Genomic DNA, 64610 nt, shown 5'->3' on the forward strand with positions numbered 1-64610 from the left:
GTGTGGGGTTGCAGGAGTGTGGGGTTGCAGGAGTGTGCTGCTTGCTGAACTTGCTTTATGCTGTGTTGGAGATTGAATTCAAGGCCTGGGGCAAGCTAGGTATGATGTATACCAACTCAGCAGCTTTGTCTTAGTCAGAATTTTATTGCTGTAAGGAAATACCATGACCAAGGCAACTCTTATAAAGGAAAACATTTAATTGGGGCGGACTTACAGTTTCAGGGATTCAGTCCATTATCATGGTAGGAAGCATGGCAGCCTGCAGGCAGACATGGTACTGGAGACATGGTACATGGTATTGAGAGTTCTACATCCTGATCTGCAGGCAGCAAGAAGGGAGGAACTAGACACTGGGACCAGCTTAAGCATCTGAGACCTCCAAGCCCACCCTAAGTGACATACTTCCTCCATAAGGCCACACCCACTCCAACAAGGCCACACCCACTCCAACAAGGCCACACCTCCTAATAGTGCCACTCTCTACTAGTTTATGGGGGCCATTTTCTTTCAAGCTACCACAAACGATATAATATTTCAGAAATTACTTACTATCATCTGTGGTGTGTGTGTGTGTGTGTGTGTGTGTGTGAGTCCATCCGTGTGTGAGTACTTTCAGGCTGCTTTCATATTTAACATTGATATAATTCCAGGCTAGTACAAAGCTTCCTGAAACATTGAGTAAATTAGCACAGAGAAGTTAGCATTCCTACACCAAACAGCTAATGTCCTGTCAGAATATGACAGAACTACACTTGACCTATTGTTTTGTCCTCTTATGAGAAATTCTGGAAACAGTCAGTGGAATAATTGTTTTTAATGAGTCTAAAGGAGTTATTTTTAATTCTGTGGCTGTGTGTGGATTGGTGTGGGGGGGGTCGCTGTGGAGGGCAGAGGCATGAAACCCCCTAGGGCTGGAGTATCAGGTAGTTGTGAGCTGCCTGTGTGGGTGCTGATGACTGAGCGTGGGTATGAGAGCATGTTCGCTCTCTCTAACACTCTCGAAATGGCTTAAACCATTATAATGCTTAAGAAAACCTGAAAGAAGAATTTATGAAATTCTTGGGCAAATGGATGTATCTGGAGAATATCATCCTGAGTGAGGTAACCCAATCACAAAAGAAGTCACTTGATATGCACTCACTGATAAGTGGATATTAGCTCAGAAACCTAGAAAAGCCAAGGTACAACTTCCAAAACACAAGAAAATCAAGAAGGAAGATCAACTCATGGCTACTTCATTCCTCCCTAAAATAGGGAATAAAATATCCATGGAAGGAGTTGCAGAGACAAAGTGTGGAGCTAAGATGAAAGGTTGAACCATCCAGAGACTGCCCCACTCAGGGGTCCATCCCATAATCAGCCACCAACAGACACTACTGCATACTCCAGCAAGATTTTGCTGAAATGACCCTGATATAGCCTGTGAGGCTTTGCCAGTGCCTGGCAAATACAGAAGTGGATGCTCACAGTCATCTATAGGATGGAACACAGGGCCCCCAATGTAGGAGCTAGAGAAAATACCCAAGAGCTGAAGGGGTCTGCAACCCTATAGGTGGAACAACAATATGAACTAACCAGTACCCCCAGGGCTCATGTCTCTAGCTGCATATATATCAGAAGATGGCCTAGTCGGCCATCATTGGGAAGAGAGGCCCCTTGGTCTAGCAAACTTTATATGCCCCAGTACAGGGCCAAGAAGTGGGAGTGAGTAGGTAGGGTAGCAGGGCAGGGGGGAAGGTATAGGGGACTTTGAGGATAGCATTTGAAATGTAAAGGAAGAAAATATCTAATAAAAAGAAAACCTGAAAGAAGATGTAACAATAGAGTTAATATCATTTAAATTTTTCTTTAAAATGCCTGCAGTTAACATGCATTAACAGAATATAATACATAATTATTTACAAGTTGGAAAAAGATGGTCTTGGTTTGTTTATTTAAGACAGGGTGTCATTGTGTAGCCCGGTCTAGGCTGGACTTTGTATCACCTCCTTATCTTCCCTCCCAAGTATTGAGATTACAGACATGTGAGGCTGTGCCTGACTAAAATGAGCTTAAGTAGCAGTAACAGTTCTGGGAATTTAATCTAAGGAGTTAAACATAGCTGTATGAAGAAATGTTTACATATGAGTTGTCCTGATCCATGTCATCCAGAAAAATAACACATGACCCTTCCATGTGAGCAATGTGTGAAGTGTGAAGTGGGGGTGCAAGAGAGAAGGGAGACAGCTCTTCTGAGCCTCAGCTAGGCGCAACCCCTTCAGCAGATGGCAAAGTAGCCCTGCTGGATCTGTCCCAGCCGCAAAGGCTTTCTAGAAGCTTGCAAACCTCATGACTCCCTAACTTGCAAACCCAGCACCGTGTGGATGGGGCTGGGACGTCCCGTTGCCAGCTTCAGATGTGTTCTAACTCTCACCCACCATGGCTAGAAAGGCCTTAGTGTGCTTTGGTGGCTGAACCTGGGGACACATCCAGAAGCAGTTGCTTTTAAGCAGAGACAGCTTCAGTGGTTCTTTGAGCTGGATCTCTGCCCCGTTTGGATGAGTGTGCACACTTACATGGGTGGTGGCCTTTCCTAGGCTCCCAGTACTTGGTCTGCCTCTGCCCTGTCTCCCACTCGAAGCTTACTCTCCTTTCCTGGGCATTACAGATTTCCCTCCTCTTTTTGCTCCACCTGCTGCTCTCTGTAGACCTGGAAAGCTCAAGCAGGGACCATACCACCACCTCCATACTGTGCTGTCATGGAATTTCCTCCCCCAAACAAATTCATCCCTCATCTTTGAATATGGCCTCACTTGAGTGCTCACGTTCTGGCAGAGTGCAACACCTGTGGCCTCTGGTCCAGTTCCTGGGGGAGCTCACGGACTCCTTGGCCTCCTCCTGAGCTGGGAATTCACCGGCTGCATTTCTCCTGGCATCCTGGGCGTTTGTTCCCCATCAGAACAGCCTGTTAATCTAGACTGATGGTATTCTATTTCCTAGCCCTTGGTAAGAATCTGTCAAAATGCCCCTAAAAAACAAGCTCAGAGGCCACAGCCAGGCAGTCACACCAGTGGCCGCATGTTTTGGTCCAATGTGTAGGAGTTACTGTCTCACCTTTGTGACCAAAGCCCAACAAAAATCAACACAAGGGAAGAAAGGTTTGTTTGGGTTTACGGTTTGAAGGACTAGTCCTTCATGAAGAGCGTCAGCCAGGGGCTGGTGAGGAATGGATGCTCCTGGAACCAGCCCTCTCTCTCTTTTTGTTTTTTTTTTTGTTTTTGTTTTTTTTCAATCTAGTCTGGCACATCGGTCCATGCGTTGCCCACATCTGGGGGGAGTTCACCCCTTTCAGTTAAAACTCTCTGGAAACATCCTGATAGATACATCCAAGGTATAGCTCTGAGGTGATTCTAAATTCTTCCAAATTCTAGGATTCCAAATCTTACCAAGTTAGCAATCAAAACCAACCATCACATCTATTTTCATCAACAACCCAAACCTTTAGGTTGCATTCAGCAGTCGTGATGCAATCACAATGTTTCTGCACTGGAGACAGGGGCTCACGCATCCCAAGCTGCTCCTGAACGTCTTATAGAACCCAGGATGACACTGAGCTCCTGATGTCCCCGTGTCCCACCTCCAGTGTGTAACACATGCTTATGGAAGACTAGAACCCAGGGCTTAATGCATGCTAGGCAGATGCTCTACCAACTGAGCTACATCCACCACTCAACCTCAGAGCTTTTTAAATTAATTATTAACTACTTGGTGCTGTGAGATCACAGGGGAAAACTGTCTCAAATTTAAACTTATATGTACACATTTGTTGCAAATATGTGATTTGGCAAAAGCCAATAAAACATGATCAAAGTAGTAGTATAGTAAATTAGATTAAAATTTCATGGGGAGGAATAGAAATAAAAACTAGGACTAATATAAAATTCTGACTGTTAAACACAAGCTTTACCTTCAAAATTTACTTTGAATTTTTTAATGTGGCAATATACATGTGTGTTTACTGTGTTAATCATATTAAATGTGGTAAGCACACATACATCATTGTACAGACAACTTAAGAATCTCTTCATCTTGTAAAGCAGGAAATACACACCCATCAAACACTTCCTCGTTTGCCCTTCCTCCAGTCTGTGGCAATCACCCTTCTTGCCCACTTCTGAAAGGTAGGTCTTGTAGGGTATATTTCATAAATATTTTATTTTAAAATGTTAGTATGGGGGCTGCGGGGATGGCTCTGCGGCTAACAGTGCTTGCTTCATAACCACTCCATAGACCTGGAATGTGGGTGGGTCCTAGCACCCACATCACAAGCCTGGTCTCCCTCACACCTATAACTGCAGCTCCAGAGAGAGGCAAAACAGGAGGATTGCTGGCCATGCTGGCTCCCAGCCTGGCACAGAAAATGCGAGCTCCAGATTCAGGGAGAGACCTTGCTCAAAGCACAGGTGGAGAGTGGTAGCAGAGGACGATGGTGCCTTCTGGCTTCCAGGTGCACAGAGGCACAGATATACACACACGTGTGAGTGCAGAGACACAGTCACACAACAAACAAATATGCTAATATGCCAGGAATTAAATAACTTGGCATAGAGTAAACTAATAATGATACATTTAAAAAAGTCAAAGGTTTGAGTGAATGTATAATTTTTCAAATTTCTTTTAGGGAGAGTGGGTGTATGGTGGTTAGAATATGCTTGTCCTGGGGAGTAGCACTATTAGGAGGTGTGGTCTTGTTGGAGAAGTATGTCATTATTGGGGTGGGCTTTGAAAGAGCTTCCTCCTAGGTGACTAGAAGGCAGTTTTCTTCTGTTTGTCTTTGGAACAAGATGTAGAACTCTCAGCTCCTCCTGAGCCACGTCTGCCTGGACACTGCCATGCTTCCTGTCATGACGCTAATGGAATACTCTGAACCTGTAAGCCAGGCCCAATTAAATGCTGTCCATAATAAGAGTTGCCTTGGTCATAGTGTCTCTTCACAACAATGGAAGCCCCAATTAAGACAGGGAGGAATAAAAAACCTCAAGAGCTTACCTCGGTTTCTGCTTCACACATGGGATTAAATGATGCTCACTGCAGTGCATCAGCAAGAATCAAAGGTCTTGGTATCAGACCTGGTTGGCTGGCCTCCAACTCAAGGCAATCCTCCTACCTTAGCCTCCCACATGCGGGGATCTCAGGCACCCATCACAGTGTCCAGCTCAAGAACGGCAACTACTAATACCCAAGTGTCCATCCCAACCATACCCTCCCTTGCCTACAAACTTTATACATGAGTCTTAGTGTTCTAATAGAGACACCATGACCATGGCAACTCTTACAAAGGGAAACGCTTGACGCTTGCTTACAGTTTTAGGAGTTTAGTTTACCATTGTCAGGATGAGGAGCAGACAGGCAGACATAGTGCTGGAGAAGTAGCTGAGAGTGCTACATGGGGATCTGCAGGCAGCAGGAAGAGAGTTATATTGGGCCTGGCTTAGGCTATTGAAACCTCAAAGTCCACCCTCCAATGACACACTTCTTCCACATGGCCATAGCTACTCCAAGGCCACACCTCCTAATCCTTTTCAAGAAGTGCCACTCTCTGAAGACAATGCATGCAAATACATGAGCCTATGGGGGCCACTGTTTTTCAAACCACTCCTACCTATATTTAGATTTTCTTTTTTTTTTTTTTTACAAAAAAATTTACTTAACATTTTATTTTGAACTTATTTTTAGACTTACTGTGCATGTGGGACTATGCAAGTATATGTGGATGTAAGCCACAGGTAACACTGAGTATCTTCCTACATTATTTTCCCCTTTATTTTTAATCAATAATCAATTAATCAATAAATTAAATTTATGTGTATAAATATTTTGCCTAAATATTTGTCTGGATGGCACTGGATCTCTGGAACTGGGGTTATAGATGGTTATGAGCTGCCATATGTATGCTAGCAGTTGAACCCTGGTCCTCTGTAAGGACAACTATTGAGCCATCTCTCTAGCCCCTCCACTTTACTTTCAAGACAAAGTCTCTCTCACTAAAGCTGATCTCAACATTTTGGCTAGACTGGCTGGCCGGCAAGCTGCCAGGATCTATCTCCCTTTACTTCCACAGCTGGGGATACAGAGGTGTGTCACTGTGCCCAGCTTTTAAGTGGGTGCTGGGCACCAAACTCAGGTCCTTTGCTTGCATGGCAAGCACTTTACCCACTGAGCCTCCTCTCCCAACTTTACTCATTTTGATTTTCAACACTGCATTTATAACCTTATCAGGCATACCATGTATACTATAATTTATCTATTGTATGTTAGATTTTTGTATAAGCTTTACTCGATAATATAACTGCTGTTTTAAGTAAGATAAACTATATCACCCATAAGTGACACTAATAAGGACTTACAGAGGAAAGGAGACTTTAGAGGTCACTTAGTCAGAAGAATGGAGAAGAATAAATCAGGGCACGGTGATGACCATCTAATAATGCCCCAGGAATTAGAAATTGTATTGTAGATGTTAAAGACTAAATAGCCATCCACAAACATTCCTTCAGCTTTCACAAGGATCCCTTAAGAATTTCTGAAATAAATGAATAGAACCCAGTGATATAAAACTCAAATACTGTTATTTCTACATCGTCCTGGATTACACGCTCATTTGCTCCTCAGAAGAAAAATCACATTTTAATTTCTTATATTTTATTTATATTAGAGTGGGCACTTTGATATTAATTCAAATATCTACCCACTAAATACAAAATGTTAATGTAATATTAAAATCAAAATTTAAATGAAAGCAAGGGAATATTACATTAAGGTTTCCATGGAAACACTTATTACACTTGCCAGCTTCTGAACTGCAATAAGGTAGTTTAGTATCAAGCTCATATCAAGTACAATTTTGAAAAGGTTTGAAGATGTATAGGTTAATGTGTATCAATTTGAGACTTCAGATGAAACATGATATAAAGCTCCAGGCTGAAGATACACAAAACATTATCCTGTATTCTTAATTTAGACAAACCTACCTGGGTCAGAGCCACACTGCCCAAATTCTAAATGATTCACTGGCTCCACAAAACCCAAAGCAGTCCCCACCACAGCTGAAACCCGGCCCTCTCATCTGGAAACATTCAGAGGCAAGCGACTTGCTTCAAGGAGAATTTCAAATCACAAATAACAAATTTTGTTACACTAGGCAAAAATATAAATTTGCCAGTTCATATAAATGAAATGTCCACAAGTTGAATACTTCAAATCTATGGATGTTCCCCAAACTCTACCTTTATGATGGCTCGGCCTGTTTGTCTGACAACCTTTAATTGTAGAGATTACTGTACTGAAACCCCCCTTTTTAAATTTAAAAGATATAATTGGATTATCACTAAGCCATAAGTGGGGACTTAGGGAAAATATAAACAAGTTAAGAGTCCATTAGTAGGAGTTGAGTAGGGAAAACAATGAGCATTGTACATGATTAGACTGATACTGGATAAAAGGCAGTGTGGTAGTGCACTCTTGTGATCCCAGCACACAGGAAGCGAGGCAGGAGGATCAGAAGTTCCAGGTCATCCTAGTGACGCAAGGACAACCTGGACTACAAAACAAAACCCCAAAACTCCGGAGATGGCAGTGCAGACAGAGCGGGATTTGTGAGTGGGTACCTAGGGCTGGGTAAAGAAGGGCTTGGGGTGACAACTAACAGGTGTGGGGTTACTTTAGGAACGGGTTGGCTCAGTGGTTAAGCCTGCCTGCTGCTCTTGCAGAGTTCATTTCTCAGCAGCCACAGGTTGATTCAAACACATTGTAGCTGCAGTTCTAGAGCACCTACCCCCACTTCTGGCCTCCATGAGCACTGCATGCACACAAATGAACACACCCCCCCCCACACACACACACCCACACACACATGAACATTAAAAACTTTCTAAAAGAAAATACTCTAAAATGAAATGTTGTATAACTTAGAACACTAAAGCCATCACAGAGTATACTTGCTTTGTTAGTGCCAGGGACTGAGGCCAGGGCCATATACATGTTAAGTGTGCCCTACCACTGAGCTACGCTGTGATTAGTGTATTTCAAATGCATGAACTTTATGTAGGGGAAATGCATCTATACAAGGCTGTCAAAAAGCATTTTAGCCAGCATGGCAGCAGTCCCACTTATGGTTTGTTAGCATTAGATTTAGGTGTTAAATAAAGATAACTTTCAGCCGGGTCTGGTGGCGCACGCCTTTAATCCCAGCACTCGGGAGGCAGAGGCAGGCGGATTTCTGAGTTCGAGGCCAGCCTGGTCTACAAAGTGAGTGCCAGGACAGCCAGGGCTACACAGAGAAACCCTGTCTCGAAAAACCAACCAAAACAAAACAAAATAAAGATAACTTTCATGTTTGAAAACACCTTTCTAGAAGCTAAAACTTTATGGAAAACTTGCCAAGTTTTGTTCAGATATTAATTTATGTTAACAAACTCCAAGTTACATTTTTATTTTTTTTTTTTTAGTATTTACTTTTTTAAAATTTAAATTTGTTGTTTTCGAGACAAGGTTTCTCTGTGTAGCCCTGGCTATCCTGGAATTTGCTCTGTAGACCAGGCTGGCCTTGGGCTCAGAGATCCACACAGCCCCTGCGTTCTGAGTGTTGGGATTAAAGGCATGTGCCACCACTACCCAACTGTATTTTCTTCTTTAAAAAGGAAACTTTTCTTTTCAGATTGTAATTACATTATTTCCACATTTCCTTTTGCTCCTCTAAATCCTACCATATACTCACCCTTGCTCTCTTTCAGATTCATGACCTCTTTTTTCATTGTTGTTCCTTACACATATGTATATACAAAACCTGCTCGTATGTACGATGTTACTTGTGTGTGTGTGCTTCAGGGATGAGCGTTTGGTATTGGGTAAACAATTGGTGTGCTCTTCCCTGGGGAAGGCTATGCCTGCTCTAGGCGTTCCTTAGTTGTCTACAGGGTTGAGGACTCAGGGGTCTTCCCCATCCTCTTTAGCATGTCTATGTTGTTCTTGTTCAGTTTAAGCAGTCATGTTGGTAATACTTCATAGGTGTAGCTTCTGACATTACACAATCTCTCAGTAACTCCCCAATCTTCTTATTCTTTCTACCCTTCTGAATGACCCCCAAGCCTTGGGGGTCATCGGGACTGGGCTCTACAACTCAACGTTTTGATTGGTTGTAGTTTTCTGTAATGGTGTCTGTCCATCGCAAAGAGAAGTTTCCTTGATAAGAACTGCACTTATCTGCTTGCATAAGGACACACATAAGTACTTAGGAATCATGCTAGTTTAATAAAGAGGTATTGTAGGTTCTCCTCCAAGATCCAAGATCACTAGCCCTGGGAAGTTTGCTAGATTTCCAGGCAGTTTCTCAGTTGTTGAGTGGGTCTTCAATTCAACTAGAAAGTTGTCTGTGGTTACCACCAAGGTATGTGGCGACACACCCCATTAATCCCAGCACTCAAGAGGCAGAGGCAAATGGGTCTCCCTGAGTTCCAGGCCAGCCAGCTTCACTATACTGACGGCATTCTCCTACAATATCCTATACAAACGTTCTGAGGTTTATCCAGTGTTTGAGCAACCTGCAGCTGTGCTTCATCATGGGAGCACTAACATGTCTATCACTCTACTGCCATGGTTTTGATTCATTTTTCCTTGCTGTTATTAATAGTGCTAATCAGCATATTGCTGCCTTTCCCAGTGCACAGCATCCATTTCTCAAAGATAGACGGTTAAAGGGTCCATGGATTTAACTTCCATTGCTGTGGTTCTCCATCCCACCAGCCATCAATCGGGGTTATTATTTCTGTCATCAGTGTATGTGATGACATCTTACTGAGATCTTGAGATCTTTTTATTTATTTATTTATTATTCTTTTTATTTATGCTGTATGGGGAGGGGCAGTGAGCATACCACAGTGAGTGTATGGAGGTTGACTAGTTCTCTCCTTCCACCGCGTAGGTCCTAGAGATGGAACAGGCTGGTGGTTAGTGCTTTAACTGCTGTGCTGTCTTCTGAACTCTTCATTTGTATTATTAATTACTGATGACATCGAACCTTATTTTCATTTTTTTTAATTAATTTTTATTTTATGTATGAGTATTTGCCTGCATGTATGTGTGTGTACACACATGTCTGATACCCACAGAGGCCAGAGGATCCCTGGGAACTGGAGTTAGATGGTTGGAAGCTGCCATGTTGGAGCTGGGAATCAAACTTGGGTCATCTGCAAGAGCTGCTGATGCTCTTAAATCCCTGAGCTATGTATCCAGCCAGAACATTTCATGTCACTCTTTTAGCTAGCAAGTTTGTTAAATTGCCAATTCTAATCATCTCTGTACAGATAATTTTGGGTTTCCACTTATACAATCATACAATCTTTAAGTAACAGCTTATTTCTTAAAGATGAGGTCTAACACACTTCACACACTCTAGACAACCTGTTCTTCGAGCTAAGCCTCTCAGCCCAGTGATGACCATTTGTCCCTCCTCAGGCCTTGTAAAATGTATTTGTGGCATCTGTTAATTATACATAATTATTTTATAATTTTAATGGTTATTTTTATTTTATGGGCTTTGTCTTGCTTGCATGCGTGTCTGTGTGAGGGTGTTGGGTCCTCTGGAACTGGAGTTATAGACAGCTATGAGTTGCCATGTGGTTGCTGGGAATTGAACCTGGGTCCTCTGGAAGAGCAGCCAGAGCTCTTAACCACTGAGCCATCTCTCCAGTCCAATTATATATACACAGTTAATGACATTTCCTGTTGGGAGTGGAGGAAGCTGCGGGAACAACGTCCTTAGTGAGTGTGCACTGTTGACAGGAGCACGGCCACATTGAGGACTCCTAGGTCGCAATCCCATAAAATTGCAAAGCCATTACCTGCATGGCCTAGGCTCAGCAGAGACGACAAAGCTCTCCTTGGGGATGGCAATGGATGATTGCCTAGTATGTGCAAGGACTAGTCCGCCTACAGAGATTTTTCCCAACATATAGCTCCTTGCGCTGTATCTAGTAAGAAGAATGCTGCTGCGCCCAGCGTCACAGGATCTGTCCTTTCTTCATTCCCTTGCCATAGTCAGGGTTCCAGGATTCAAGCTGCGTGGGGTGGTGGCGATTTCCAGTCACATATATAATGTGTTTTGTTGGGCCAATTGTATTTGATTTTGATTTTTGAGACAGGGTCTCTTTACATAGCACTTACTGTCTTGGAACTTACTATCCAATCACACAAATAATGAGTTTTGATCCGCCACCATTGCCCTCCCTTAGCCCTTCCCACACCTTCTGAACCCCGTTCTTTCCTACTGTTTCCACATCCGGCTTTTATTCATTTTCAAAATTAATTGAACAATCTGTCTCTTCTCTTAGCTGTACCCAGTTGAAGAACTGACAGGGAGTCCTGGATGCAGTAGGATAATGGAAGCATTATTTCCAAATTCTTTAGCCCGTACCACACCAATCCAGATATTAGTCTGTTTTTGTGGTCTTGCATTCTGCATTTGTCCCAACAGGACTGAGATTTGGGGTGTGCATGTAGATCCAAGTTATCGTTGTGGCTAGCCTCGACAAGCTGGAAATTGAATCGACATACACTGTACATAGCACAGGGGTGATTTCCAAATTACTACACAGGAACCAATTCCCAATAACACACAGCCAATGGCAAGTATCTACCATGTTAAAAGCCTACCTTTCAGTGAGTAGGGTACAGCACACCTGTAATCGTAGTACTCAGGAGAGTGATGCAGGGATACTATAAATTCTAAGCAAGCCTGGTCCAGTCTCAGCTACATAATGAGACTCTGTTTTAAAACAACAGAATCAGGGCTGGAGAGATGGCTCAGGGTAGATACACACTGCTCTCGTAAAGGACCTGAGTTCAGTTCCCAGCATGCACACCAGGCAGATCACAGCTACCTGCAACTTCTGTTCCAGGGGATCCAACCTCTTCTGGACCTTGCAGGCGCATACACTCACCTGGGCATAGACCCCTACACTGACACATATACACACGTAATTTAAATATAAACATATATTAAAAAAAAAGCAATAAAACATGTTTCCTACTCTGGAGATTAATTTGGTCTTCAGGGACAGTATTAAGTTGGGCCAGTTTTATTTGTTTTTGATTTTTGAGACAGGGTCTCTCTACATAGCATTGCTGTCTTGGAACTTACTGTGCAGACCAGGCTTGCCTAAAACTCAGAGATCCACCTGCTCCTGCCTCTCAAGTGCTGGATTTAATGCCTGGCAAGCTGAGGCAAGTCTAAAAGGGGCATGTCCATCAACATTTCACTCCAAAATGATGTTTTTACTGTAGGATTATATATATAATGTTTGATCAGTTCTAGAAATTATCTTCAATTCCATGGCACGTTACCATTTCCTGTCAGTGAGCTAAAACTAAAACTCACCTGAGAAAAATTTAAATATTCCCCACATCCACTGTGCAAGCACACACAAGCTCACGCTGTGTACAGGTGACGTCAGAGGACAACTTTCCTTTTCTCCGGCGGTTCCAGCTCTGGCTGTCAGGCTTGGCAGCTGAGCCACCTCAGCAGCTCGTCAGTCACCTGTAGGCAGAGGTTTGTTCTGCTCAGGCTTTCACGGGTTTTTGGTCCATGGCCTATCGGCACCATCGCTGTTTACTTCTCTATTTCTCTCTGTGTGTGATGTTTGCATGTGTGCACGTGATGTGTGGAGGTGTGTGGAGGTGTGTGGTGCAGGAGCTGTTTCTTCAGTTCAGTTTCTGTGTCATTTGACTGTACATCAGCGATCCTCAACCTGTGGGGTCACACAACCCTTTCACAGGGGTCCTGTGATATCAGTTATCCTGTATATCAGTTATTTACATTATGTCTCATAACAGTAGCAAAATTAGTTTATGAAGTAGAAACAAAATAATTTTATAGTTTTGGGGGGGGGGGTCACCACAGCATGAGGTACTGTATTAAAGGGTCACAGCATTTGTGAGGGTGAGAACCACTGGTCTAGATCATTTCACACTGTGTTTACACCTTTTTCTCATTTATTTGAGCAAGGGTCTCAAGAAGTTATTCTGAACTGGCCTCTAGCTCTTGATTTTCCTGAGTGCAGGGATTACAGGTACGCACCAGGACAACCAGATCTTTTCTTGTAAGGGGAAAGCTAACAATCTGAGGTCACCTTTATATTAACTAGACTTAAGTTAGCAATATTTGTTATTCCTAGTTCATCTATCTGTCCCAAACTTTAAATTAAAAGAAAAAAGTATAATAATAATAATAATTTTCAAGGTGACTCTTCCATCCAACTAGAGCAGTCTGAGTTTATCCTTGACCCCTAGGGCATCACAGTTCAGGGTTCAAAAACAGTGAGTGAGCTGTACCCTCCAGAGTGACCACACTCATCCTTGTCAAGGGACATCAGACACCTGCCCTCTCCCAGAATATAGTGACCCACTAGCTTCACAGCTCTCTGACACTTTAAATGTGTCCCAATTTTACCCCCTCTCCATTTTAGTGAGGTTATCAAAAACTATGTAGTCAAAGCTAGACATGGTGGCACATGCTTGTTACCCAGCATTTGTACAGCATGCACAAGGCCTTTTGTTCCATTAGAAAACAAACAAACAAACAAACAAACAAACAAGCAACCCCCTCTCTGCTCCCACCAAAAAAACACCACCAAACCAAATCGAACAAAACAACCCCAAAAAACTACATATTCTCTGGGTATGGGTGTGGTAGCTTACACCTTTAATCCTAATACTTGAACGCAGAGGCAGGTAGATCTCCATCTACAAGGTTCCAGGCCAGCTAAGGCTACTTAGTGAGACCCTGTCTCAAAAAAACAAAAGAAAACAAACAAATAAGTCTACACGTACATATTCAGCTATTGCAGGAAGTGCAATTCTCCCTAAACACACATGGGGAAGAATTTAAATAAGCAACATAAGCCTTATAATAATAGCATTAATGGCTGTCAGCGGGTATTCTGGGCTAATAGTGGCTGTTTTGTCATTAATTTCTTAGTAATGATGTGCTTTCCATTGGCTTTACGCACTATTCAACACCTCAGGGTTTTGTTCGTATTTAAGTGTACATCTGTGCAGGCAGGCACGTGATTAGAGGTCAAAGGTCAACCTCAGATATCATCCCCCCCAAGCACCGTCACTCGTGGTTTGAGGCAGGATCTTTCTCATGAGTCTGAGGCGAAGCCTGTCTCCACCTTCCCAGCACTGGGAATGGGTACCACCATACCTGGCTTTTTATATGGGTTCTAGGGATGACACTCAAGCTCTCAGGGCCACACGGCTTGCAATATACCAAGGCACAGCCTTGCCTTCTGGAATCATTTTTCTCCCTCTAACAAAGCTTGTCTACCAATGGGTGTGTGTGTGAATGTGGGCTTTACCGCTAAGGGCTGAAATCAAGACATAAAGAAGGAAGTGAAAGGGTAGAGCAACTACTCTAAGTGGGAGGCCAGCCTGGGCTACATGTCACCTGCCTCCCTCCACAAACAGGCTCTGTGCTAGCTCAGTTCTCTAAGTATCTTTCAAAAGGAATGTCTGGACTAAGCATGCCTTTTTATAATAAGGTTCTTACCATGGCCCTTAGGTCAGGTAAGGACTCCCCCATCCCCTAGTAAATAGGATCAATATTTTAAGACCTGTAGCCACTCACTTAATATTATTCTTTTGGTCCTATCTAGCACCCTGCATCTGCTATCTATATAATTTATAACACACCTCTTCCTTCTCTTTAAGCCCCCTTCTCCCCACAGGCATTGGAATTTCCATGTTGCTCATGAAGTTCCATTAGCATAACCGTTAGTTTAAAAGAATTTTTTTTTTTAATCAATCAGTATTCTTAATTTCATCCATCAGGCCAGACAGCAATCTTTCCAAGTTAAGTAAGTCTTTGGTCTGGCACATTACTATGCAATTGATAATTTAGGTTATAATAGAAACTTGTTATTTTTTAGTCATGGTCCTGAATAATCCAGTCCATTAAAGGAAAGGGAAATCACATCCTATCAAGGGTAGAGCTCTGCTAAGCCCTGCAAAGCTGCTCATCACACACTTTACCAGACTATAGGGCTGAGAGGGAAGAGACTGCGTTTGCATGTCTTGTATGGGCGAATAGCACTGTAAAAGTGATAGATTCCATAGGTCATTTAACCTGTCCACAAGGGATAATTACGAATAATTAATAAATTATTCCTGTGTGACATGTAGAGGTGCATATGTGTAGTTCTGAGTTTGACCTCTGAACCCCACAAGATGGCAGGGGAGAACCAATTCTGAGAGCTGTCCTCTGAACTCCACACCCTTGCTGGCACACACAACAATTTTTAAAATTAAAACAATGAAAATATGAAATATAGAAATGTTTAAAATTGTATTAATAAACCACTTTATTAAAGCAGCATAATTCCTCTGTGCATTGTAAATATACAAAGATTAAGTATAACTCTCACCCCTCAACAAAGAAATGTCTCTTTGCAACAGAAAGCATTACAGAAAACCACAGGGATCAAGATGAAGGGAACAAGCGAGCATGTGATGCCCGGCCCGTCATCTGTCTACAGTACATCCTACATCAAGGCTCAGGGCTATAGCATCTCAGAAGGGGAGGAAAGACTGTAAGAGCCAGAGAATGGGATGTCTGCTGTAAGACTGGCTCCTAGAAATGCCACGAGAAAGTTCAACAACATGGCTGCCTAAACAGGACCTGAGCGATGACAGCACCAACAGACATGCTAACACAGAAGGGAGAGCTCCGGGGCCCAGCCCGAGACAAAAATCTACAGGCAACTAAGGACTGAATGCTGAGAGCAGGTGAAACAGTCTTCCCCGGGGAAGAACACTCCACCTGGTTATCCAAGAGCAGTCAGCCCTAAGAACATACAGACAAGTAACATTATAAGGACTGAGAAGGTTGTATATTTAGGAATATTAGGAATATATCTGTGTATTAATATACAATCAAATTATATGTATATTTATATACAATTAGAAAAACAAGGCCAGAAACATCAGTGAATTTGAGAGAGTGAGGTGGATGGTGTACATGGTAGGGATTGGGGGTAGGAAAGAGAATATGGAAATTATGTAATTGCATTTTAGTTTCAAACTATTTTTTAAATTATATGAATGAGCCAGGCAGACCAGTACTCATGTTTAATACCTGCAACTAGGAGGGCAGCCGGAGCTACACAGTGAGACCCTGGGTTAAAAAGTCTTCCTTCTCACTGACTAGTCTTTGCGAAGAGCATGATACCCCGAGGGAAGCATTACTGAAGCAACTGGCTGTCCACCTTGCAGTGGCTGAGGAAGTCAGGAAGTCAGCTTCTACCTTCTCCGCTTAAGGTAGACCAGGCTGGGTGGTGGTGGCTCACGCCTTTAATCCCAGCACTTGGGAGGCAGAGGCAGGCGGATTTCTGAGTTTGAGGCCAGCCTGGTCTACAGAGTGAGTTTCAGGACAGCCAGGGCTACACAGAAAAACCCTGTCTCAAAAAAAAAAAAAACCAACAACAAAAGGACTGTCCAGCCCAGCTCACACAGGCAGGCCAGCAGGCTCTAGGCACAGAACACAGCCTCAGAAGCCCTGGGGTGAGTACAAGCAGGCCCAGGGACACAGGCAGGGCACAGACAGCAACTTACATGGCTGTGCCTTCATAATGAAGAACTTTAGTCTCGGCTTCTCTACAGGACACTTTTTAACTCATAAACCTGTGGTAATATGAGTGAACAAAGCCACAAGAACAAAGGGAAACAAGATCTCTTGTGACATAGACATTAACAGGTTTGAGAATAGCAGTTAGTCTGAACGTCACATGTGGGCCTTTCCCTGGGTCAGAAGATGTAAAGGGATTTTCTAAAGCCTTCTTCCTACAGGTACTCTGTGCCGGCTGGTTTTATGTCAATTTGACACAAACTAGAGTCACCAGAGAGGAGGGAGCTTCAGTTGAGAAGATGTCTCCGTAAGATCAGGCAGTAGGCATTATGCTCAATTGTGGAGCAAACCAGGAAGCAGCACCCTCCATGGACTTGGCATTGACACCTGCCTCACACACAGTTCCAGCCCTTCATAAGTTCCTGTCCTGACTTCCTTCAAATATGGACCACAATATACAAGAGAAGAGTAAGCCAATAAACCCTTTCCTCTCCAACATTCTTTTGGTCACAGTGCTTGGTCATGGCAACAGTGATCCTCACTAGGACACCTTCTGAGCAGTGCCAAGTCTCCCTCAGCTCACAGCTGGAAATAACAGCCTAGAGGTTCCAAGGCATCTAATATAACTCTTCAGATCTATCAATCAGTGAGATGAACATTCCAAGATAAACTTCCGAATTCTAAAGTGAGTACATCATTTCCCTGTGTGTGTAAAATTACACAGAACCCCAAATCATAAGACATTCATCTTCAAGTGCAACTTATCAGAATTCTCAGCTCCAAGGAGCAACATTGTTTACCTGACTACCTCAGAGGCAGAAATGTGATGAAGACTTGCCTGAACTATAGGACATCCTTGGGACAAGGGGAGCAGGTAGAAAGAAGAAAAATGGGCGCGAGGAAGGAGGAAGACTCGAACATTCCAGTCTCATCTATTTACCTAGCTATCTGTTTCCTGATTAGCTCTTTGAAGCAGGATCTCATTATGTAGCTCTGGCTATCCTGGAATTTACTATCTAGACAAGACAAGCTTTGAGCTCACGGAGATCCACCTGTCACCACACCCAGCTCATTCCAGTTTCCTGAGGGAGGGAGATGAGCAGGCGGCCCTGCGCATCTTCCTTTGATTGGAGTAACAGCTCTGTGCACTCTCTCCAGCCACAGCCTCAAGGAGCCAAGGGACCAGCGGTGAACCCTTCCTAAAGTACGCAGAAAGTGACCTAGTCTGAAGTGTGTATCATGGTTTGAGCTTCAAAACAAGCTCGGTGGAGTTTAGTATGTTCTGACTGACCTTCCACACCCTGGAGGGGACAGAACCGCTTCGAGTTTTTCTGTACTGTTTTATTTCCCCAGAATTATAAACTTTAGAATCAAACTACTTTAGCCTATAAGGGACTTTTAAAGACTTGCCTTAGTGCACCTAAAAGCCTTTTTGATGATAGAGATCAACAAAACTCCACCCCACTTTCTCTGACCATAAAACTGTGTTTTTTAAAACTGTTACTTTTTAAATGACGTGAGACTAATGAGAACCGGCTGCTCTTGGCCTCGTCGTCCCTGGAGAAGATGACTCTGTGCTTCACGAGCCTCTGCCAGGCCTTGCAGAGATAGGCTCTGTAGTCCGTGTCTCCATCGCATGGGTGCTTGGAGGAAGAAGGCCCTTCTGCTGAGTCTGAGCCTCTCTGCATCAGACTCTGTGTTGTCGCAAAAAGCAGCAAGCGGTACTCAGTGACAAGCCGCTCTAGGAGCTGAGAGCACTTCTGCAGCGTTGACTCCTGCAGGGCCACACTCTCTCCTCCACTGACTCGGTCTATCCAGTAAAAAGATGACAGGCTGTCCACAATGAGAAGGCAGAGAGAGGGGCGACTGCAGAGCAGGGCTTCCAGGGAGTGCAGGGTAAGCAGTAACTGCATGCTGCTGCTGCAGTACGCCAGGAACAACCTGGCTAGGCACAGCTTCATGGCTTCCTCAGAGCTTTGCGAGAGTCTATGTTCAAGAACTGTCACAAGCCGTAGCATGTCAAAGTGGTAATCTGTATCAATAAATAAGACTTCTATTTGCAGTCCACCCTCTGATTTTGGAAGTATACATCGGGCTGTTAAATGATAAAGCATTTCTGTTTTCCCCGTTCCTTCTGGACCATGAAATTCAAGAATATCACCTGTGTAAAATTCAAAAATGTCAGTCAAGATGCAACAATGTAACAGTGGGCCACAGAACAAGCCTTAGAGAACTTTACAGAGAGGTTTATTGAAATATGAGCTAAAAATCTAATTCCCCTTGTTAAAATGGATCTAAATAGGCAAATGCAAATAAATAAGGAACTTCTATGGCACCTCTGAGAACAGACCAAGGTTTTGTTGTTGTTTGCTCTGGCTAGTGCGAACTCCCTGAGATGGGCCCCTATGACTCAGGGGCATCAGGACCTGTGTTGTAGTGGTTGAACCTGACGGAATTCAGGTCCCAGAGCCCATATAATGCCGATGCAGTAGCACTGTGGTAAAATGGGGGTGCAGACAGGAGAACCCCACTAGCCTGTTTTACATCTAGGATTGTCCTCTGACAATGTGTGTCGTGGTTAAGTGCACACATATACAGATTAATATAAAACTGGCTTGAAGGACATAGTTAAACACACAAAAGCACAAGATAGAACCTGTCAGCAGGCTTCCGTAGTCTCTCAGGAGCCTAACACTGGTAGGAAAAGCCACTTTAGCAGCTATGTAGCTGATGGCCAACCTTAAGCATCACTGACTGGATTAGAAAGTGCCTGGACAGTGAGTAATACCTTGGGGCATGTCTGGGAGACCTGCTATTGTGACAGGTCAATCCCCCCGATGACCTCATATGATGGCATTCTTGGGAAGTGGGAAAGTAGGTGAGAGCTAGCTGGAGGAAGCAAGTCACTGGAGCTGGCTCTCTGGAGAGTCTCTTGCTCTGGTTGCTTCCTGACCTCAAAAGTGAAGAACAGTCTTTCCTAATGTTCTTACTGTAATGGTAGTGCTGAGGCCAAGTGACCTCTGGAACCATGAACCAAAGAGGATGCTTTCTCTTTAGGTTGTTGTATCCTAGTGATGGGAAAGCGACTAACACACATGTGACTGCATTTCCTACTGCCATTTTAGAGGCTGGTACCGCGTAGTCTAGCCCCAGGACTACAAGCCTTCCTAACACACATCGGCATATTGCTCTCCTAAGATCAGGTGTCTCCCTGAAAAAGACAGATCACAACCGTCCTTTAGCATGTCCTCGGCACTGGACAGTACTTCTAAAAGTGGGTCCATAAGGTTCCCTAAGACCATACACTAAGAAACGCCCAGTGCTGGGGATGGAGTGATGGCTCAGGAGTTAAGAGCACTTCCTGTACTGGCAGAGGACCCAGGTTTGATTCCCAGGACCCACATGGCCACTTAAAACTGTAACTCCAGCCGGGCAGCGGTGGCGCACGCCTTTTAATCCCAGCACTTGAGAGGCTGGGGCAGGTGGATTTCTGAGTCCGAGGCCAGCCTGGTCTACAAAGTGAGTTCTAGGACAGCCAGGGCTACACAGAGAAACCCTATCTTGAAAAACCAAAAAAAAAAAAAAAAAAAAGAAAGAAAAAGAAAAAACCTGTAACTCCAGTCCTAGGTGATCCAACACAGGCTTCTGACTTCCATGAGTGTTACACATACATAAAGCAGACATGCACACAGGCAAAATATCCATACACATAAAATAAAAAGAGGAAGAAAAGGTATTAGAAAAGAGAAATGCAGCTGTGTATGGTGGTGCATGCTTTCAGTATTCCAGAGGTAGAGGCAAGCAGAACTCTGTGAGTTCAAGGCCACCCTGGTTTCAAGTCCAGAACAGCCAGAGCTACGAAACCCTCTGTCAAAAAAACCAAAGGAGTGGGGTGCTGATATAAGTAATGCATTGTAAGTATAAAGTAAGACTCTTGTTTTGGCATGAATTAAACTGAAAAAAAAAAAAAAAAGCTTAAAGTTAAATTCTTAATTGAGAGATCAAGTTCATGGTTAATGTCACTTCTCTGCTACAGATTAACAGTGAAGTAGGTAGGCACAGGTCAGCGGTTCCTAACAAATATCACATCTGAATGCTGTCACCAAGGTCTTCTAACTAAAGTCCCTGCTGATATGTCTTAAGATGAAATCAGAGCAGTTTTACTGATCTTATAAACATGTACCATTTGTTCCTTAATATTAAAAAATGTTCAAATGGAATCCTTTGAAGTGGGATAGTTCTTGTACATTTATATGAAGTTATGATCTCATGTTTGTGAGCTGTTACCAAGAAAGCTAGCACCCTTGTCCAGACAAAGTGCTGACCATAGCAATCTGAAGTTAAAAAGAAGAAAAAAAAAAAAAAAAGAAAGAAAGAGAGAAGAGAAAAGTGAATAAAGAAAGAGAAGAGGAAGAGGAAGAGAAAACAAAAATTCCAGAATTTGGAAAGCTTAAACTGACTTGGCTGGGGAGATCTGGATGGCTTGGCCCTGACAGCTGCTCCTCTTGGATGCTGGGAAGAGCTGGAGTTAACAGACTGAGGTAAGAGCCTTTAGAATACTTAAGAAAAAACCCAAAGCAATCACCTTGGTATCAGCCTAACTGTGTAGCCAACACACTGAATTTACAGATCACAATTTCTAGTTCTGAGGACTTAGAAACTGGGCTCTGCAGTAAGCAGTCTCCATCTGTAAATGCATTAAAAATGATTCTACAGCCAAGGATCTTACTGCAACTTAAGCTTCCTATAGTAGATGCTGGAAGCGTTACTAACATAAAAACCCCAGTCTTGGGTCTGCCAACTGAGCTCTTGTTTAGTTTTATAGTAAATGTAAATAAATGTTAGCATGTGTTTTTGGTAGTAACTAAACGTGATGGTGTTTCTCAAAGCTTCTATAATATTTGAATGCAAAACCCCACTATAAACCCTTTCCCTAATTCACAGTCGGTTTCCTACGGCCCAGCTCATCAATACAAACACATATGAAATGGCATGCTCTCTTATAAAGTACAGGGGCAGCTGACCTGCTGTACCAGCAAGACCAGAGTCCTTCAGGCTGAAGGAAACGACAGCAGTTGATGACAAAAGGCAAACAACAGAAGCAGCACAGGAAATGTCAGTACGCAGGCAGCAGGAGGGGTGACAGCATGTCTACGTCCATGGTGACTGATGAGCAGCTGTGCCCATTGGAGCTGCTGAGCGTGACCTCCTCAGCTGTCAATGCTGAGATTACAGGTGACAGCCACTGCACTCTGCTTATCCCTCCAGTCACTGATGGACAATTGTTTGCTCCCACCTCACAGCTGTTCACATCATATGGCAGTTCTAGTTCCACTAACTTCTGCGGAAACTGCGCTGCTCTCAATGAGGACTGCACAATTTCCCTGTCTTAGCAGAGATGTGTGATAGCTCTAGTCTCCTCATAGCCTGTCAACACTTAGGATCTTGCTTTTGTTTTAAATAGTGTCATCCTATGAGTATGAGGGAAAAGAACATTTTATAACCATGAATGGGTCAGCCAGCAAGAAGGCATAACAATCATAAACTTCTATATGCATAATGCTCAAAGCCCTAAACATAGGAAACCAGATAGACAGAACTAAAGGGAAAAATAGAAGCAGGCAGAAATGTCAATAGCTTACTTACTCTAGAAAATGGGGTAACAGCTAGAACAGGCTGGCACGAGTACAGCAAGAGGGGCAGCAGTTACACCAATCATCAGCCAGAAAGCAAGAGCCATAAAGACAGCACTTGGCCCAGGGACAGGAGAATACAGCCTTCTATAGTGCAAACGGTGTGCTCGAGATTAAGAAACCACTGCTCAGGCTGCAGCCCAAGTCTCAGTAAATTTAAAAGGCCTGAAATCAAAGCATCATGCTTTTCCAATCAGAAAAGAACAGGGGGAAAAATGACAATCTATAGCTCTTTTTTATTAGTAGTATTTTTGAGACAGGATCTTGCTATATACAACAAACTGCCTTAAACTTTGTCCTTCCTGCTTCAGTCTCCTGAATGCTGGGACTACCAGAAGGTACCAGCATGTCTGGCTGTAAATCTTCCTGACCTTGGATTAGGGAATAAGAGTCTTGTGCATGATACTAAAACATGAGCAAAGAAGAGACATTAGGACCTCAACAAAGTTAACAATCTTCAGAGGAATCAACACAGCCCCCCGACAACAGTGGACAGGCGCACTGCAGCTTCATCTCTGGGAGAAACATTGTTTATCTAAAGCAAGGAAAGCCAAACAGGCAATAAAAAGGAAACTTGGTTTTAAAATCAGCAAATATGACATTTCCTCTAAAAACACAGGCAAACTGTGAGTGAGCTCAGGTAGAAACAGGCAATATCATCAGCCACCAGGGAAAGATAGAGCAGAGCCACAATAGGGTGTTACTACAGCAGGGTGCTGTAAGCAGAGACACTGACAACTAGTCCTAGCATGTGGGGAATTTGGAACCCACACTTCACTGATGGCTATGAGAAAAATGTGAAGCACCTTTAGAAATCACTTTGGTTGTCTACGAAGATGAACAGCACACAGCTACTTATAACCTAAAATCTCCCTCGTGGGTGTCACCCAAGGAACCCAAACCCCATCTATCCACAGAAAGACTTGTACTGTGCCCATGGCAGCACTGCGCACAGCTCCTGAGTCATGGTGATCTCACACAGTCAGACTATCCCCCATGACAGAATCAGTAGTTACTGGACTTGGTAGTTGAGAGCACTTGCTGCTCTTGCAAAGGATCCAGGTTCTATTCCTAGCACCCACATTACAGCTCACAGCCATCTGTAACTCCAGTCCCAAGGTTTCCAATGCCTTTTTCTGGCTATGACAGGTACCAGGCACCCAAATGGTTCATAGACACATACACTGGCAAAACACATGCATAAAATAAATAAATCTTAAGTGGGGAGGAGTGTACTACTGATACATGCTACAAAGACAGATATGAAAGTCTAACTTAATTATATAAGACCTCCAAAAAGGGCAAGTGCACAGAGACAGCTGGCTGTGGTTGCCCAGGGCTGACCACTAGGACAGATGGGTTTCTTCCTGGGATGACAGTTACACATCTGTGTGACTATACTAAAATCTCAATTATAGACCTTAAATTCTATATATTACACTGAAACTAAGCTTAAATAGTCAACCTTCCCTGTAAGTATTCCTAGTATCATACATAGTTAGTTAGTACCTATTTTTCCTGCTTGAGAAATACTAACAGAACAATTGGGAACCCAAGCCTTCCTTATAGCTCTGTAAACTTCTAAGGAAAAAGAATGAAAACTAAGCCAAGCTCATTTTCCCAATGAGCGCTGGGAAAGAGGCCAGCATATGCGCTGAAGATGCTGTCAGACTAGGGAGGCTTGGCGCCCCCTGTGCTAGTGTGCTTCACACACACTAGGGCTATGTGCGGCCATGGCTATGCAGGAGCACAAGTGACTGTGCGAGGAGGGTCTTACCGACCGCCCTGTCACACACAGGCTCTGCTTATTTTACCGTGCACTGGTGAATCTTCATCAGCAAACAGGTTGGGTTCTAGTTCTTTCAAGGAGCTTCTGCCTTCAAGTCGGGCAAGGAGCTTACAAAAGAAAGAGGGGGAAAATATTACTTAACTGGACACAATGTTCTAGAAATTATTTATGTAAATTCCCCAAACCTGAAGATTTAGAGGAAAATGTTTAAAAAGAAATACAACTTAGGAGAAATATTATATTTATGTTTAAAAGATGCTATTGTTTATGTGTATATGTGTGTATGTCATGTGTACAGAGGCGACTGAGGTCAGCAGAGGGTGTTGGATGCCCTGGACCTAGAGGTAACGGTGCTCTCTGCAGGAGCAGCACATACTTTTACCTGCTGAGCCATCTCTCCAGCCCCTGCTCTCAACCCCCTTCTGCACAGCATGCTGCTTGGCTCTAAGACTGCAGTCCTGCTAGCAGTAAGAATAAATTCATTTAATGTAAATTTGAATCAAGCCGGTCTTTGGTTTCTCCCAGAGAATCTGAGGCCACACCAGAGCCCCATTCCACCGAGAGTGCCAGGTGTTAGACATGGAGCTACAGGGTTTAACATTAATATGGTGCTGCTGGGTTTTGGTCTTGCTTTGATCTTTCCCTGTACTATGATTACAGACCACAAGAGAATGGATTATGGCTTCTACATGGTTTCTAGCATTAGCACAAACTGGGCTCCCCGTTGCAGTAGGGTCACAGATCCAGATGCAGCTGGGTTCATGGGCATAAACCAGGGACATCTGCCTGGCACTCGGTGACAAAGGGGGCCATGGACATCAACACAGATTCAGCTGCAGTAAAACCACAGAGCAAGTCATGGCCCTCTGCAGCAGCATGGACACAACATCACCATGACCTTGGGTGGAGTTCAGGCCACTCAGCTCAGTAATGCCCACGAGCAGCATGGCCCACGAACATCAACATGGCTCCAGGCTGCAGCACAGGCCATAGACATCTGAGTGGCCTTCAGCGGTAACACAGAACACGGACATCAACACAGATTCAGCCACAGTAAGACCACCAACCTAGGCATGGCTCTCAGCAGCAGTACAGGCCTGGGCATGACCATGGTAGCAGTGCAGGCCACTCACATTGGTGTGGCCCCTGGCAGCCAGTCAACATATCTTAATTGGCAAGCTCCAGGTCCCAGTGGCAGACCATGCCTCAAACAATGTGGACAGCTCCTGAGGAACAAGACCTGAAGCCAACCTCTTGCATAGACACGCATGCACACATTTGTGAAAAGAAAGGGAGGGAAGGAAGGTTTTAAAAGTAACTTTTATTTGCCTGAAGTAATTGTCCTCTCTGAGGCTTGCAGCCTCAATCTACTAACCTAGGCCTTGAAGCTTCTAGTCTTCATACATCTAGGCCTAGAATGTTTTCAGCTTCTGAGACATACTACAGAATACGCTCACTGTTTCTTTTTCTTTCTGAACTCTGGCTAGCTGGTTCAACTCAGCTGTTCTGGCTCAAATTCCTCTCCAAGCTGACTGATTCATTCTGGCTTCTCTTTCTCTGCCACTCCAGGATTGCTCTGCTTGACCTCAAACTAACTCTAGCAATTTGTTATAATCTTCTGACTCCTTCTCATTTTCTGGCTTATTCTGTCTTCATCTATGTCTAGCTTGTTCTCTCTCCATAACCTGTCTCTGTGTAACTGTCCTGGTAAAACTCCCTCCTTTCTCCCTTTTCCTCTCTCTGCATTGCCCCTTCAGTAGCTTCCCTTTCCTGTCTCTTCTCATGAGAGATGGGCATATCCTATTCTGACAAATCTTTCTCTGATTCATCACTTTGTCTACCACTCAATTAGACTTTCAAACACGGGTGTGTCTTTCTACAAACTAACTTTACCATATATGTTTGGGGAGTAAATATGTGTGCTACGGCTGAGCCACACCACAATTAGAAACAGCTTCTTTTCAGTAAATAACAAAATCTTGGGGTTCACAGTATGATCAAATATCCTGTAACAGAAGGCAGGCAGCTGGAGTGGACAGTGGGTAAGAGTAAGAAGCAGTTGCCTTGATGTGGATATGATCAATGTGGAAGTTTGGCTTTATCACAGATATTCTCTAAAATCGGAGGATGTGCTGGCTAGTTTTTACATCATCTTGACACAGGCTAGAATCATCTGGGAAAAGAGAACCTCAATTAAGAAATGTCACCACCAGACTGGAATGGAAGCAAGCCCATGAGGACATTTTCTTAATTAGCAACTGATATGAGAGGGCCCAGGCCTTTGTAGAGGGTGCCACTCCTGGGCTGGTGGTCTTGAGTGTTATAAGAAAGTGGGCTGAGAGCCAGAGAGATGGCTCAGTGGTTAAGAACACTGACTGCTCTTTTAGAAGTCCTGAGTTTAATTCCTAACAACCACATGGTGGCTCACAACCATCTCTAATGGGATCTGATGCCCTCTTCTGGTGTGTCTGAAGACAGCTACAGTGTACTCATATACATAAATAAATAAATCTTTTAAAAAAAGAAAAAAGGAAGAAAGAAGCAGGCTGCACAAGCCATGGGTAGGCAGCAAGCCAGTAGAAGCACCCTTCCTGACCTCTGCTTTCCCTGGGCATCACGGGCTAGATGATATAATACGAGCTATGTGAGTAAAGACGAAATAAATGTTTCTCCCCAAGTTGCTTTTGGTGAGAGTGTTTCATCACAGGACAAGAGACTAGAGTTAGGCATGGTGGCCCATGTCTACAGTTTCTGATGCTTGGGAGGTTTAGGCCGGGGATCTTAAGTTTCCAATGTTGCCTGGACAATACAGTGAAATTCCATCTAAAAATTTAAAATATAATGTAATAAAATCAGAAGACTAATTCTTTACACATGTGAAATTAGACTCCTCAGCCACTTCCAAAATTCAACTGCCCTTCAGGGCATAGACTCAGGCTTGGATCTTGAACAAAGCATTTGTCTATATTATACAGAAAGACAACTGTTACTCCAATACGACATGATTAAGTCCCAGAGTTCTAAATGTATTCCCAGAAGGACTGCTGCTTTATAATTACCTTTTTAAAGCAACCATTTCATAAGGCTAAAAAGAAAAATAAATGCATAAAAGTCAAGTGAAACTGTAAGATTTACCTATTTAAACATGACATTAAAAAGCAATTTATAGAGACTAAAATTTCAACTTAAGTTAGTATTTCATTGGATATATGATTAAGTTTTAAAGGGTACTTCAGTGATGGCTCAGCAGGTCATTTGAGGTTTAACTAGAATCTAATCTCTTTGACGAAGAATCCGAAAACAACCCAACTCTATTCGAGGAACCTAAGGTCAGGATGTCCTAGCTAACTTATCTTAGCTTTCCTTAAAACTGTCTGTTGTGCAGGAACTCTTCCCAGCTAACTGTTCATCTTAGCTGCTGGCTTGCATGGGACCCTGCCCTTCAGTGTCTCTAAAAACCACTTGCTTCAAAATGCTTACTCTTTGGAGCCCTCCTGAGCTGCTAAGGGAGGTGCCTGGATGAGGTCTCTGCCCTTCAAACCCCCGTGTTCTGGACACTCCTGGGGGGCTATAAACCAAGTGTTCATCTCTGGTGGGCAAAAGGAACTTGAACATTTTTTAAAATTACATTTACTGTGTGTCTATGTGTGCACATGCAGGTTATGTTATGGCACATGTGTTAAGGTCAGAAGGCAGTCTGCAGAAATCACTCTACTCTTCTACCACGTGGGTCCTGGGGCTCAAAGTTGGTTGTAAGGCTTCATGGCAAACCCTTTACCCACTAAGGGTCTTGCCAGCCTCTACCCTCCGTTTTTGAGACAGGGTCTCATGTAGCCTGTGCTGACCTCAAGCTCACTCTGTAACAGAGCAGCCTTGAACTCTTGCCACCATGCCTGGTTTTATGTGGTGCTGGAGATCAAACCCAGAGCCCTGAGCATACTAGGCTAGCACTCTGCCAAGTGACAGCACCAGCTTTGCAGGAACCTTGGATGGCAGAATGCTGACCGCTTTCATTGGAGAAAAAGTCTGGATACAACCTCCCATCCTCTCTGTATTACTTATCTCACTGCTGAGACAAGAACACCTGACAAAGCAAGTGTCAGGAAGGGAGGGAGGGAGGGAGAGGGTATTATTTTGTCTCAGTTCTGAGTCACAGATCACCATGTCAGAGGAGGTAGGCTGATCACATGGCATCCTTAGTCAGGAAGCAGAAGAGAATACTAAACACTTGTGCTCATTCTGTATGGGATCCCAGTCCATAGGATGGGCAGAGCCTGCATTTAGGATAAGTCTTCCCACCTCAATGAACCCAACCTAGGAAATCCTTTATACACAGGACCAGAGATTTGTTTTCACGGTGATTTTTAAATCCTATCAAGCTGATAATTCAGATAAACCATCATGATCTTCCGACTTTCCCTAAGGAAGCAACGTTCATTTGTACATGCTCCCCACTATCATAACGGTTTGTACTATAAACCTAAGGTGTCCTGGAGCTCAGTATGTAATATAGGCTGGCCTCCCATGCTGGGATTTCAGACATGTAGCACTGGCCTGGACAGAGGTCTTCTAATGGGTATTTTAAGAGCAAGAATAGTCTCCTGTGTTCAGCAGTATAAAGGTTGCTGGCAGTGCTGACGGCAGATTCCATGGCTGGAGCTAAGGAAGCAGAGGCAAAGGGCACAGACAGGCACTCCAACAGGCAAAGAAATGCAGGAGAGGGCGGGCACCACAGGGTAACATCTTGGTTTTGCTTTTATCTTGTTTTAAGCTGTGATTCTGGTGGAAAAGACCAGGAGAACGAAATGCAGAAACCAAAACGTGGTGGTTCTTCCTGTAACTCTAGTACTAAGGAGAAAGAGGCATCATGAGTTCAAGGCCAGCCTAGTCTATGAGACTCTGCCTCAATAAAATAAAAACAACAAAAAGAAGTGCAAAAGGAAATGGTCATGGGAGTAGCATAGCAAAATCCTTTCCTCTTCATTTAAAAAAAAAAAAAAGTGTTTTCAAGACAGGCAGTGGTAGTGCAAACCTTTAATCCCAGTACTCAAGAGGCAGAGGCAGGTGGATCTCTGTGAGTTTGAGGTCAGTCTGGTCTATGGAATGACTTTCAAGACAGCCAGGAGTATACAGGAAAAACCCTGCCTTGAAAACAAAAATAACAAAAACAAAATAATGTGTTTCAGGGGCTGGAACAATGGCTCTTGCAGAGGGTTAAGGTTCAAATCTTACTACTGACATGACAACTGAGAACTGTAACTCATTTCCAGGGAATCTGATGATCGTCTGGGTTCTATGGGCCCAGGCATGTATGAGGTACACACATATGTGCAAGGCAACAATTTATATAAATAAAAAAGTTTGTAAGTCTGTGATTACACAAAACTAATGATTTTTAAGTAAACGCTATTTTTGTCTTACTTAATATTTGTCTATGACAAAGAGGCAGCTCTGTAGCTTCCTTTTCCCAGTGAAAACCAGACTCCATTATCAATATTTATAGTGTATTATGAAGTTGCCATGGTCGGCGCATTGAGAGAAAAGCCTGGTGGGGGACCTGGGAGGGAAGTGGGAAACAGTATTGTGGTGTGTGTGTGTCTGTCAGGCTGCCTTTACACTGGGAGATGCATACTCCACCTATTTCTTAAAGCTCGCTTCCCAACATTCTCTTTGTGCCGACTCTACAGAACCACTGGCTGTTCCCCTAAATCACTGGCTCTCAACCTTCTTAATGCTTCAACCCTGTAGCACAGTTCCTCCTGCTGCGATGACTCCCAATCATACAATTATTTTTGTAGCTACTTCATAACTGTTATTTTATTACTGTTATGAATTGTAATGTAAATATTTTTTGAGACAGAGGACTGTGAAAGGGGCAGTGACCCACAGGTTGGAACTGCTGCTGCCCTTGCTAAGTTCAGACCATACCTGAGCTGCTCCCTCCTCAGCAGCAAACCACTGAGCAGAGAGAGTCCTTACAATGCCAGTTCAGGAGCTGGGAACGGTAGCTCTGGTGGCAGATCCTGTGTCTAGGAATCACGAAAGCCTGGATTCCATCCTTGGCAGTGGATAACAAACAGGGCACTGTAGCACACCCTTGTAATCCTAGCATTCCGGTGGCAGGACAGTCAGAAGTTGAAGGTTAGGGGCCAGAGAGTTGGATTTCAGTTAAGAATGGGTTTTGCTCTTACAGAGAACATGAGTTTGGCTCAGATAACTCAATTGCTAATAACTCCGGCTCCTGATCATCTGACACCTTTTCCTCTGGCCTCCAAATTCATCTACACACATGGGTACATACGAACCTACAGACACACATTCATTTACATAATTTCTATAAACAAACAAACAAACAAAAAAATAGGACAAGGTTATACTCAACTGCACGGCAAGTTCAAGGCCAGCATGAGCTGCCTGGATCCTCTCTGAACACATGTAAGTCAGCTCCTCCTACAATTTGTCTTACCCTCTTTTGGAAAGGCATGCTTTTACCATATGCTGTACATTTTACGGAAGCTTCGATTATTACATTTTGTTTTGTGAGAGAGGGTCTCACTGTACAGCCCTGACTGGCCTGGACCTACCTACATAAAGGCTAACTTCAAACGCATAGAGATCTGCCTGCCTCCGCCTCTTTAGTGCTAGGATTAAAGGCGTGCACCACCATGCCTGTTGATTATTTTTGTTGTTGTTGTTTCTTATTCCCAACTCTTGGCTGACAGTACTCGAACAAGTAACACACGTTAACGACTAACGGTTCCTGAGTGAAATGGCTTGCGTGGCTCTGGAGAGATAGACGACGGGGGTATTCTGGGATACAGAAGGCCGGATGCCACAAGCAGGTTAGTCAGAGGTGAAGCAAGCTACCTAAATTCAGAAAATGTCTACAGATGCCTCAACTGGTGGCCGGCCCTTCTCCAGCTCCTGCTGCACAGCTCGCCATCCCTGACCGGTTCACCGGCGGCTGTCGCGCCGCCCCACGGTGGCCCTGGGCGCCGCAAGGCGACCTCCCCCCTGTAGTGCGCGGCCCTCCCGTCGCCCCGCGGCTCTCACCTCCGTCCCGGATTCCGCCCTGCGAAAGTCGCTGCACATCGCCCGGCCAGCTCCGCGGGTTCAACCTACCCGCCAGCAACGCCATTTAGCAAAAGCGCGAAAGACGCAGCCAGTCAAAGCAATGACCCTGTGTGCGCGTGCGCACTGTGCGGGCTCGGGGCCAGAGAAGCCGAGGGCATGCGCAGTAAAGCTGCGGCGCCCTCTTGGTGACGCCAGTCTCCTGCGTTTCCTTTAGTCCTTATGGTCCTTGTTATCTTCTGTTACTCATCTCGACTTGTCTTTATCAGGCAAAATTAACATGTACGTGATTTCTATATTTTATTTAGGTTTTTTTAGAGACGAGTTTCCTATGTAGCGGTGGCTGTCCTGGAATTCACTATGTAGACCAGGCTGGCCTCGAACTCACAGAAGTCTGCCTGCCTCTGCCTCCTGAGTGCTGGGATTAAAGGCGATCACCACCACTGCCGGTGCTTACTTGTTCTAAAGAAACTTCCTGCCACGGTTGTGTATGCCTGTGATCCTAGCACTCGGGAGGCTGAGGCAGAGAATCACCAAGAGTCGGGTCAGGCTATAGTTTGGGCTGTAGTATGAGATTGTGTCTCAAAAATACTAGGACAAAAGTTTACTGATTTGGGCTTTTGGTGTGTCAGTGGTCCCAACAACTCCTGAGGCTGAAGCCAGATAATAGTTTGAGCCCAGGAGATACTCTGGGCAGAACAGCAGAACCGGATTAACAGGAGAATCAACACCGTTACTGAGCAAGCACGCTCATTTTGTCCTTTCTTGAGGCAAAAGCCTATGACTGGCTGTGGTATTTATAGATAACTGGGGTGGGAAGAGAAAAATGTATATTGAATTGAAATGAACTGTGGAAATACACTGAACCTGTGAATTTTTCAAGCTCTTGGTTTGGTTAGGTTTGTTGTTTGCCTTTTGTTCTTTCTTTCTTTCTTTTTTTTCTTTCTTTCTCCCTTAAATATTTTCTTCATTTACATTTCAAATGCTATCCTGAAAGTCCCCTATACCCTCCCCCACCCTGCTCCCCAACCCACCCACTCCTGTTGCCTGGCCCTGGCATTCCCCTGTACTGGGGCATATGATCTTTGCAAGACGATCATGGGCCTCTCCTCCCATTGATGGCCGACCAGGCCATCCTCTGCTACATATGCAACTAGAGACACAGCTCTGGGGGTACTGGTTAGTTCATATTGTTGTTCCTCCTATAGGGTTGCAGACCCCTTTAGCTCCTTGGGTACTTCCTCTAGCTCCTTCATTAGGGGCCCTGTGTTTCATCCAATAGCTGACTGTGAGCATCCACTTTTGTATTTGCCAGGCACTGGCATAGCCTCACAAGAGATAGTTATTTTCTTTTGTTTGTTTTTCTCAAGTTCTAGAAATACAGGCCAGCAGCACTCCTATGAGATTCTAGGCATTGGCACTTTAGTGCATGCTAGTTAAGCACTCTTGCAGATGAATTATATTCCCTGGCCCATTGTGTCAAGATCTTGAGTGGAGGAAGGAGTGGAGAGGAGAATAGTTTTCTTAACTATTGCCTGTCAAACGCCCACTGATTAGATAGATAGAATATTTATTCTCTGTACATCTATGAGTACAAATTTTATGTATCCAGTACACATGAATGTCTGTACAAGACATACTACCACGCATCAGATTTGAACTTTTCTAGGAGTATGTCACAGGAGACATGCCTGAATGGAGTTTACAACTTACTAGGTCAGTTGCTGGAACTTTCCTGAAAATTCCCTTTCCAACAGATTTGTAGGTTGTTTCCTTATGAAAAGGTGTGAGGTTGGCTCTGTGTCATTTCTCTGTCTCTTGTCATATTCTTGAAGAATTATCTGTGGTGGCTAGTTTATGTCATCTTGCCATAACTAGAATTTTTTGAAAGTTGGTGCCTCCATAAGATCTGGCTGCTCTCTCTCTCTCTCTCTCTCTCTCTCTCTCTCTCTCTCTCTCTCTCTCTCTCATATCCTGTTTTTTGTTTTTTTAAAGACAGGGTTTCTCTGTGTAGGCCTGTTGTCCTGAAACTCGTTGTGTAGACCAGGCTGACCTCAAACTCATAGATCTGCCTGTCTCTACCTCCCAACTGCTGTGATTAAACGTGTGTGCCACCACCACCCAGCAGCTAGGGAATTTCTTAATTAGTGATTGATGGAGGGGGGCTCAGCCCATCATAGGTGAGGCCATCCTTAGGTTAGTGGTTTTGAGTTCTATAAGAAAACAGGCTAAGCAAGCTATGTGGAACAAGCTGGTAAGCAGGCACCCCTCTATGGTCTCTGCATCAGCTCTGATGAATTTGAGTAAATTAATTTGGAATCATTTAATACTAAATATCTTTAGGAAAAAAAATATCTAAGGTTATCAGTGTATATATTTTTTTGAACCAAAGACTTCCTTCCATACTTTTTTCTTTCTTTTTTTCTTTTCTTTTCTTCTCTTTTCTTTTCTTTTCTTTTCTTTTCTTTTCTTTTCTTTTCTTTTCTTTTCTTTTCTTTTCTTTTCTTTTCTTTTCTTTTCTTTTTGGAGACAGGATTTCTCTGTGTAGCCCTATCTGTCCAGGAAATCAATCTGTAAATTGGGCTGGCCTGAATTCTTCTGTCTCCCAAGTTCTAGGACCAAAGGGGTGCACCACCACATTTGGTTTTTCCTCTCACAAAATTTAGAAAACACTGACAAAATATTTAAATTTCACACCTAGGCCTATTGAACTTAGGCCCTGGTTCTTCTTCCTAGCTTCATGCTCCCAGAAATAAGACTCAAACTCAAAATATATTTACAAAATGTCTTGGCCATATAGCTAGCCTCTTCTCTGACTAGATATAAGTTAAAATCTCTCATTTATTCTAGCCTACATTCTGCCATGTGGCTGGTTACCTGTGCTAAGTTACCAGGCATCAGTCTTATCATACCTTTCCAGCAAATGTCCTACCTGGCTCTATCCCAGAATTCCTTCTTCTCCTGGACATCCTACATCCCATTTCCTGCCTGAACCATAGGCCATAGGCTTTTAACTGACAGGCATTGCATCCATACAATACACAAGATACTCTCTGTACAACTCCCCTTTTGAGTCCAATAAAAAGCTCATTTTCTTTCAAATATAAATTGAATGAAATTATAACAATTATGAAATCGTTATGGAAATTAGAAGGTTTGATATACATTTACATTGTCCAGTCCATAGTATATGGCAACTCAAAGTGTTCTATCTTAGTGAGTTCAGAGTTCTGTATCTAAATAATTTTGTATCCTAACTTGTGTTATTAACCTAAAAACATCTTCTTAGACCTAAAACATCTTAAATCCAAACAATTTAAGCTTATAATAAGACTATGACTATCTTTTGTTTGTTTGTTTTGTTTGTTTTTGTTTTTCAAGACAGGGTTTCTCTGTGTAGCCCTGGCTATCCTGGAACTCACTCTGTAGACCAGGCTGGCCTCGAACTCAAAAATCTGCCTGCCTCTGCCTCCCAAGTGCTGGGATTAAAGGCATGTGCCACCACGCCCAGCTGACTAGTCTTAAACCCCTCAGAGACTTGAGAAGGAATAAATATTACCCGACTCTGCAGGAAATGCAGGGACACAGCTTCCAGAAATTATAGAAATGACAGAAACAACTGATTGCCAAGACAGTCCCCAGTATTGTCTCTGTAATATTGGGACATCTATCTTCGTTCAGCCCTCTTGCCCAGAATATCTGACAGATCTTATGTAAAGCAGGATTTATGAAGGACTTGCTTACCCTGTCATGGTGGAGATTGGCAATTGACTTCCCTGTGTCCCTTTGTCCTTCCTGGACAGATTTCTCTGTAGTTGAATCGTGGACATTTTCTTTGCCCAGTGCCTAGCTTATCACAATTGAAGCAATTGCAACCGGAAGTTATTGATGTTCATCATCTTCTTTGAAGTGGAATGGGGATACTGTGAGGCACTGACTTGTCTCATAGTCAGAAGGCAAAAATTATTTTGTCTTTAGTAATAAAAATAATTTCAAATGCCATATTCTGTGATCTTTGAAGTTTTTAAAGACCAACTATATATCTATGGTATATCTGAAGTTTCAAACATTATATATTCTTAGCTGTTTACTATGTGAATAATCTTGAAAAATTTTTAATATAGTTAACAAAATTAGTGTCATGTGGTGGTTGGAATATGCTTGGCCCATAGGGAGTAATACTCTTAGGCAGTGTGGCCTTGTTGGAGGAAGTGTGCCACTGTCAGGGTAGACTTTGAAGCTCCACCCAGTGCAGAAGAATTGGTTTTCTTTTGGCTGAAGTCAGATGAAGATGCGGAATTCTCAGGTCCTCTTGCACCATGCCTTCCTGGAAGTTGACATGATCCTGTCCTGATGATAATGGATGATACAGGACCTCTGAACCTGTAATCCAGCCCCAATTAAATGTTGTCTTTTATAAGACTTGCATTGGTCATGGTGTTTCTTCACAGGAATATAAACCCTAGTTAAGATATATCTATCTGGCCTTTCCAAATTGGGCCCTGCAGAATGGCTCCCACAAAGAAGGGTGGTAAGAAGAAGGGCCATCAATGAGGTGGTGACCCAAGAATACACCATCAACATTCACAAGCGCATCCATGGAGTGGGCTTCAAGAAGTGTGCTCCTTGGGCACTCAAAGAAATTCGGAAGTTTGCTATGAAGGAAATGCTGACACCAGATGTGCATATTGACACCAGGTTCAATAAAGCCATCTGGGTCAAGGGAATAAGGAATGCTCCATCGCATCTGAGTATGTTCATCCAGAAAACATAATAAGGAGGAGGATTCACCAAACAAGCTCTACACATTGATAACTTACTGCCTGTTGCCACATTCAAACTCTACAGATGGTCAATGTGGATAAGAACTAACCTGCTGAATGTCAAATAAAGTTGCAGAACTGCCAAAAAAAAAAAAAGGGTATATCTATTATGAACATGAGTTTGATTGTCTAATTAGTAATTTGTATTTCTTAAATATTCACAATAATTTGTAATAACAGCTGTCAAAAGAACTAGAACTTTATATTTCATCTTTAAGGATTATATAAGTAAAATACTTTACATACACATTATATGCATGAAAAATAATCTTAAATTTGTATCAATATACAAAAGTCTTTAGCAATGTAAGCTTATGGCTATAAAATGTTTTCTTATTTAAGAGTAGATTCAATAACCTACCCCTATTTGTACAATGTCTTATTATATTTGTATATCCCCCCTTTTTCTTTTCAACTTTCCCTTACCTAAGAAAAGAAGAAGGGTAGAGAAGAGGAAAGGAAAGAGAGAGATCTCTGAGTCTAAGGAAAGAGAGAGATCTCTGAGTCTAAGGGAAGAGAGAGATCTCTGAGTCTAATCTCCCTATTTAGTTTCCTCCCTGTCCAACACCAGAATTATTTGTAATCATCCCCTAAAATGACAACGTACTTATAATTTATAAAATAATCAAAACCATCGGTCCCAACTTAAGGGACTGTGACAACAATCTTCTTAGTTTGACCATATAAACAAACTGCAATATAAATTTCCATTCGTGCCATATGAAAAGATGGTATGTAATAATAAGTCATGAGAATTCTGTAGCCAACAAGATGTATTGGCCATGAAAGCTAAAGTTATGGCTGGAGATTATCTATGTATCTATGTATGTATGTATGCATGTATCTATCTATCTATCTATCTATCTATCTATCTATCTATCTATCTATCTATCTATCTATCTATCTATATCTGTGTGTGTACCAGTCACTTTCAGAGTTGTTTTAATCGAGAGTTTAGTAATATACATTACCAGTGCATTTGGTCCTTTTGATTTTTTCCTGCCTGCAGCTGAGATCTTAAGGAGTTCTCTCTCCATCAAATCTGATCCTTATTACTTTGGGAGGCCTTTTCCTCTTTCCTATTAACACAAACCTAGAATTTTTCTCCCAAAATAGCGATGTCCTTGGTCCAGCAGCTCAAAGTCATCAAAAGTATAGGATGGTTCAGTCTAGCAGTCTCTTTTTTATTTAGCTCTGTTCTATTTTGACCTCTCTCATAGAGGATTTGTAATACCATTATAACCATAGAACTTATAGTAATCTTCATTTTGAGAATTAAAACAATTTAAAACTAATTCAATTTTATTAAATTAAGTTTATTAAATTGAATAAATTAAACTTAATAAAATTTATTAAATTATTAAGCTCAATAAATACATTATTATTTATTGAGACCAGGTATCTCTGTGTAGCCCAGGCTGATTTTGATTTGTTCTGGCCTTGAACTCACAAGGAACCTATCTGTTCCTGCCTTTGTCTACCAAGTATTGAGATCAAAGGACTGGATTTATTTATTTATTATCTATGTATCTTTGGAATAATTTATATCAATTCCCACTTCTTTTCCACTTCTTTGGATATTAACTTCTATGTGGATAAATATACCTCTATTCCTTTTTCTCTTTATATAAATCTGTGTGTGTGTGTATGTGTGTGTATGTGTGTGTGTATGTGGTACATGCACGTGCATGTGCATGTTATGCTTGTGAGTGTGGACTTGTCTGCACAGCCCATGCATCTTTGCCTTCCACTTTGTTTGAAACGTCTCTCTTTGTTACCTACTGCTGTGTATACCCAGCTAAGTGGTCCACAGCTTCCAGAGGTTCTTCTAGCCCCAACCGTAGCTCACTGTAGGAGAACTGAGACTGCATCAGGCTTTTACCCACTAAGCATCTCTCCAGCCTCATTAGCTCAGAATCAGTTTGAGGATCCTGCATTCTCCCTATGTGTCACACCTCTTCAGTCACTTTCCATCTGACAGGCCTCTCATGACAAACACTGGTGAGTGGTATTTTAGGACATACCTCCTTTCCGGTTAGCCTGACAGTATCCCAGTGCTGTGAAAAGACAGGACATCCAAGGCACCTCTTACAAAAGAAAGCATATAATTGGGGCTTGCTTATGGTTTCATCATCACCGTGGCAGGCAGAATGGTGACTCACTGACATGCATAGTGCTGAAGAAGTAGCTGAGAGTTCTATGTCAAGATCTCAGGCAGCAGGAAGAAAGAGATTGTGGGCTGGGCATGGGCATTTAAAACCTCAAAGCCCACACCCAGTGACACACTTCCTCCAACAAGGCCGCACCCGTAATCCTTCTCAAGTAGTGCCACTCACTGATGACTAAGCATTCAAATATGCACCTAAGGGGCCATTTCTGGTCAGACTCCACAGTGACAGACTTAGTGATGCATCTGTGGAGGAAAGCCACACCTCCACACTGACAGACTTAGTGATGCGTCTGTGGAGGAAAGCCACGTGGGGATGGTTTTTTTTCTAATCCTGACGTTGACTTGGATGACTCTAAGGTAGTTCATATTTTTCTGTCTATGCTCCACATAACATTCTGCCGCTCTGACCCCACTCACTGTAGCATCTGTGGGTGATGGCTGTCCCAAAGAATTATCCTGGGGTCCCCAATTATTTGTTCTCTGACCCAACTTTCTTTCAATGTTTCCAGCTAAAGTTTCACGTAAGCCACACTTTCCTCTGCTTCCTTACTTTATCTTCAGACAAGGTCCTGCTATGCAGCCTGTACCGACCAGGACTTTACATCCCTTCTGTCCCTTTTGTCTAGCTTTGTAACCCAACCTTGTACTTGTTAAACAGGGCTTTACTGCACAGCTCAGATTGCCTGTAGTCTATCATGGAGCTGAGGCTGATCTCAAATTCATGGCAATCCTCCTGTCTCAACCCCAAAGTACTACTAATGATAACACATACTGTATTTAAAGACTCATCACCTAAGTTACACGAGAAACTTGTACTCCAATGTCTAGGAATGCATTGAAGGATAGACTAGGCAATAAAAAATATATCAAAATTAAAATTTCATTTTTATACTTTGTAAATATAAAATTTATTTTAATAAAAGAAGAAAGGCCAGCAGACAAGAAATAACCCTTCCAGATGATCCAATGGGCTTGAAAGCTGTGAGTGTAGTACACATTCATTGTAAACTTCTCCTAGGAGGGGCAGGTCAGGTCACAGTGACTGGGAGACTTTGAAGAAGATGGGTTCTGGATGGCTTTGAAGCCTTGTGAGTGAGAAACTCCAAGGCTGGAAGAAAGAGGCAGCTTTCAGGCTAGTCCACAGGTTCTGGTGCAGAAAGGCAGGAGCAACCCTGTAAATGACCATTCTGTCCAACGGGTCTCAATGGATCCACCTTGCTGCTCAATGGATATGGCCAAGTCCATACACTGGGCCCTTAACAAAATGATCTTTGAACATGTGGCTTTGGAATATATGCTCTTGCAAAGGCCACTGAGAATCGGGGATATAGAATTCTTGGGGGTGAATTAAAAAACCACAGAATATCCTTTGTTCTATAAAGCTGCATGAAATTAGAGATGATTAGTGCCAGTGAATGGCTCAGCAGATAATGGCGCCTAAGTCCATATCTAAAACCCATTGTGGAAAGAGAGGCTTGACTCTCAAAAGGTGTCCTCTGACACATAAGCCCCATGTCCTCTCTCAACCTTCTCTCTCCATCTTCTCTATGCTTATGACAAGATGGAATGACCAAGATGACTTGTAAAAGAAAACATTTATTGGGCATACAAAGTAAGAGGGTTAGAGTCCATGATGGCAGAGCAAAGATATGGTGGCAGGAACAGATGAGAGCTCACATCCCAATCCTCAAGCCAGAGCAGGGAGCACACTGGGGATGACCTGGGTCTTCTGAAACCTCAAAAACCTATCCCCAGTGACACATCTCCAACTCAGCCACATCTAATCTCTCCAACATTTATACCAACTGGGGACCAAGTATTCCAAAAATGATCTCATGGAGACCATTCTCATTCTAACCACCTCTCTCTCTTTCTCTGTCTCTGTCTCTGTCTCTGTCTCTGTCTCCCTCTGTCTCTGTCTCTGTCTCTCCCTCTCCCTATCTCTCCCTCTGTCTGTCTGTCTGTCTGTCTGTCTTTCACACATACACACACACACACACACACACACACACACACACACACGATATGTATTGGACCTTTTATGTGACCAAAAACAAGTTTAAAAAAATATAAAAGTGTGACAAGATGGCTCAGCTGGTAAAGACACCTGCTGTCCAGGTAGCCTGAAGACCTAAGTTTAATCCATTAAACCCACACGGCGGAAGGAGAGGAGTCCTCTAACCTCCATATGCTTGCTGCAACACGCATATACTAACAAACAAACAATAAATGTAATTTAAAAATTTAAAGCCAAATACCCATAAGTTGCTGACTGGCTTGCTTACTGTTGTGTGGTGACTGTGCAGCTAGGATTCACTGTAGAAGGCAGGTCAGTGGAGCTGAGAAGGAAAAGCAGCACTGTTCAGTAAAACAAATACCCATCAGAGCATGGTGCGTCAAGAAGACAGAGAGCTGGGAGGGAGCTGCAGCTGGGACCACACCCTTACAACACCTCAGAGGTGTGGTTTTGCCAGAGGAGTCTGGTATCTGAGGCGGAGGTCAGCACCACAAAGGCCCAGAGGCAATCTGGCAACCTCTGAGACTGATGGACAGATGCAGCAGTGCCTGAACCTCAGCTCTTACACAAGCTCTGCTTTTAATTGTAAGCCAAAATTAAAAGAAAAACTTAGGCTAGGTATGGTAATGCACCCCTCTAGAGTCCCAGACTTGGAAGGTAAAGGCAGAAGGGTACAGGAGTTCATCCTTGGCTATACACTGTGTTTGAAGTAAGACCCTGTCTACAAAGAACAAAAAACAAAAACCACAACCAAACAATACATAAGGGTTAGCAGGCTGATCTATCGGGTAGGCCTTTGCTCCTGAAGAACCAAATTTGATCTCTGAAGCCCACTCCCACACCCACACATTTACATAAACACACACTTACATAAACAAATCAATTGATGCATATAATTTTAAAACATACAATACATATTCACATATATATGTTTTGTTTTCAATTTATAGATAATGACTATGCATGTTATAGATGCCAATAGATGTATACAATATGAAAAAACTCAGGCTGGGCACTCAGTACTCATGAAGCAAAGGCAGGTGGATCTCTGTGAGTGCCAGATAATTCAGGGCTACTTTGTAAGAGCCTGTCTCAAAAGCAAAACAAACCCCTCAATACACACATGAACATACCATATGGTCATTGTCCTTGCCTGCCTGCTTGCATATGCTATAACTGGGCCTGAAGGTCAATAAAGGACCCAGCTCCTCCTGAGCTAAAGTCTCATTTCCTCTTTAATAATTTACTGGCAGGCCCTCAGAACTGTGATTCAGGGAGTTTTTTTTGTTTTTGTTTTACATCATGATGTATGTATATAATAAAGATAAAACCAGTCTTGTGTGATTTATAGACTATGCTAGGAAATACAAAAGGAGCTCACAGCATCTTCTGGTGATAAAATGCAATGAAGTGCTTAAAACAAAACAAGTCAACAGCCAAAGCTTCACATGATTGGAGGTACAATATCAGCACACAGGAGCCAATTGACATGGCCCCAAGTGCCAGAGCCTGGATGATTTGATCAGCACAAGTGTGCTGGATCATGGCCCAAAGGGTAAAATAAATATACATGATATCATACTGATCCATGGAAATGACTGACTAAATGAGTAATTGGGGGTGATAGAGAAATCTTCATACAAGGCTTTCAAGACAGTTCATGTAGATTCTCGCCATGGAGAGTAGCTCCCTTCTCCTTCTGTATGAGGTACACATCATGACTTCCTTTCACAGAATTCAGTGCAGAATGAATGAAGAAGAAAACTCAGCATTACCGAGGAAACCTGGTGTGTTAGTTACTATTCTGTTGCTAAAAACAAAACACCAAAACAAAACAAAAAGCCCACATTGACCAAAGGCATTTTATAGAAGACAGAGATTATCTTGACTTAAGTAATAGACAGAGACCTCTTTCTGGGGAAGACACTGCATGGTAGGAGGAGGCTGAATGATCACATTTTCATCCTTACAGGAAGCAGAGAGCACAGGAAGTGGACAGAACAAGGCCGTGATCCTTCAAAGCCGGTTTTACTGTTATATTTCCTCCAGCAAATCACAACATGAACTAAAGGTTCCACAATGCCCTCAAACAGCACCACCAATGGGGGACAGAGTGTTTAAATATATGAGTCCTTGGGGGACTTGTCTCACTGAAACCACCACACCTGAAAAGCTTATCACGAGGTTTATCATAAGGTGGCACAACGGTAAACCATGCTGATGTGTGGATCCTGGGTAAGATGGGATGGGGCTTCCACCTAACCTCTGTGGGCTCCTTTTCCATACCCATGACCCCAATCTAATCATGAGAAAAAACTTCAGGCAAATCCCAAGGAAGGGCCATCCTACAAAACACCTGACAGTGTTGTACAACTCCCCATAACAGGAAATCTAGTCAGGAATAGTGTACCCCTGTAACCCCAGGATTCGCCACTTGACTCTTGAACCCACTCTAGTTGGCTACATTGCAAATACCAGATCAGTCTGAACAAAACCTATCTCAAAACAAACAAAACCAATCAATCAAGGAAGGTCTTTGCATGCATCACAGCAAGAGAAGACCAAGAAAACCAAGACCATGTGGGTGCTTGGAATAGAACCTGGGTCTTCTGCAAGAGCAGACGATACTTTTAAGTACTAAGCCATCTCTGCAGCCCCATAAAATTCCTCTCTAAGTGAAGTCTACCAGAAATTTTTGGGTCTGATTGAGATCCTAGCTCAATAAAGAAGGTAGAAGGACACTGAAGGGTTGTTCTCAGCAACAATCTTCAGCCTACAAGTGCACTTGCTCCCCCATGTGTCTGCGCCCTCACACATTCGAACATCACACACACATGAACAATAAAGTCTGTTAGGATGTATACACATAAGCAACACTAATCCAGCCCTAGGGATACAGAGGTAAGAGGAGGTAGATTCTTCACAGCTGCAGAACAAGGTAGAGCCTTTGCTATAGATGCCCTGCCTTGAAAAGCCGAGAATCAAAACAAAGTTTCTGGATGCAGTGAAGCCCACCTGTGACCCCAGAATTTGAGCATACTGACAAGAGGATCAGTAGTTCAAGGTTATTCTTGGATTCATAGTGATTTCATGGCCAGCCTGAGCAACGGGAAATGCTGTCGGAAAAAAAAAAAAAAAGGAAGATGACTCAGTGCTTAACATTGAGTATTGCTTTTGCAGAGGACCTGAGTTCAGTTCCCAGCACCCACACTGGGGAAGCTCATAACTGCCTGTAACTCCAGCCTATTTTTTTTAAATAAGAAAATAAACAAAGCTTTAAAGGCACCCAGTGAAGCAAAAATAATAATCTGTCCAATAGTGTATATACGATATAGGAAATTTAAGGATATAAAGATACCATGTATAGTGGTAATTTAGTGTTTCCATCCTTTGTATTAGACAGGAGTTGCGCACATGTGTGACAGAGACCCTAGTATGTTTATGGCTGTGTTGGAGACTCCTGTTCCTGTTAAATGACTAAAGTGTTCCATATGAATTATAAAATCCTTATACATTACACATTTTTATCCACTGGTGGCAAAGGACTCATTTTTACCCATTTAACTCACTTTAGACTTGAAACTTTGTAGTTGCTGCTAGTCCTCCCTGATTGCTTGTCAAGTTGAAATAGGTAAGTTCTCCCCCTGTTTGATCTTCGCATTTGAGATGGATAAATAATTGATCAACATAGAAATTGTGGCAATATATTTAGCTTCTGCTCAGCACTATACTATTTTTAAATGTCCTCAGGCATCAACCCAGAATGTTCATCCAAAGGCTGTCAGCTACAAACTGAGAAATGAAGAGACAGGCTTGCATTGGGATTGTGAGACTCGAAACACCAGGAGAGCAATGACAGTCAGACTCACTACCACTTAAAGAGGCAGTCTGTAACTTTAATTTTTTTCAGACACCTATTTTTAGATGGTTAATTGCTTTAATCTCCCTTTTAACACACCACTCACCAGAGGTAGTGGGAAAGAAAGGATGTGGGAAAAGTGGACCTGTTTAGAAAGGTCCTTTGTAACAACTCCATCTGTGCTGTCTGGAAATCAGCAGTTCAGTTCACAGGTCAGCAGCAGCAGCAGCTCGATCCACCCGCAAACATTTCATGAATACATCAGCAGTCCAGTTTGGTAGAGTCGGGATAGTAAACATGAATCAGCAGTGGTGGCACTACCTAGCAGAGACAGCCAGGCAGCTGGAGGGAATGGAGGGACGCCAGGAGAAGTTCTCAGCCATGCCTCTCTCAGGGAAATGAAGGTCAGTGAAGACTCCAAACATCTCGCCCCAAACATCACGGGCAGTCCACAGGTCTTGCCTCAGCACGTGTATCTGTCTCAGCTGCTGCACTTTGCCAATCAGTCCAAGCCTGAGGAAGCTGCAAAAAACTACAAGAAGCCACAGCACACCATTGGAAGTTTTTGGTGATTTTCTTTCTACGGAGTCCCAACAAATGTAGCTCAACTATGCAATGTAAGGTAGACCAATACATGTGTGTTGTTAGCAAAGAATCCTTCATCACGTGTCCCTTCACTTGCTTGCTTTAGCAGAACAACATCTCTCCTGTGTTTGCTTCAGCAAAATGTTTCTTCACGAGTCTGCCTTACCCTCTCATCTGTGTCCATTTCAGGAAAACACTCCTTCACGTTTGCCCCAGCAAAACACCATCCAACTGACTTTTCAAAGAATCATTAAGTTTCCACTTCATATCCCCTTTTCCGTTTAAGAATTATCCTTTTCTCTAACATTAACAATATATACACAATAGAAATAATTATAAGAGCCATCATATTTTCAATAAATGACTTATGTACAATATAGTCAAACAATAGTCTAACATAATGACCTTAAATTTCTATCAATATACAATAATTAAAGAAAAACCTTAAATTTCTATCAATATATAATGATTAAATAAAAAACTTACATTTCTATCAATGTGGAATATAATAATTAAACAAAATTTATATTTATAATAATATACAATAACTAAGCAAAGCATCCTATCCCTAGATGATAACAATTATAACATATCAAGTGACCCCCCCTCACCACCACCCCCCCCCCCCGCAACACACACACAACTTACAGGATTAGAATGATGGTCTTCTTATATATATTTGTTTCCTGATGAGTTGGGGTGAAGAATTCCTGTTTTGGGCTCCAATGAAAAAAGATGGTTAGTCTGAAAAAAGCTAGCTATAGCATGTATTGCCCAGTCTCTGGGTTTATCAGGGGATAAAGGTTAGTATGAGAAACACACTAGCTGTGGCATTTATTCCCAGTCTCTGTATTTATCCAGTCTCTGTATTGTCTGTCTCTTTGAGACTGACCACGTGGGCTAGCCCTTTTGAAGTTGATTTGCATGCAGTCTTTTGAGGAAATCAGTAACTGAGACAGTCTGTGGATCACTTGGGCTATTTGCGTTGTGAAGACACCCATGTCTCAAGTGATAAGAGGTTTGCCTTGGTCAGATCTGATTTTTTGTTTGTTTGTTTGTTTTTGTTTTTGTTTTTCGAGACAGGGTTTCTCTGTGAAGCTCTGGCTGTCCTGGAACTCACTTTGTAGACCAGGCTGGCCTCGAACTCAGAAATCCACCTGCCTCTGCCTCCCAAGTGCTGGGATTAAAGTCGTGTGTGCCACCACGCCCGGCAGATCTGATTTTTCTAAGTTTTGTTCCTAGCCATATTATCTCATTGCCTGTAGATACATAAGTATAACCACATCCCCATTTTAACACTATTGCAGGTTTCCATTCTAATGTCAATGCATTGGTTGGCCTAGTTCCTCAGGGTTGGTTTTTTTTGTTGTTGTTGTTTTTTTTTTTTTTTTTTTTTTTTTTTTTTTTTTTTGATAACACAATGTCTCTCAGCTGCTGTTCCTTTTTCACCAACATTAAGAAAACTGAGAGTTAACAAAGCATTGTTTACACTGCCCCTGGGGGTTTTCATGGTTTACTTTGTTTTGTTTTTTTGTTTTTTAAATCGTAAATGTGTCTCTCATAAAACCATAATCTCTTTCAGGAAAGAATCTTCCCAATTTCAACAAAATCCAACTAAGAACAGAAACTTCAAAATTAAGATGATGAAGAAATATAATTGAAATGTTTGAAGTGGGGGTCAAATGCATGGCGGACAAGCAGCCACATAACGAGGGAGCTATAGAGAGAAAGTAAGGAAGCCCGGAATGTAAGGGTGTGTGTGTGTGTGTGTGTGTGTGTGTGTTAAGGAAAACACACTTGTAAAAGAGATAGAAAAAAAAAAAAAAAGGAAAACTGTTTTTCTGAGCAACCAGGGCTGGCTTGGGACTCCCTGGGTAGAGTATGAATGGCCAATGGAAGTGGATTACCACCACAGGAGGCTTTGGGAGGTGGGCCTTTACAAGGTGATTGGCTTGTGGGGAGGGATCAGTGCCTCCCTGCTGGGCTGCATCAGGTGCTGAGAAGGAGGGTTGTCAAGGGAGGTCATTTTACCTGGGAGTGAACTTTGTTGTGTTGGAGGAGAGCTGCTTGGCCTTCTACTTTTGCACTATGGATGGTGCAGTACACATCCCTGCCAAAGTGGCTGCCCTGTCTTGGGAGTCCAACATCTAGAATCAGGAACTAAGTGGGCTTCTTCCTGTTATGATTGATCTAGGATCTGGTATTCTTAAGGTCAGAGATGGCGGTTTACTCACTGTGTGTTCGATGGTCTCCAGCTGGTGGTGGTGTTTGGGGGTGGGTGGTTAGAAGGTTTGGCTTTGCTGGAGGACGTGGGTCGCTGGAGGTGGGCTTGACAGTTTCTAGCCTCTCCCTACTTCCTGGTCACTCTCTGCTTTGTGCTTGAGATGTGTCTTTTAGCTTTTGCTCCTTCTACCATGCCTGATACTTGCTGACATGCTTCCTCTCCTCTCATCCATTATATCCCAACAGCAGCTTCCCATCCCTCCTCTTCCCCTCCTCTCTCCCCATTTATTCCTCCTTCTCAATTTCCCTTCCTAAAAGGGCAGGTGCCCCAGGAATATCAGCCAAACATGGCATAGCAAGTTGCAGTAAGACTTGGCACCTTCCCTCATATTAAGGCTGAATGAGGTAATCCAGTAGGAGGACCAGGGTCCCAGAAGTAGAAGCATTAGAAATAGCCCCTGCTTCTTCTGTAAGGAGTCCCAACACCAAGCTACACAACTATATCACATACACCGATGGCATAGGTCAGACCCATAACAGCTCTCCGATTGTCAATTCAGTCTCTGTGAGCCTCTATGAGCCCAGGTTTATTGATTCCATGGGTTTTCTTGTAGTGTCCTTGACTTCTCTGGCTCCTTCAGTCCTTCCTCCCCCTCTTTCATAGGATTCACTAATATTTGGCTGTGGATCTCCACATGTGATGGACTCTTATCCCTCTGGAACCGTAAACCAATATAAATTCTTCCTTCTATAAGTTGCTTTTGGAGGAATGTGGAAGACTTTGGAACTGTGGACTAGAAAAGTGGCTGAGTGGTGTGTTCTGGTAAAAGCCTGGAAGACAGGCTGAGGAATGCAGATGGTAGAAGCCCAGCTTATGAGGTTTCAGAGGGGAACAAAGACTATATTAGCAACTGGGCTAGAGGCCATCTGTGTGATTTCAGCAAATAATCTGGCTTTGTTTTCATACTCCCATGCCAAATGAATGGGCAAAACCATTGCTTACGGCCTCCCTTGCTGTCCCACAGGGCAATGGTTCTCCTCCCTAATATTACATCAGCAATTCTCCAGTCCTTTATGGCTAGAGAGAAGAAAACAGCCTGTTATTGGAGATGTCTTCCCAGGGTCTTTGTTTGAATGGTGCCTTCCATTTCCACCCTTGGGGAGCTCTCTAGGGAAACTCTTTAGCAATTCAGGTTTGTCATATAGTCAGGGTACCAATGACAGATACTGAGCACTGTTAACTTTGTAAGCTGAGCACTACAACCCTCCCTGCCCACCTAACAGTGTCTGCCATGTAATGGATGTGCCTGGGAGATGGCTCAGCTTGTGCAGGTGGTTGTCAAGTAAGCCTGGCAACTGAAGTTTGATCCCTGGAACCTACACAACAAAAGAAGGAGAGAACAGACTCCACAAAGCTGTACTTTGACCTCCACTGATGAGCAGCGGTGTGTGTGTGAGCCCCATTGTGTACACATACATAATAATGAGTAAATTAAATATTGGTTGAATTCATATGTAAAGGCTCAGATTTTTCAGGGTTCTTTTCATTGAGGGTCCATCCACAAGGTTGTCTACTCATCTTTTCAACCTTTGAAGTACCTCGGTAGGAATTACAAGACACTCTGGGAAAACAGTGACCCTAAAGTCAAGCCTTGCTTTTATGCTTTCTACCCCAGACTTCAATGCTGCAATGTTGTGTACAGATGCTGTGCAGGCCAGGGGTCAACCACCAGGGTTCCTGGGTTTCTCACTTGGCCTGGAACTCTCCGATTAGCCTGGGCTAGCTGGCCCATGAGTCCCAGGGATAGCACTCCTGCCCATTTCCCCAGTATTGCCATGCTCAGTACTTTTTTGTGGGTTCTTGAGGTCAGGTACTCAGGGTTGGGTGACAGGTACTTTACCCACTGAGCTACCCCCTAGCCTAGCCCTGTAAGTTTTTACTGTGTTATAATTCCCTCCAAAGAACATTTTCTTACATTTGGTTGTTTTTCCAATAGTTCATCCTTGTGGGGTTATTTTTCCACTTTCAGAAGATGAGTGACTCAGGTCCTATTAAAATTTCATTCCTGTAAGATAAGCATGGTAAACAAGATGTAGGCTTTTAGGAAGAGTAATGCCACTTTCTGTTTATTTTTTATTTATTGGCAAAGATGTTGTTAAAGTACTTTCTAAATGACTGGGGAGCAAGGCAGATGGCCAGTGAGGATAAAGGGAAAGAATGGGCAAGCCACAAGCTGCAGAGTTAACCCTAAACAATGAAGATGAAAGGAACACTCTCCAGATTAGCTGAGTGGCAGGGCAATCCCATTTTCAGCATTTATGTGCCCTTTGTTCCCTGAAGCAAACTTCTCTTTATGCAAAGAATAAAGTAATCAGGTGCCTCATCAGGTGGGATGGAGCTAAGCTTTCACTCCTTCCAGGTCCTGGGGTTGCACAACCATATGTCACAGCAGGAGTGCAAGCAGGACTAAGTTGAAAGTGCAAGCAAGACAGGTGACTCAGAGAAGGCCTACAGCAGTGGTTCTCAACCTGTGGGTCGGGACCCCTTTAGGGTGGCCAGGCCCTTTTTCTGGGATTGCCTAAAACCATTGGAAAACAGGCAATTACAGCCATAAAGTAGCACCACACATGTGGAACTGTACTAAAGTGTTACAGCATTAGGAAGGCCGAAAACCACTGGTGGGATGTAATGAACATAGTAAAAAAAAAAGCATTTTAGATGTGTAAAAATATCTTAGGATCCCCATTACACCAAAGCTGTACCTGATAATCAGAACCCAGTGACATGGCTCACTAAAAATAACCAGACACAGTGCCAGAATCCCTGATGCCCTCTTACTCAAGATAACCAGACACAGTCTTAGAACCCCCTGATGTCCACCAGACAGTATATAAACCGAGACCAAGAATAACGCTGGCTCTGACATCTGGAGAGACAACACCTTGATCTGCCCTGTGGCTGAAGAGTCTCTCCCGGGATCCTGGTCCTCAATTCAGAGACTTCTGTTAGTGATTGGACCTGACCTTCATCTAAGATATGTCTCCCAGGTAAGCAGCCTTCGGGAGATAGGCTTAGGACCGCAGTTAGGGATTTAGATGTTGTACTGGCTAGTTTTGTGTCAACTTGACACAGCTGGAGTTATCATAGAGAAAAGAGCTTTCATTTGGGAAAATGCCTCCACAAGATCCAGCTGCAAGGCATTTTCTTAACTAGTGATCAAGGAGGGGAGGTCCCCTTGTGGGTGGTGCCATCTCTGGGCTGGTAGTCTTGGGTTCTATAAGAGAGCAGGCTGAGCAAGCCAGGGGAAGCAAGCCAGAAGGAATATCCCTCCATGGCCTTTGCATCAGCTCCTGCTTCATGCCCTGCTTGAGTTCTGGTCCTGACTTCCTTTGGTGATGAACAGCAGTATGGAAGTGTAAGCCGAATATACCCTTTCCTCCCCAACTTGCATCTTGGTCATGATGTTTGTCCAGGAATAGAAACCCTGACTAAGACAAATTGGTACCAGCATAGTGGGGTATTCCTGTGACAACCTGACCATGTTTTGGGGAGGACTGTGGAAGGACTTTGGAACTTTGGGTTAGAAGATCCATTCAGTGTTAAGAGCTCTGTCAGATGTTGTGTAGGAGCTTGTAAGATAATGTAGAGAACAGTGCAGAAGATGGAGGTCTGGCTTGTGAAATTTCAGAGGGAAAATTAAAGACTCTTTCTTTTCAGGGCCATTGCTGTTTTGATTGTGAAGATTCTGTAGTTCTGGTTAGCTGGGGCTGAAGAATCAGCTGTGATTAACAAGATACCAGAACTACTAAAGCAAAANCTTTGCATTACTGGGACTATTGATGCTGGTTAGCTGGAGCTAAGAAATTAGCNGTGATTAAGAAGAGACCAGCACAGTTGAGGTGACATCTTCTGGGAAGTGTTTTCTGCAATCATCCGATTCACACTGGACTTGTGAGGGAAAATCTATTCAAATTGCCTCAAAGTTCATCAGTGGCTCCAACTTCAGCTGAACCACCACTGTGTGCTGTTTAATACACCACCAACAATACAACTCTAAATGATGGATTAGACAGTGGAGTAGCATAACTGACTGTCCAGTCTTTTTTATACATCACTGTCAGAAGATGTATAACCTGACAACTACATTAACTGACACATATTAGAGAAGAATTATAAACCAAAGGAATGAAGGACTCCACTAATTATCAATGATATCCTGACCATTTTTAAAACCAAAAAATCTGCTTGCAAAATGATGAAGAATTTTTAGAGCTGTGATACCACACATGCACTCCACAACAGTGAAACAATAGATTTCCCAGTTCCTCTAGACATGCACACCAGAAACATTACACACTTGTTTCCTCCCAGAATATGGAACATTGTTTCTCAGTCTGTTGAAATTCCAGCCTGGATTTATTCTGGCCACCAAATTGATTATGTCAACCTAACACTGGATAATACATGATATAACTTCCAACCAGAGGATGCCCTGAATCTGACTCCTTTGTGCCAAGGTATCACATAAAAAAAGGTAGACTGCAGAACTTACATTGGTAGAAAACTGTAGATATGGATCTTTCCACATTGGAACCTTGGAAACACACACACCCAGGAGTTCCTATTATTTCTATGTTTCTTCAACTACCATAGCCAAAGTAATGGGGCATTGGAGACTTTGTGGTCCATAAGCCCATACTCAATATTTCACATGCAGGAACTCTGCACAGAGGGCGTCAGTTTGATGAGGTATATGTCTTCCCCATAACTTGGAAATCCTGTGGAATCAAAGAAGGCAGCCTATCACTGTGCAGCATTGACAGAGGAAGATGGGATGAAAACAAATTCCTCACAGCTCACTCTGAGGCAGGGTTTGTCAACTCCCTTAATTACCTACCAGTGGTTACCAGTGCACCCATGACAGTGCCTGATCCTAGCCTACCTGAAAGCCTTACAATTATACCTAGGATCCTGGTGACTGGCTTACAGGGTCAGAGGTTCACTCCATTATCATCAAGGCAGGAACATGACAGCGTTCAGGCAGGCATGGTGTAGGAGGAGCTGAGAGTTCTACATCTTCATCTAAAGGTTCCTACAGAAGACTTGATTCCAGACAGCTACGAAGAGGGTATTAAAGCCCACACCCACAGCGACACATCTACTCCAACAGAGTCACACCTCCTAATAGTGTCACTCCCTGGGCTAAGCATATATGACCCACACATGGATTCTGAACATGACATTTACTCTTAGCTTATACAGACAATATAGTGCCATGTAAGCTTTATCACACTCACCTGTTGTCTAGAAAACTTGCGGCTGGTTTTGTTATACCCCAATTCTTTCCTTTGGACTTGGCCTAATATAGAGGATGCCTACTACCCAGAGGAACATAATATCTCACTTAGGGTCAACACCTTTGTGGCCACCCACCTTCTGTCCAATGAGCTCCAAATATCAGAACTGACCCCATTGTTCTTTGCAACTCAACTCACAGACCTTTGCAATGGAGTCTTTATACGTGCTTCCTGAAGGCCTTTATCCTCACAGGTGACATCTGTGACATCACGATGGAAACTTTGAGCTCTCCTTTTTATTCTGCAGAGTCTGGTTGTCTGACTATATACAGTGCTACAAGAGTGGCAGCTCACTTCCCAGGACAGGTAAACATGTCCAAGATCTCCAGCTTAACCTCTGAAGAGAGTCATGGTTTTGACTCGGGTGTCCTATATAACAATGAATAGGAAGACGACTTGCTATGAAAGGCTAGGGAAGCCACTAATGACATTTCCACTGTTCTCTCCTTTAACATGCCACAGATACAGTCAATGGATTATGAGATTACTAGGGATATTAAGATCTGGGAGGACAGATTGACAGAGTCCAACATTTAGCAGCTGTATTCAAAGCAGACACTATTGTCTATACCCATAAAGTTAGAAAGCTTAAAACATGTGTTCTTTAGTTGATGTAGTGTATTTAGATTTGATTATACTTACTTCCTCACACAGAACTTGTTCCACGGAATAAAGGAGAGCTTCTGGCTTTTTGTATACATTATATTGACCCTTTTGGTCTGTAAATTCCTTACGATTGTTTTGGGCTTGTTTAATAAACTTCATTTTTGAAGGAATTATGACAATGAGTTCCAGAGAAGACTATCACAGCAGAAGGAACAAACAGCTATGTATGAGTCTGGCAGATGCATCTGTGCAAACGGTGACTGGAAAAACTTCTTTATGAGAAGCTTTGTTTCCATGGTGACACCCCAGGCCAGGAATATTACATTCTAGATTCTTGGTCCTATCCCACCAAGTAATTACCATTTTTGACAGAAGAGATGGTCTGTGTACATAGGTCTTAGACCCAAGATGGCCATGTCTGCAGGCTCATCAGACTTCCTGGTGTTTTATAGTCTTCATTTGCCTTTAATAATATTATCATCCACAGAACTGAGAAACAACACTGGAAGCTAATGAGGCTCACTGGACTCTTAGTTGTTCTTCTCATTAATAAAAAAAATACCTGGCCCAGGACCATGACCCGTATGCTCCTACTTGACCCTGATCAAGTTAGGATGGTGTCGACTATGACTGGCTTGGCTCAGAGTCCTACAGATTCAGCCCTCCTATGCCCTCCTTTACTTTACATTTTTGTTTGAAAAGTGATTGTATTACCTTTAATTTCTGAATGTGTTTTCAGCGTGGTGTATACCAAACCTAGAGAAAATATAAATTTAGAAAAATACATAAAGGCCATAGGAATTGGCCAATGTCCTGCAATCTATATTTTATTGCCTCAGATGTATTTTTCTTCATTTATTGTTTGTTTATCAGAATATTTATTGTATGCTTTCTCTTTTTCCTGTTGTGGCCCGAATTTGTAAATTGCTGTGAAACTGTTAACAATTATCTTATGTGGAACTTATTGGCACTTAAGGACCAGGGGATGAGCATAGTAAAACTGCCTTTTAGGCAGACCAAGGCTGCACCTGATAATCAGAACTCAGCGACATCACTCACTCAGGATAACTAGATGACACAGTCCTAGAACCCCATGGTGCCCACTAGACAGTGTATAAACGGAGAACAAGAGCAAAACCTTATGTTATATTAAGTATGTGCATCTACTATGGCTCATGATATGGGCTGACTCCATTGGTAAAACACTTTTCTTGTAAGTACCAAGACCTGAGTTTGATCTCTAGAACTTGCTAAAAACAAAATAAAAACCAGTCAGGCATGGTGGCATGTACAGAAAAGTCCTATTGCTCGAGAAGCAATGACAGGAAGAGTCCTTGGGCTGGCTAGCCAGTGTGACCTATTTGGTGAGCTCTGGGAGAATGGGGGACTGTCACAAGGGAAGTGGACCCCATTCTTGAGGATGACCTTGAGGTTGTCCTCCGGCCTTCATAGGTATACACAGGTGTACCTCCATCCAGGTGAACCCACACTCACAAGCAGAAGTATTGGAGCTGAGTCAGGGCTCCAGACTGAACAGTGCTGTGTGCCTGGGCCAAAGTGAGGTAGCCAGAGTGGGCTCTGCTAGGGTGGCCCAAAGACCCTGGCAGGTCAGCAGGTTATGGCATCTAGGGAGGCCAGCCCACCCAGTCAGTGCGCTAGCAGCTAGAGGAGTTTGGTGAGCTATGTAACTGGGGCATTGTGCTTTCATTTCCTTCGTGTCCAGACTGGCAGCATTTTGGAGGTGACTTGTCCAGAGGATGCAAGGGTTGAACATTTCACACTGGACTCTGTGGGCAGAGAGGGAAGCAAGACTACAAACCTGCCTGCTGAGGACACTTGCCTAGGGGAAACCAAGCCCCAGGGTTGCATCCCTTGGCTGACAACTCCTTCAGGGCAGGAATAAGCCTTCTTAAAAATATCTCCCCGGAGAAGGATGGGAGGCAAATATGACCAAACTGTGCTGAAGGAAGTTCTCAGAGAAATAATTAACAATATTTTAAAGCGATAAAAGTATCCTCCACCACGTTGATTTGGGACTAAAAGATTTAAAAACACAGCACAAGTAAGAAGCAAAGATGGAGTTGGTGGCTATCCCTGCCCTTATAACAATGGCCTATTGTGGGCTGCTGTGCCTCTGAGGGAAGGGAACAGGCCGGAACAAACCCACCTGGCTTCCCTGCCCCTCCTCCTCCTCCTCCTCCTCCTCCTCCTCCTCCTTCTTCTTCTTCTTCTTCTTCTTCTTCTTCTTCTTCTAATTAGATATTTACCCTATTTACATTTCAAATGTTGTCTCCTTTCCTGGTCTCCCCTCTGAAACCCCCCATCCTCTCCCCCTTCCCCTGCTCACCAATCCACCCATTCCCACTTCCTTACCCAGGCATTCTCCTACACTGGGGCATAGAACCTTCACAGGACCAAGGGCCTCTCCTCCCATTGATGTCCAACAAAGCCATCCTCTGCTACATATGCAGCTGGAGCCATGAGTCCCACCATATATACTCTTTAGTTGATGATTTAGTCCCTGGAAGCTCTGGGGGTACTGGTTAGTTCATATTGTTGTTCCTCCTATGGGGCTTCAAACCCCTTCAGCTCCCTGGGTCCTTTCTCTAGCTTCTTCATTGGGGACCCTGTGCTCAGTCCAATGGTAGGATGCAAGGATCCACCTCTGTATTTGTCAGGGACTAGTGGAGCCTCTCCAGAGACCGCTATAACAGGGTTCTCAGTAAGCTCTTGTTGGCATCCGCAATAGTGTCTCTGTTTGGTGATTGTATATGGGATGGATCCCCAGGTGGGGCAGTCTCTGGATGGTCACTCCTTCAGCCTCTGCTCCACACTTTGCTTCTGTAATTCCTTCCATGGGTATTTTGTTCCCCTTCTAAGAAGGATCGAAATATCCACACTTTGATCTTCCTTCTTCTTGAGTTTCATGTGGTTTGTGAATTGTATCTTGGTTATTCCGAGCTTTTGGGATAATATCCACTTATCACTGAGTATATATCATGTGTGTTATTTTGTGTCTGGTTACCTCACTCAGGATGATATTTTCTAGCTCCATCCATTTGCCTAAGAATTTCATAAATTCATTGTTTTTAATGTACTCCATTGTGTAAATGTACATTTTCTGTATCCATTAGATCTCCCATGCTCATGGATTGGCAGGATTAATATAGTAAAAATGGCTATCTTACCAAAAGCAATGTACAGATTCAGTGCAATCCCCATCAACATTCCAACTCAATTCTTCACAGAGTTAGAAAGAGCAATTTGCAAATTCATCTGGAATAACAAAAAACCTACGATAGTGAAAACTATTCTGAACAATAGAAGAACTTCTTGTAGAATCATGATCCCTGACCTCAAGCTGTATTACAGAGCAATAGTGACAAAAACTGCATAGTATTGGAACAGTGATAGGCAGGTACATCAATGGAATAGAATTGAAGACCCAGAAATGAACCCACACACCTATGGTCACTTGATCTTTGACAAAGGAGCTAAAACCATCCAGTGAAAAAAAGACAGCATTTTCAACAAATGGTGCTGGCTCAACTGGTGGTTAGCATGTAGAAGAATGTAAATCAATCTATTTTTATCTCCTTGTACAAAGCTCAAGTCCAAGTGGATCCAGGATCTCCACATAAAACCAGATAACTGAAACTAATAGAAGAGAAAGTGGGGAAGGTCCTCAAACACATGGGCACAGGGGAAAATTTTCTGAACAGAACACAAATAGCCTATGCTCTAAGATCAAGAGTAGACAAATGGGACCTCATAAAATTGCAAAGCTTCTGTAAGGCAAAGGACTCTGTCAAGAGGACAAAAAGGCAACCAACAGATTGGGAAAATATCTTTACCAATCCTACATCCGATAGAGGCCTAATATCCAATATATACAAAGAACTCAAGAAGTTAGACTCCAAAGAACCAAATAACCCTATTAAAAATGGGTACAGTGCTAAACAAAGAATTCTCAACTGAGGAATACCGAATGGCTGAGAAGCACCTAAAAAATGTTCAACATCCCTAGTCATCAGGGAAATGAAAATCAAACAACCCTGGGATTCCACCTCACACCAGTCAGAATGATAAGATCAAAACCTCAGGTGACGACAGCAGATGCTGGAGAGGATGTGGAGAAAGAGGAACACTCCTCCATTGCTGGTGGGATTGCAAGCTGGTACAACCACTCTGAAAATCAGTTAGACGGTTTCTCAGAAAATTGGACATAGTACTGCCTGAGGACCCAGCTATAACACTCCTGGGCATATACCCAGAAGATGCTCCAACATGTAATAAGGACACATGCTCCACTGTGTTCATAGCAGCCTTATTTATAATAGCCAGGAGCTGGAAAGAGCCTCTCCCGCTTCTAAAGGAACAAGCCACTCACAGCAGCATCTCTGAGTCTAAGAGAGCAATGTGTCCCTGGCACGATCTCATCCTTACCCAAAGCTGGAGTTCCTCCCATGCCAGTAACATCAGAGCATCCCTCCTATTTCATCTTATTGTGCTTTAAAATAAGCACAGATGCCATGTGTGGTGGCTCAGGGCCTGGACCAGAACTCCAGAGGCTGAGACAGGAGGATTGGGAGTTACACGGGTTACACAGAGAGACTTTTCAAAAAAACCAAAACAACCAAAACCAAAACCAAAACCAAAACCAAAACCAAAACCAAAACCAAAACCAAAACCAAAACCAAAACCACAACAACAAAAAACCCCTAAGAAGTCATAGGTGGAGGAGAGAGGGATGGAGCAGGGAAATGGGGACAGGACCAGTAGAGAGGGAGGAGAACAAACAGGAACCTGTAACAAACAGAGCTAGCTTCCCTGTAAACACTGCAACCTCTGCTCTGAGGGGGTGGAGACAGAATGGCAGGCTAAGGGCGGAGCTGGGGCGTGCTGGCTTCCTGCTTAGCCTAGAAGACCCCCAGGTTCAGAGAGAGACTGCAGAAAGTGAGAGAGGACACCCAGCACCCCCTTTTGGCCTCTGAGCACAAACAGGTGGGTACACCTGCACACGCATGTAGGTATGCTCACACAGACATATGCATACAGAAACATACACACGCAACTTCACTGTAAAAACAAAAACAAAAAAAGAACAAAAAGCAAAGTAAACCAAGACTGGCGATGTACCTCAGAGGTACAGTGTTTGTGGCATTGGCAAGTCCCTGGGTTTGAAACTCTGCACTGAAAAAGATGAATACATGAAGCGTTTCCCCATATGAACTACTGGAAGTCAATGAGCTACCACAATTAATTACGTTTTCTTCCTCAGAGTGATGTGAGTGCAGCTGCCTTGAGATTTGTATTCATCAAATAATTTGTGCTTTGACATAAGGATCAAAGCAGACTAACTCAGGATAAAAGAATTTGAACCGATTTATTAAAATGCATGCAGAATGCAGAGAGGTGGCTTAGTGGTTAAGGGAACCTTGCGGAGAGGTCTGGTATTTGCTTCCCAGCCCTCACACCAGGCAACTCATAACCACCTGGAACTGCAGCTTCTGAGAATCTGTGGGTACTGCCCACACAGACCACGCACACATGAGCTAAAAACCCAAACAAACCACAAACCAACAAAAGCACAAATACCTCAACTGCCACCATTGGACACAGGTTCTGGAGCTGCCTCTTGCTGAGCCATTTGTGCTTCGATCTCCTCACAATGTCACACTAGTGTTTAGTGAGCAGCTTCCACATGCCTGTTGCTATGGTAAATGCTATGTATAGATGATCTGTGTCAGCTATACATATAGATTAGCCCCATCGACGTCAAACAGCACACAGCCTCAAGACCATGAGTTGGAATGCCGATGCAGGTGCCCTGAGCTGCACATCTTTAAACGAGCTGGATTTGCCATTTTGGCTATAATCCCCTCTCTGATGCTGGCCCCAAACTCAAGGCCTTAGCCTCTGATGTGCTGGGATTACACATGGGATTGTTCTAACTTGTCTCTTCAGACAGAAATATGGAGATTTACCCAAGGTCCCTGGAACTGCCTGAAATGCCTTAGGTGCCACCCTTTAGGTCAGCTGGTTATTTACATCTTGGGGGACTCTGACTCACTGACCTGGAGATCCTGTGGCACAGTGTGACATTCATGCTCCTTTCTCAAATACAGTACCTTAGAGTCATCTGTGTACACAAATGATTCTCCTGTGTATCCTACACACCAGAGGGGCTGATGGAGCTCTTCTCTGTGTCTCTTAGGAACTCAGGAGTATCCCTAGAAGACTTGGCTTTCTCCAGAAGTGAGAACCAAAGGGCTGGTGACTGGTGGCACAGAACTGCTCCCGAGATCTGCTCTGATCTCAGATGGATGGACCTGGAGAACAGCACCTTTCAGAGCTCCTCCCTTCCCACTTCCGCTTTCCTTCCGCCAGCAAAGGAAGACTGCTGAGCCAAAGTATTCAGACAGAAGAAGCTTTCCTACCATCTGTCAAAGTCAGTGACCAAGGTTGTATTGTCCCTGCTGTTCTCTTGGGTCCCTTTCTCCTTCCTTCCTTCCCTCCCTCGCTCCCTCCCTCCCTCCATCAAAGCTCTCAAGCTCTTCTTCAGCCATTTACTGACCTGACTTTCTGTCTGTTTTGTGACCAGGATTTGACCCTGGGTTTGATGCTTATATGCTGGCAATTAGAAGTATCTGCATTTTTCTTTTACAGGCTTTCCTGAAGCTAGTGTATGGAAGATTAAGAAGTATTCCTTTCATGCTTCCCCAAGTCCTAAAGAACAGATGACTGGTCAACACTGCCTCCTAGTGTCTCAGCTCGATGCTGCCCAGAAGGGTGGATGTGAGGGCTGTTTGGGTTCTAATGCTTATAATATTTGGGTTATAATGTACTCACTGTACAAACCTATGGATTACAAAGTTTAATCATTAAATAAGTTCCAGGATCCCAAGAAATTAATACTTGACTTTTCAGGGCCAGGATTAAAATCCAATGCCAGAGCTTTTCACCAGCCTTCACCAGCCTTCACCAGCCTTCACCAGCCTTCACCAGCCTTCACCAGCCTACACCAGCCTACACCAGCCTTCACCAGCCTTCATCAGTCTTCACCAGCCTTCACCAGCCTATACCAGCCTTCACCAGCCTGAAGGCAGGAGTGAGAGGCCAAGTGGGAAACTACCACCCCTCAGGAAACCATTTCTCTCTGCAGGCTTTAAAATGTCACGTGCACCCCCAAATGCTTCTGAGAACCACACCAGGGTCTAAGGTGCTAGTTTGTATTTAAACAATTCAAAATAGGTTGGGGACAGAGAGGATGCTGAAGGTGTTACTTGGTTGGTGAAGGGCTCTCTTGGCACCCATGGAGTCCTGGGTTCCATCATTGCACCTTAAATCTTCCGTGCACACCGGTGACCCCAGCACTTGGAAGAGAGAAGCAGGGAGATCTGCAGTTCAAGATTGTCCTCGAGCTCGTGAGCATCTCATCCAAACGGTCCAAGCCTGAGATACACAGGTCTTATCTGCTGATGAGCAAATGAACAAAGACAAGTTGTTCTTTTGCTTGCCTTGTGGATTTGAAAAACAACTATTCTGAGTGAACTGTGCTGCAGGGGTTGCTTTTCACTTAATGCCCCACTGGACCAGAGTCTTGTTACAAGACTATCTTTAGAGCCCTGTGATTCTGTGTACAATGTCTTACACCAGTGGTTCTTTTTCTTTGTTGTTGCTGTCGTTGGTTTTTCGACACAGGGTTTCTTTGTGTAGCCCTGGCTGTCCTAGAAGTCACTCTGTAGACCAGGCTGGCCTCGAACTCAGAAATCCGCCTGCCTCTGCCTCCCAAGTGCTGGGATTAAAGGTGTGCACCACCACTGCCCGGCACATCCGTAGTTCTTAACCTGTGGGTCATGACCCCTTTGAGGGCTGACATATCAGATGTCACAGGGTTCAAATATCAGGTATCCTGCATATTATATATTTACATTTATGATTCAAAACAGTAGGAAAATTATAGTTATGAAGTTGTAACAAAAAATAAATTTATGATTGGAGGTTACCACAACGTGAGGAAATGTATTTAAGGAAGGTTGAGAACCTTTGTTCAACAATAAGGATGTGGCCACACTTGGCTCAAGACTGTTTGCTTTTTTGAGATGCCTCATGGATTGTTGTTTTGTCCTGAGATTGCAGGTTATGTAGCTGTTCCTTTGGTGAAAGAAACTGCCACCTCTGCCCCTCTTCTCTGCAATCTGTTTCCTTCCCACACTCTGGGCTTGGTGCTACATTAGGCATTGAGCCAGGCCTGGATCCGGCGTGTGGGAGGGAACTAGAAGAGAGACGGGGGTAGCAGTGGCAGTTCAGTTCTTCTTTTCACTCCCACCACGGTGCTGAGACCAGGTCTGAGCATTACCTTGGGAGGTCTCCTGCATGGGCCCCATCAGTAGTGAGGCTCGCTCATGTTTCTATTTTCATAATTTAGTGACCCTGCTCAGTTATCAAGTTTCTTATTATTTACTTATTTGCTTATTTGGATATGCTTATTGGTAAATGTGTGGAGAGCAGAGGACAGCCTGCAGGAGTCTATTTATTCATTCCTTCCAACACGTGTGTTCCATGGGTTGAACCAACTGAACCATCCCACCAGCTCCCAATTTTTTTCTTGCTGTGTCTAGTTTATTATTAATTTGTGTAGCTTTTTGAGACAGGGTCTTGCTATGTATCCTTGGAAGGGATTATACTCATTTTGTAGATCGGGCTGACCTCAAACTCATAGCAATTCTCCTGCCTCAGTAAGTGGGTTTAAAGTCATGCCTGTCCCTGGATGTATCTTAAAACCCTTAGCTTATTTGCTGACAAACATAGGTGTCAGTCATAAAAGAGCCGGATGCTAACTGCTATCTGATGTGGGCGTTGATTTGAACTCACCCTTGCCTTTAGACAGTACATGCTCTTGTCCCCTTCATTGTATTTCCTGTGCCCTCTATTGCTTTCCTATCCCACTCTCCACCCATTTACCATCCCCTCCGCTGTTCTGCTTACAAGACTGCACTGAGTGCTGTGTGCATTCCACTGTGCACCAAGTGCTGTGTGCACTGTGAACTGCGCACTGAGTGCTCTGTGTGTTCCACACTGTGCGCTGAGTGCTGTATGCATTGCACTGAGTGCTCTGTGTGTTCCACACTGTGCGCTGAGTGCTGTATGCATTGCACTCTGTGCACCAAGTTCTCTGTGTGTGTTGCACTCTATGAATAGATTCTGTTCATCTCCTTCTTTCACCTGCTTCACGAATCATGTGGCTAGTGGTGTCTTCATACATCTGCCACTTGAGAAAATGGAAGCCTGTAAAAGTTTGAGAAACCTCACTCCAGTTTGCATTCCATTTCTGCCTGCCTTCCAACCTTGTGACATCCTGGAATTGACCACCAACATGTTAGGCCCTTTGATTGTCCCTAACCTGAAGCATGCCCCCTTCACTCTGTCCATCAGAGCATGACGCTAGCACTGGGCATGTGGGCCCGGGTTCTTTCTTTGGTCTCTATCTAGTTACCCTACTTGCCTCTTTGACTAGCATGTCCTCAACCCCAGCTCAAACATATTATCTCTCCACCTCCTTGGTTCTAATATTTCACTTCTCTACCCACATGCACAAGCTGAAAAGCAAAATTCTCTTTGTGTTTTGTTTCTTTTGCTACAATGTGGGTCATCTTAAAAGTATCCTCCAGGGTTGCAGGAGTCGTAGCCCAGAGGTTTAGAGTTCTGACTTCTCTTCCAGAGGACCTGTGTTTGATTGCTAGCACCCTCATGGTGGCTTACAACCACTGTAAGTAACTCCAGCTCAAGAGTATCTTAATGCCCTCTCTGGTCTCTGAGCTCTGAGCTGGTCACCGCACACACATGATGACAGGCAAAACACTCATTAAAAACACCAAAATCAATCAATCAATCAATCAATCAATCAAATCAGTCAATCTTTGAAGAGAAACCCCCATCCTTTATGAATCCCTGGTCTTCTAGAGCTCATAGCTGCACTTTCACAGACACACTTCTCCCTTGAGACAGGGTCTCTTGTATCCCAAGCTGCTCAGAACCCGCTCTGTAGCAAAGATTGAGCTTGAGGCAGAGGCAGGCGGATTTCTGAGTTCGAGGCCAGCCTGGTCTACAAAGTGAGTTCCAAGACAGCCAGGGCTATAGAGAGAAACCCTGTGTCCAAAAACCAAAAACCAAAATCCAAAAACCAAAAACCAAAAACCAAAACCAAACAAAGACAAAAACAAAAAACCACCACCACCACCACCAACAACAACAAGAACAAAAGATTGAGCTTGAATTTCTTGTCCTTCCTGCCTTCCTCCACATGCTGGGCTAACGGATGTGCACTACCATATCTGCTTTATGAGGTGCTGGAGGTCAACTCAGGGCGCTGTGCATGCTAGGCAAGCACTCTGCTGCCCGAGTCCCACACTAGCCCCAGCCCTTGGCTAGTGCTAACTTTCAGCTTCCTGGTTTACTTTAGCCCATCTTAGAAATGACTGTCAGAACCACCTCAATAGCTATTCAGTTTAAAACATCTCAGTGTTTAACAGGTCTCCTGCGCCCCCGGCTCACCTGGCTTCTCTTATGAAACCCTCCTTGAAAGTGAGCAGGATCTGCGATAGCCTGAAGGCTTAGCTGGTGCATGGATGGCTTGGTAAGCAAATGTAACTGAATTTCACAAGTTCTTCCGCATGGGTAGCCACAGTCTCTGTCTCTGTCTCTCTGTCTCTGTCTCTCTGTCTCTGTCTGTCTGTCTGTCTGTCTGTCTCTCTCTCTCTCTCTCTCTCTCTCACACACACACACACACACACAGGCACACACTCACTCACTCACCAGACATCTGTCCTTTGATAGAATTTGAGGTGCATTATTAACATTTTTTGCAGCCCAATAATGAACATTTCCTATGACCCGAAAAAAAACCCCAGTAACCCAGAAACAACTGCTCAGTGTCTGCAATGAAAGCAGGAAGCTTTTTAATGACTACAGAATCACTTTTGGAGAAGTTGCCTTGGGGCCTCTGTGAGCAGTAGACAGATCCTCAGAATTGAAGCCTTAACAGAAACAGCCACCACTGCCCTCCTTGGTTGGTTGGGTTCATTAAGCCCTTGGTTTCCAGCACTTTTGTTGGTGGTTGAGGTGCCCTGAATGGCACCTTTCTCCTGTTACCCGTGTGATTAGTTTGAGATGACCTCATGCAATTCTGACACACAGTGAGACTCATGCTGATGTCATCAGATCCTGTTGGCTGCCTTGGTGCCTCCTGGCAATCAGCACCTGCTCTGTGCATCAGCAGAGCTGCTCTAATGGCTTTCTCTCTAATGACGCCCTTTCTTGAGTGTACAAGGGCCTTTGGATTTAAGTAAATTGTCTGTGTTGATGTATTAAGCCTTTAGTTCTTAGTGTCTTGGATACAAACAACTTGTTGAAAACTAATCACTCCCCTTTTCTACCAAGAGGAATTTTCTAAAAATCTGTTAAATTTCAGAACCAATTCTTGCTGCTTAGAGAATGTAATTCAATGCCATTGCTTTGAGCTTTATTTTACTTTAATTATGTGTATGTGTGTGGGTATGTGCACGTAAGCACATGTGCTCTTAGAGAAAGGTGACAGACTCCCTAAATCTGTGAGGATCCAGACTGGAGAGATGGCTCAGCGGTTAAGAGCACACTGGCTGCTCTTCCAGAGGTCCTGAGTTCAATTCCCAGCAACCACATGGTGGCTCACAACCATCTGTAATGGGATCTGATGCCCTCTTCTGGTGTGTCTGAAG

The 64610-nt window shown here is 43.4% G+C and overlaps 1 protein-coding gene and 1 pseudogene across 1 annotated transcript; one reads left to right on the forward strand and one right to left on the reverse strand.

Annotated features, from left to right (window-relative positions):
• Window positions 1-17990: 17990 nt before the first annotated feature.
• On the reverse strand, window positions 17991-31306 carry Xrcc2 (X-ray repair cross complementing 2). The gene is made up of 3 exons (XM_021163675.2): window positions 31193-31306; window positions 24165-24246; window positions 17991-18818 (listed from the first exon to the last, which is right to left on the reverse strand). The coding sequence occupies exons 1-3, from the start codon at window positions 31229-31231 to the stop codon at window positions 18103-18105; spliced, it is 837 nt and encodes a 278-aa protein (XP_021019334.1). The 5' UTR covers window positions 31232-31306; the 3' UTR covers window positions 17991-18102.
• A 4413-nt stretch (window positions 31307-35719) lies between these two features.
• LOC110295518 lies at window positions 35720-36082 on the forward strand (annotated as a pseudogene).
• The last annotated feature ends 28528 nt before the right edge of the window (window positions 36083-64610 follow it).

The sequence above is a fragment of the Mus caroli genome, chromosome 5 (assembly GCF_900094665.2).
Source record: "Mus caroli chromosome 5, CAROLI_EIJ_v1.1, whole genome shotgun sequence".
Taxonomy (NCBI): domain Eukaryota; kingdom Metazoa; phylum Chordata; class Mammalia; order Rodentia; family Muridae; genus Mus; species Mus caroli.

Bases quoted from the DNA above. Each gene is read 5' to 3' on its own strand.
- Xrcc2 (XM_021163675.2), bottom strand. From the start codon at position 31,231: ATGTGCAGCGACTTTCGCAGGGCGGAATCCGGGACGGAG. The intron at 24,247-31,192 runs GTGAGAGCCGCG...TTCTTTTGTAAG, and splicing joins GGGCGGAATCCGGGACGGAG to CTCCTTGCCCGACTTGAAGG. The intron at 18,819-24,164 runs GTAAAATAAGCA...AATTTTACACAG, and splicing joins TGAAGATTCACCAGTGCACG to GTGATATTCTTGAATTTCAT.